The 68,201-nt window shown below is 39.3% G+C and overlaps 1 protein-coding gene across 3 annotated transcripts; it reads left to right on the top strand.

Moving 5' to 3' along the window:
* Positions 1–16,705: 16,705 nt before the first annotated feature.
* pcdh12 (protocadherin 12) lies at positions 16,706–30,762 on the top strand. 3 transcript variants are annotated; one of them, XM_037977537.1, is made up of 5 exons: positions 16,706–19,877; positions 25,790–25,878; positions 26,757–26,905; positions 29,920–30,087; positions 30,268–30,762. In XM_037977537.1, the coding sequence occupies exons 1-5, from the start codon at positions 17,016–17,018 to the stop codon at positions 30,516–30,518; spliced, it is 3,519 nt and encodes a 1,172-aa protein (XP_037833465.1). In that variant the 5' UTR covers positions 16,706–17,015; the 3' UTR covers positions 30,519–30,762. The 3 variants fall into 3 exon arrangements, with proteins under 3 accessions (XP_037833465.1, XP_017294325.1, XP_037833466.1); XM_017438836.3 differs by having other exon boundaries at positions 25,787–25,878; XM_037977538.1 differs by having other exon boundaries at positions 25,787–25,878; positions 29,920–30,092; positions 30,268–30,479.
* The last annotated feature ends 37,439 nt before the right edge of the window (positions 30,763–68,201 follow it).

Raw genomic sequence — 68,201 nt, 5'->3', positions numbered from 1 at the left:
AAAAAAAACACTTATTCAGGAAATAGTCAATTTAAAATTTAATTACAAAATTATTATAAACTAAAAATTCATTTTGTAACAAAACAAAGAAAAGGAAAAGAAATTAGCTGAATAATTTAATAATTGGTTAATAATAATTGGTTTAATTAGAAAATACAAAAAAGAGAAAGAAGGGGGCGGAGATTACTCCTGTGAGCAGGAGGGAGGGGACTGCTCAGTCATTCTGGCTCTGTCTCTCACAGAGTCAACATCTTGGGAGCTCAGTTTACTTTTAGGCCTTTTTGTTTTTTGTGTGCCTGGACCTGAGGAAGACCTTATACAGGTCGAAACGTCGTCCTGGGGCACACGTTTTATTTTCTTCATTTTCAAAAAAAACTCAAACAAACTTAAATATTCAACTTTTCTTTTAAATCCAATACCGATTTACCGGATCTTCCGGGTTTTTTTCGTCTTCTCGGGAGTTGGTATTATTTTTCAGTTAATTTTAATTTGGGGGCAAGCATAAGCCCATTGGTTATTTATTTTTCCGGTTAGGTTAATTTTCTATCCGGTTTTTCCGGTAGTGTCTATTTACTAGAGACTCCGGTTGTTTTTTCTTTCTTTTGGTTTTGTTTTGAGGGTTTTGGTTTGTTTTGATTATTTTATTACATATTTCATTTTGGGTTTATTGGTTTTATTGTTTCTTGCACATTTTTGTTAGTTTGTTATTTTCATTATTTGCTATTTTATTTTGTACGGGTTGGAAAAAACAATAACACAACACATTAGTCAGACTAAACTTAACCACACAAACAAACATACAAATACAAAAACAAATCACACACACAGACAACACACAACAATGAGGAGAAACAATGAGTGGGTGGAGGTGCGCTATGGACGGAGAGGGAACCAAGTCCAGGGGCGCACCTTCAACCCAGGTTTCCGAGCCAACCGGGGGATGGCACGTGCACCTCCCGTCCCTTACGGGGATTGGGTTCAACCCCTTCACCCTAACCCAAACCCTAACCCACACCCAACCCTAACCCTAACCCTAACCCTAACCCTACCCTAACCCTAACCATGAGGATCCCTGGGGGATGGACTGTGCACCTCCCGTCTCCTTCGGGAGAGGGATTCAGTCCTCATTCCCTAACCCTAACCCCGTCCTCCTTCGGGAGGAGGATACAGTTCCTCCAACCTAACCCTACCCCTACTTCCAACAGCGCAGGACCTCAATCAGGCCCTAACCCTAACCAAGAGGGTGAATATAATTATGTGATATTATATCAGAACTAATTTTGATGGCTTGGGGTTAAGAACTGGCTCTCACTTGTCAAATGATAAAACTATTTATTTAAAAAAAAAAAGAAAAGCCTTTCAGTACTTTCCTGCAACGGACGCACATCAAGAGTGAACTGAAAAAGAAAAAAAAAACTGTTTACTCAGACTTTTCAGCCTGAAGAAAGTCCAAGTGAGGACCGAAACGTTGCCATGCATGCTTGCCAAGCTTTTTCTTGCCATGTGCATTGAATTTTTGTTATTTTTTGAGTTTTTATTAGTATTTGTGATTTTTTGTAATTTTTAAATAGAGTGTAAATAGTTCCAATTAGCTTGATTTTTTTGGAGTTAAAAAGCCTAGATTTTTGAAGAGCATAAAAATGCCACGGTATGAGGATGGAGATGAAGACTTGGACTGGACCCTCGTCGCGCCATCTTGTGCCCCCACCGCAACGCTGCCATCTTGTGCCGCCGCCGGAACGCAGCAATCTTTTACCGGCTCCCCGCGGCCATGAGCAACTTGATAAGTGGGTGGACACTTACCAAAGACCACCCCCACCGTATTATGAGCCTCATACAGAAACAATCAGAGGACATTATGATAGCAGAAACATTAGAGGACGTTATGAGAGCACAGACACGCTATCACCAAGATGTTATGAGTCCCACTTTAACAGAAGGGTGAGACATAAAACTCACCGGGACAGCCCACCACTACACAATTATGCAGCCAGACGCTACAGATCGCCATCGCCGAGACGTCATGCAGCTCAACATGACAGCCCATCACCCCATTACACAGTCCGTCGGGACCGGCACAACTTTCTATCACAGGATCAACAGCGGGGTGAGGCTGGAGCACCTGTCAACCCCAAACGGATAATCGAAAGGGGGAAGAACACGAATGACCCAAATACACATTATGCACATAGTTATGCTGATGTGGTCCGTGAACTTACACGATTTTACGCGCCGCAGGGATTCAGATGCGGTGCCCGTCCCCACATCAGAACACAACCTCTCTACAGAAGCACAGCAGTGCCACGGTCTTTAAACAGACTGGGCAATGATGTCAGACAGCCACAAACAGACAGCTACAAAATTGAGAGGGGCTAAACCACAGACGTGAAACACGTGACCCTCAGCATCAAAAGAAGCCTGAAGCCCCAAACAGGGAGGTTCAGAAAGAGGAAGATCCAGACTTTAAAATAAAAACAAAAATGCTTCACAAAATAATCAAACTAGTACATCAGTTGCAGAATGTCTCTAATCGCGACACAGATGATGGTCCACCATTTCTATTGAGAGTAGGCCAGCACCTGGCTGAAGTGGTCTTACCAGCCTTTCCAACTGAGCACACGAGGGAGCTCATCACAGCTAATGCCCGGAACTGGACATTCACCATGCTGATCGTTCTAAGGGATCATTTTGAAAACAGCTTGGAAAGCGAGTTACAAGCTTTCCTTGAAGTAGCTGACAGCAACTGGGAAGCTTCCTTTGAAGTGGCTGCGAAGTGGGCATGCAGAAATCTAGGCAGACGGTTGAGAAGTGTAACAGTGGAGCACGGTAAAGCTGTTCTTTTAACGAGGTTAGTAAAACAGGGACAGATACATGGCCCCACAGACCTGAACCAGACAGATGAGACCACACCTGCCCAGCACGCTTCTCCAGCCCGATCAGGACCCAGCTGTTACCCCACCAGACAGGGAGCACCTGGTACACCCGAAACCCCAGCGCCCACAGTCACAGTGGCCACAATGACCGACAGAGTCCCCACAGGCTGGGCCTCTCTGGAGAACAACACGTCACCGGACGGACAGACACGGGATAGGATGGAGCCCCTCCGTACCGGGGTCACACCACCTCCAGCGTCTCCTAAGAAACAGAGGCGCAAACACCACCCCCAGCGATCGGAGTCGACACAACCAGAGGAGGGGAGCAGCTTAGATGAGTATGACATCATCTGATCCTCACAGCAGACTTGACAAGCCCACCAGCTACATCTGCATCCCCACCAGCAAAACCCTTTAAGTCCTCCATCTTAGACCTTTCGAGGGAGAAGCTTGAGGAAATCTTTCAGGGGGAGATGTCTCCGGAACATGAGGCCCCACAACCAGGGCCTGGACCAGGTTGTTTCCCCTGGGCCTAGTCAGGATTGACCCAGCGACCCCCACCACTTCGGCGACTGGTGCTGCCACGGGAAGGAGGATTAAACCTGCAAACCCTACCCCTTCTGTGACTACTGTTGCAATGAGGGAGAGGAGACCAACACAACACGTTTCCACCCCAAATAAAGATAAAGACTGGTCACTCACCATCCACAAGAAGTGAGTCATCCTGGGCGACTGGAATGTGGCCAGATTCCTCCGATTTGCGTTGCCACACCTACAAATCGACAAATTCCCAGGTGCCAAGTGGAGGCACGCAGAGGTGCTGCTGCGGAAGGCCGTGATCCGGTGCAAAGTGGAGAAAGTTATCCTGTCTTTCAGCATCAACAACAGGAACCAACGAGAAATGCATACTCAGATCACAGAACTGGAAGCAGCGCTGAGAGTGGCAGTCACCAGGTTTCTGGGAGCCCAGATCTTCATCCCGAAAATCAACTTTAGTGTCCGACTATCCCACAGAGAGCAGGCGATGTTGCATTTTTTTAAATGATTTTATCTGCTCTTTAAATAACTCTATCCCTGCTCTCCCAGAAGGTTTCCAGGTGGAGGAGGACAGGATCCACTGGACGGGCACCATAGCTGCACTGGTGCGCCCGGGTAAGCCAGTGTTCACTGAAGGGGGGGGGGTCAGACTGTTGTTAATCTTTCCAAAAACTTTGTATTGTTTTTAGCTCACCTGAGCCTTTTAAACCGAGGTCTGTCTTTTGCCCCCACTAGAGGCCACAGGAGGAGACAGGTGGAGCTGGCAAGCAGATATGATCTTCAACAGTACCACAGAAGGGTTAAAATTGCATTGTTCTTTGAGAACGAACCCAGTGGGAAGTCCCAGCCTTTCACTGACAGATCTCTCTGGTCTCCTCCTATGAGTGAATTGCCTCCCGAAACTGAAATTCTAATCAGAAATGACCTGTATTATTTTGATCAAAATTTCAAAGTGCAAACATTGGAGCCTAATTTATCAGAAGCTGAAATTTCATTATTAGATGAGCTGATTGAGAATGATCAAATTGTAGTTAAACCAGCAGATAAAGGGAGTGCAATTGTTATTCTGGATAAGCACCAATATTTGTGGGAATGTTACAGATAACTTTCAGACCAAAAGTATTATTTGAAACCGACTCAGCCGGTCTACCTGGATACCATTCCAATAATTAGGACAATTGTGGATAACTTGTTTAGAATTAAATTCATTTTGGCCCGACAAAAAGCCTATTTGTCAGGCCCAGCGGTACCTAGACCCAGACTATTTTACATCCTGCCCAAGATTCACAAAGATCCAGTTAAATGGAGTGCACCTTTTAATCCCCCCCCCCCCCGAGTCGACCCATAGTGTCGGACTGTGGCAGTGAGACCTATGGAACGGCTGAATTTATTGATTATTATTTAAACCCCCTCTCTAAAAAACATGTTAGTTACATCAAAGACACGCACCACTTTATTGACCTGCTCAAAAAAGATCCAAATTCCACAACATTCACTGCTGTTCACAATAGATGTTGACAGCTTATACACAAATATTGTTACAGCAGAGGGTATAAACCCTACCCCTAACCCCCCAAACCCGCCCCCACTGCCAACCCAAACTTAACCCCAATCCCAAAGTCCCATATCAGATCTTTTTTAAGTTTTAATACCAGTAAATGCAAATAACAAGGTAAAAAACATTTGTTATAAAATACATTTTATTTAAAATTAATTTGAAAAAATATATTATTATAAACTAAAATTTCCTTTTGTAACAAAAGAAAAAGAGAAAAAAGAAATTAGCTGATTAACAACTGGTTGAATCTGAAAAAAATAAAAATGAGAAAGAAGGGGGTGGAGCTTACTCCTGTGAGAGGGAGAGAGGAGACTGCTCTGTCATTATGGCTTTACTTCTCACAGAACTCACACGTTGGGATCTCAGCTTGTTTTCTTATAGGCCTTTTTGGGTTTTTTGTGTGCCGGACCTGAAGACCTTATAGAAGGTTGAAACGTTGTCCAAGGCACACATTTTATTTTGTTCATTTTCAAAAATAACTAAAACAAATTCAAACATCCAATACCGGTTCACCGGATCTTCCTTTTTTTTTTTTCCTTTTTTTGGGGAGTTTTTCATTTAACTATAAGCCCATTTGTTTTTATTTTTCGGGTTAGATTAATTTTCTGTCCAGTTTTTCCGGTAGTTTCTATTAAGTGGAGTCTCCGGTTGTTTTTTTTTTTTTTTTGGTTTGGTTTTGAGGGTTGTTTTGTTTTGATTATTTTATTACATATTTTATTTCGGGTTTGTTAGTTTTATTATTTTTTGCACATTTTTATTTGTTATTTTCATTATTCACTTATTTACTTTCGTACGGTTTGAGGAGAGTTTTAGTTTGTTTTTTTGGAACAAAAAACAAGATGAGCACATTAGCCAGACAAACCCTAACCATACAAACAAACGTACAAACACACAAAAACACACACATAGAACAAAGAAACTGTCCATGAGTAGAAACGAGTGGGTGGAGGTTCACTACGGAAGGAGAGGGAACCGATTCTATGGGCGTATCTTCAACCCAGGTTTCCGAGCTCACCAGGGGATGGCCCGTGCACCCCTTAACCCCCCCCCCCCCCTTTTCCTTCCTCCTTGACTCTCTACCTTTCTCCCTCCCTTGAGGAGAGAGGGAGGGGGAACCAGGTTTAGCCCAAACGGGCTCTGTTGTGGTTGAGGTACAATCAATCAATCAATCAAATTTTATTTGTATAGCACATTTCAGCAGCAAGGCATTTCAAGGTGCTTTACATAATTAAAAAACAAAATAAAAACAGCATGTGACAATGAATAAACAGTAAGAAAGAGACAAACATCAAAAACCCGCACTCTAACCCTAATTTAGCTATAAGCAACTCTAAACAGGTGGGTTTTAAGTTGAGATTTAAAGGCACCCAGTGTTTCAGCTGTTTTACAGTTTTCTGGAAGTTTGTTCCAAATTTGTGGTGCATAGAAACTGAAAGCTGCTTCTCCTCGTTTGGTTCTGGTTCTGGGGATGCAGAGCAGTCCAGAAGCAGAAGATCTGAGGGGTCTAGACGGTTGGTACAGCGATAACAGATCTTTAATGTATTGTGGTGCTAAACCGTTCAGTGATTTATAAACTAACAACAGTATTTTAAAGTCTATGAGCTACAGGGAGCCAGTGTAGGGACTTTAAAACTGGTGTTATGTGCTCTATCTTCCTGGTTTTAGTGAGAACACGAGCATACATACCCTCCACTTCTGCTACCTGGTATATCCCTATAACACCTTTCCATCTGACCATATAGTGAATTAAAATTTAAATATTGAAATTAAAGACAAAAAGGATCTATGACCAATGTCCAAAATCTGACAAACTCAATCACCTACTTTACACAGTAGGATCAATTCAAACCTTAATTGCCATAGACTCACTATCTCCAATTCTCCTCCTCAGATGGAGACAGCAACCCCCAAAAGCGACTTTCAAAAATTGATCAGCGATATTCCGAATCCTCAAAACTAACACCTATGGCATGTGGAGAGAAGTTCTAGACAACAACCCACCCCCAAAACATCTACAACAAGTCCAACAATGGCTCCAAGATGCCATACAACCTGCTAATCCCACAACTACCATACTTGCCCTTCTCAAAGGGAACACACTGAAATGGACCCAAAAAACACTGGCAATTCTGGAAAATCCCTACCTCCAGCCAAAGCAGACCTACACCAAATAATAAGAAACTTACCCAAGATGGACAGACAAATGGCGTGAAAAATAGCCCAGCACTGGGAAAGATGCAGTTTCCTTCACCTTAGGATTGAAGTAATTAGACAAACAGAAAGGGAACTCTCGGGTCTGAATTTTCTGAGCTCCACCTACCACTACCGCTCCACCCACCACTACCACACAACAGGACACTCCAATTACCACTACAACCCTGTAAGTGATGATGAGCATCTTCTCAAGTGGCTAGAGGGAGTGTCTGGGGATCCTTGGGAAGAAGAAAATACGGCCGCACCCAACTCATTTCCCCTGCAAAATCCAATAGAAGTTAACACAACCATGCCCGACCCATTAACCCAGAGGGACTAAGGAGATGCAAACACTATGGTACTCGACCCACGACCCCAACGAAACCCTCTACAAAAGGTACCCAGATGGCGGGACTCACAAAGTCAAAAAACCTCCAGACCAAATGACTTAGTGGAAGACCTCTGCCCCTTTATGGAAGATCCACACCTGTTCACAAGACATGACCATAAAGTGAACAAATCCCTCAATTGGCCTGTTAAACCAGAAAGGCCCATTATCTTCATGAGAGATTCAAACTTGGCCAGACTTCCCTATATTAAAGATGACAGCATACAAGTAGATAGTTTCCCAGGAGCAAATTTGAGCCATGCCATCCACATCCTACGCAATAAAACAACCACCACTGCAGAAACCTAGATGGTGATTTTATCATTATCATTTGGCCTCAATAATAAACACCAAAACAATGAGACCCTGCTTCGACAAGGAAATAACTACTAAATACCAGTGAGCCTCCTTATTGACAGGCACAAACAGGAAGTCCTTCTCAAAGACAACGTCTATTGTCGGTTGCCAGAGACACTTTCCCATTCGCCAAAATCTACATACCACTAGTCAACTTCTCCACGGGCCTGGGACCATCTTTCTGGTACAATATTAGGACCCTAAACAAAATAATCCAAGCAACCAATCAATCAATCCACCTTCTTCCCTACCAACACTTCCAAACAGAATTGGACCAGATTCACTGGAATATGGACACAGCCAACAATGTTAACCAACTGGTTCACTTTTTTAGGACTGGTCAGCCTCCACCCCTTGCAAATCCAGAAGAAAAGACCATAGTCAACCTAAGCTCATCCCTATTCCTTACAGAAAACCACATCAAACTACTTTAAAAAGGACTTACATTCATACCAACAATGACCATAATCCCCAATGTTCACGATGCTTTAGCTGGACACCTCCAACAATACCACAGAAGACTCAAATTGGCTTTTTACTTTAAGCATTCCGAAGAAACAGAACCTCCCCCACTCACACCAAAATCTGGTTGGGAACCCCCAAATGAGAGTTTCCCAAACATCCTCATGACTCTTATTCAAAAGGATCAAGATTATACAAAACACCTGGCCTCAAAAGGAACACCCCAACCTCTCCATGGAGGAAGAAAATGCTCTTCGGGAACTACAAGAACTAACATCAGTTGACATCAAACCAGAGGATAAAGGTTCTGCAGCTGTCATCCTAGAAAAAAAGGATTATGTAGAGGAAGCACTGAGACAACTGCAGAATTCCACCTATTATAAAAAACTTAAACAACAATGATACCCTACAACATCTAAGAAAATACACAATATCATCAACTAGTGCAAAATAAATATCTGACTCACAAACAGGCACTATATCTCAAAGGCACTTCCCGCCCAGACAATTATATCTACTCCCAAAAATACACAAACCCCCAGACACTTGGCCAATCCCTTCAAGAATCCCTCCGGGACGCCCTATTATCTCCGACTGTGACAGTGAGTCCTATGGCTCGGCTGAGTTCATAGACCACTTTTTGAACCCCTTATCTACTTTACACCCAAGCTACATCAAAGACACCAATGACTTTATTGAGAAAGTCAAAGCTCTTACCACACTCACACAACATAGAAGCGTAAATGGGTATGAATGCAATGAAAGAGATCTTAGAAAGATTCCCGAACAACAAGAGACCTGATGCAGAACTCCTGGAACTCCTACAGATCAACCTTACATGCAATGACTTTGTATTTGGCAAAGACCTTTTTACAAATCAAAGGCACAGCAATGAGAAAAAGATTCTCACCAGCGTACGCCAACATCTATATGGCTGAATGGGAAAAATCTGCACTGGAAAAATGCCAGAAAAAAACACTGATCTACCTACGCTTTCTAGATGACATATGGGGTACATGGATACATTCGGAAGAGGAGTTCACCACCTTTTTTGAGGTACTTAATAACCACCACCCATCCATCAAAATAAAACCAACACTCCATGATAAAAAGATTCATTTCCAGGACAACTTTCAAGGGTCCGGATTTCCCCAAACACGGGAAAATTGTACATCAAAGTCTACTTCAAAAGCACTGATTCCCATGCATTATTGCACAAATCCAGTTTTCATCCCAAACATACCTTCAGAGGTATTGTCTGATCACAACTCTGCTTCTGGAGGATATGCACCAGGGAAGAGGATGTAATTTAGGCCACAAAAACCCTATTCAAAGTCCTTAGGCACCGAGGCTACCAGAGATCTTTTTTGAGAGCTATCCAAAAGGAGAACCTCAAAATGACAATGAACATCACCCTGCTAGTTTTGGACGGTGAGGGTAGCACGGACTCCGCCACCTTGCTGACACGAAGAGGTGTTGTTTCCCACTGTAAAGCTTGGCGCGTTTTATTACACAGATAGGTGAAAGTCTCCGGACATCCTGAAATTATGCACCCACGTGGAGTCCGTGAAAGCTGGAACCGTGATATCGGTGGGATAAAAATGTTTAGATTTGCTGGTTCGGGCCAAATCTGCCCTCACTGACCAAGGACAAACCACAAATTCTTACTGGACAATTTTCTACATTAAAATTTTTGGAAATTTCACAGTTTTACTCCCAGGTCTAAAAGTTGTGTTTTAATTAAATGTGTTAAGTGTGGGTTAAAGTATGTGTATATATTATATATGTAAATATTTGTTGAATCCCAAATTAAATAATAAAGTTAAGGAATTCAATGAAATGAAAAAATGAAATGCCAAAGGAAATTATGAAATTAAAGAACCAAATAGTTAAGTGGAGACAATTAAAATGGAAAAAATTAACTGAAATAATGTAGAAAAGAAAAGTAAAATAAATTTTAAACCAAACTGATTTAAAAAAAAAATTAGGAAAGAAAAATTCAGAAAAAAACAAAAAAAAAACCCATCTAAAACATGAAGATTGCGTGACAGAATTTATTTACTAATGATTTTTGTAACCTTGCCAATTTATTTGTTGTTATTTTTCTAATTTGTTCTTATTTTTTAATTGTGAAAAACCAATGAAAAGTGTGCCGGTGCAACGTTTCGGCTCTGAAAAGAGCCTTCCTCAGGCGACGCCACACTAAAAGTAAATATTCTGATGTCTCTCTGTTACTTTTTCTGCTCCTGTTTCTCCTCTAGGTGTTGCTTCCTCTGTGTCTGACAAGCGAATGACTTCTCCCTGGTCCTATTTATACCCTCCCCTCCAGGGCTTCAGCCTCTAGGCCACACCTCCCTGTGTGTGTGTGTGTGTGTATGTGGGTTTTACCGGAGCCCTGTTTTAACTGTAAGGATTTTTAAATCTGCTCATTTTGAATTTATTAATTAAATGTTTAGTATCTCAAAAGAATAAATAAATTATAAATTGTCTATTTTTTGTTTTAACAATTTTTTAACCAATTATAATCCTTTTTTTTTTAGATTTTTATCCTATGTATATAGTGTAATATATAAGTTTTTAACCTTGCACAATACCACATATAAGAGCACCATTGAAGCTGTCATGTGCTGCCAGTGAGGAGCAGCAATGACAATTATGAGGTATGTCAGCAGTAAACACAAAGTGGAGTTGCTAAAACAAGGAAGGGAGCTGAGAGGATTGGAGGATTTTATATTAATGAACATCTGACTATACTTAAGGAAAGCCCGGTTCCTGAAGAAGCAAGGGAAGATCTAGGCTATGTGGACTTCAAGTTGCAAGATCTTCATTAAGCTGAATGGAACACCAGACGAGTCAAAAGTATTGGTCATCAGAGACATCAAGGTGCTGGACAGATTGAACTGATTACCAATTGGACTCAAGGTAAAAGAGAGACAGCACAAATTCTTTACCATCAGAATGACATTTAGTACTAGTAATTATTCATTAGCATCAGTTGCCAGAAGATCATCCTTTATGACTGTGAATTGCGATAAAATATAATTGAAACTATTTAATTATACGTAGTACAAATGTCAGGACATGGAGGATGATGTTGACCCAGATAATAACTTCTATTATGACATCATTGACAACAGCTGCTATTTTTCAAAGGATCCGTTTAATAGAACAGTACAAGCTGACAGTAATCTCTCTATTATACATTTCAACAGCAGAAGCCTATAGGCAAACTTTAACAAAATCAAGTATTATTTGAGCTAGTTTAATCAACCATTCAGTATTGCCATTTCAAAAAATGTAGATCAGCACTGAGAAGGGAGCTGATATTGAACTGAATGGATATGAATTTACCTATATAAACAGAGAAGGGAAGACTGGTGGAGGGGTAGCTATATATGTGGACATGAACTTGAAGTATAGAGTGATGAACAATATATTTGAATGTATAACAGTAAAAATTTATATGGAAAAGAAAAAGAATGTAATTATAAGCTGCATTTATAGAATACCAGGGTCTAACTTCAAAATGTTTAAGGAATGGTTTGTACACGGTACAAAAACATTCACATACATTATAAATGGCCAATTAGTAAAACTTATCTACGTAAGGAAACCAGCAGATTGCCCTGATAACAGGAAGAAATCTCCAGCAGAACTAGGCTCAGAATGAATGATCATTGGCTGAGTTTAGAGACGATAAGAAGGAGACACAGACAAAAACCGAAGGATTGTTCCAGGTCTAGTTTCTTTGGGAAGAAAAAAACAAAAGCACAATAATAACAATAACTGAAAATCCAAGTATGGACAGTAGAGCGAGTAAATACAGATTAAGTCAGGAAATGTGGTCACTTTGTCCTCCACTAGTCTAAGCCTATAGTAGCATAAATAAGGGATAGCTCAAGAAACACAAACCAACCCTTACTATAAGATTTAGCCTAAAAGGAAGTCTTAAGCCTAGTCCTAAAAGTAAACAGGGTGTCAGCCTCACAGTCAAAAACTTGAAGTTGGTTCCATAAGAGAGGAGCCTGATAACTGAAAGCTCTTCCTCCCATTGTACTTTAGAAAACTTCAACCATGCATTATCTGTTAATTCAGACAATCCAGCTATCACAATCCGACAACTTTCGTGCCCAGGGTATTGAAAATCTTCATGATCAACAAGTACAGTTTGATTAGACTCCCACTTCACTTTGCAGTGGATGCATGCTAATCCAGTAGAGAATTAAAATGAAAACAAAAGACTAGTTAGAAAATAGTATTTTAAAAGCTTCTATGTTTATGCACTAGCACCCTTAACGAAACCAAAATAGTCAGTTATCCAGGCAAACACACTACACTCATGTTTAGCCTATCAGTTTTGGAGAAACTAGCTGGAAGGTAAAAAATAACTGAACAAAACAAATGATGAACTTCCTGTTTCAGCTTCTAAATATTATTTTGTAGCAGCAAAGTATAATACGTAAATGCTGACTGAAATCCCCTCTGCAGGACATCCTGTTTCTGACTTCCACCGTCAGACTCTTCCTGCTGCCGGAAATTCTGGAAACTTGCTCAGGAATAATGTAAAGAGACAAACTGGTTTTGTTCTGAACCAGCAGAACAAAAGAACAAGAGTTGAATAGGTTCAGTTTAGTCACTAATCAGATGTTAATGAACCTCTATGATCACATGTTGTCATTTGTGATTAATCAATGGGAGGAAAAGAGCATACAGCAACAAAGTATTCTTTTCTGATTATAGTTTTATATCTCGGTCCTTTTAGGCATTATTGCTATTTCCAAGCTTCTGTTGCAGAAGTTCCTGCAAAAATCTTTGTCTATTCACCCATCTGTCCAGGTTATTTCAAAAATATTTTCTAGATTTTCATTTTAAATACTGTAATGGCCAAGTCTCAGTTTAAATTGCACCAATTTTTAATTTACTTTGGAAATAGTTTTTATGAAGCTTGAAGAGGTGGTTTGGGTTTTTGCATTGCTCTGAGAGAATAGCACTCTGCTATCTACCATTGTTACTTTTTTTTCTATGTACTCATACTGCAGCCGTCCACAGCACATGTATGATTTCACACACTGCAGCTTACTTTGAAATGCAACAGGGAGTATCTAAAAAGTTACACTATTCTAAAAGTTTTGGTGTCAAAGAATCTGATCACTGTTGTGTAAATAAATGGCCAAAGCACAACAGAAATGTCCTCAGATTCCCTAAAAAACAGCCCTATGTAAACTGGTGTCTGAAACTCCACACTGTTCGCTGAATTAAGAAAGCTCCTTGGATGGGAAATGAAAATGTGTTCAACTACAGAATATAAATCTAGTTCTTTTGTTCCTTAACTTTTTGAGGAGGACTTAGGAGTTATGACTATTTTACCTTTGGTCATGGTAAATATTGCACTGAAACATAGTTTCAGGACCGCAACATCTCAATCTTTTAAAACTTAATGGCACAGTTGTTTTTTGTTTTGTTTGTTATTGTTTTTTTTTGTTTGATGTATTGAATGTTTAAATGCAATTTTTGGGGTAATTTGAAAATGCACTTTTCTTTATTTTGGGAAGTCACAAGGACCAGATGAATGATTAATATTTGGTTGGCTCAATCACACTGTTCTTGTTTGCTTTAGTGACTGTCTTGTTCTTGCTCTCTTGGTCATTTTATACATCTGTCATCAGTTTGCATCTTGTTTTCAGATCATCTTAGGTGATCATTTAGTTTGTCTTCTTGCAATAATATAATTTGTTATTGTTATTCTATTTTTTTTTTCTTCAAGCATTGATCTCCTGAGCTGTTAAATCTGCTAGGTGTATTCAGGAGTCCATCTTTGTATTATAGTTTGAATGTGTTGCATTACTTTCTTTCCCTTTTCACAAAGACAAATTGTGTGATGCAAAAATCTACATCAATCTTCTCCATCTGGTCCCACATTAGATTTTTTTATGCCAGCTACATAAAAATTATCAAGATCAATAAGAAAATATAATAAATTTGTTATTTAAATGAATTGGTTTCACTGTGCAATATTTTAGTCTAAGAATAGAAAAGGCCTTGCACTTTTGCTGAAAACTGTCCAATCAGAGCAGTTCTGTGCAGATGAAAGAAAGTAAAGCCTCTTTACATGTTAATAATCTCTGGAAACGTTAGGGATTTTTCTATGTTGACTGTGAAAAAGTTACATGTTTATGCCAATGGTGTGATCTTAAACTGTTTAGATAAGACCATAAAAGATGTTGAATGTGCTGTAGTTTTCATGCCAGGTCACTAGCTGTGCTGTGATTTTTGTATTTCTATGACACAAACATGTGCGCAGACAGTCTCGAGCATGAAAATAGTTGCATGTAAAATGGCGAGAATACAGATGTTTGTTTGGACCGACAATATTTATAGACCCAAAAGATGGTGTAGCACATTTATATTTTGTGTCAGAAGCTGATAAATTGAAAAGAATGCGCAACACAAACAGAACTCTAATATCTGCTATTGATCTACTTGTGTAAGTACAGAAAAACAACTGATTCCAGCTGTCCCTAGTGCGCATATGTGATTTCACACTGATGTCAGACATTTTCAAAGCTTTCTACTCTGAGACCTGCTTTTAAAAGGTTTCGGTGACGAAGACTGTGTTAAAGAATAAGAATATAATCCTGTTGTTGTGTACATGACTGGCCAAAACCTAATAGAATTGTTAGTTTCACTTAAAAATTTTAGAAATGACTTTTAACCTTCTGCAAAATTTTCAGTCTATTTAAACAACGTGAAGCCAAGCATTGCAAAAGTCAGCCAATTAGAAATGAATATTTATATAATTTCTTTTAACATGAACAAAAAAAGTGTGAACATATTTCACCAGTGCTACCTTCCATTTATTGGCTCTGTATTCATTTTGAAAATGGAATTTAAAGTTTTATTGTTGCCTAAAAGGCTTTAAATGGGAAGGCTCCTGCTTATCTTTCTGGCCTCTTGCAGCCTTATGTGCCCCCCAATCCCTTAGATCTAAAAATCATTTGCTTTTAGTTGTTCTGAGGTTCAAGCTTGTCCACAGGGGTGATTACATTTTCAGTTGTATCTCCTAAACTGTGGAACCAGCTGCCTTCAACTCTTGGGGTTTTTAAGTCTCACCCTAAAAAAGATTTGTACTCAGTGATTTTAAATACAGCAGGAGTGTTGATATTTTTGCTACATTTTTAGTTTTTTCTCTTTTTTTTGGTTTAATTTTTGTTTTATGGTCTGTGTTTGATATTAACTTTTTACTATGTATTGTTTTGTGTGCAGCATGTTGGCCAGTGGCAGTTGTTTTAAAATGTGCTATATAAATAAATTTGATTTGATAAACATAATCTTTATTATAGGCACTTCAGAAAATACACTAGTAAATGACGTGATAGAGTTGCTTTTAGCTTATCAATAGATCAAAGTTTTTAAACTAAAAACTATCTAATTAGTATCAAAATCTGTCAAATTAAGATCAGCTTTTGAAGAAAGCAGCAAGTTAAAGCAACCGACTTTTCAAGCGCTAAAGAAAAATGGTCACAGATGCGCTAAAAAGTAAATTTATGACATGTTCTTGACATTTGACTGTGGACATAAGACCATTATTTTCCTTGTTTTAATTTGTACAGTTCAGTAACTGTTTTAAAAGTATTAAAGTTTTTGTGAAGGAATTCAATTCAATTTCAATATTGTAAAAGTTAAGGACAATTCAAAAGTTTTAATTAATAAACCAACAGCTGTAGAGAAAGGACAGAAATAAGTTTCTGGTGTGATATTTGAACTCTGTTACGTCCTGGTTGTCAAAAGTAGAAAAAGTAAACTTTGGGGTGTTATGAGTTCACCTCATAGTTTGTGAACTCCTCAATGAATGTTTGTCTTACTGGAAAAAAAAAATCGATCAGTTACTTCCAGAACATCCTTCCAGAAAGAGCTAAAACTGTGTTTAATACAATATTCTTTTTTGGAGCAGAAAGTCTGTCTGTTATCATATTGGTTTATCGTTCCATCTGCATTTGTTTTTGCTGTTAAAGGGCAGACCATACATCATTGCGACTAAGATAAATGTCCAACTGCTTCAGCCCTCAGAATTTTTCAGGGTGATTTAACCTTCACTGCAGAGGTTGGGATTTATGTAACAAAGAGGTAATGTCATGTTTCTGTGAAAGCACTCTTGTGCCAAATGTCCTCTGGGCAGGAGGATTCATTTGCATGTGACCCTCCTCTTCATTCTGGATTGGCTGGAGCTTTGTTGGCATGGGGAAACACATTTCTAAACTTTCTCATTTGGAGGAACACTTCCCTGAGTTGAGAATGAACTGAGAGGCTGGACACCAGCAGCTGTTTGAGTGAGTAACATCAGCTGGCAGACAGAGGCTGAAAATTTATGGAGAAAAAAAATTGTGATTTTTTATTTTATTTTATATTTTTAGGTTTGTTTCCTGAGTCAGTTGAAATTTTTCTGTTTTTATTTTTAAGTTTTTTTTTAACACAACCATCAGTTTTCTGTAGTTATCTATAATTTTAAGAAGCCATTTTATCTGGGAGACTTTTTTTTACTTGTTTCAAAATAGAAAAGTTTATAGCTTTTTCTAAGGGTTAGAGATAAAAAAAGGGTCAATTTGTTGTAAATCTAAAAAAAGAAAAAAAGGCCGGTTAGCCAGCAGACATGAGATCATTGTTTCTCTACATCATTATGCTGGTGGCTCTCTTTCTGAGTCTTCTGATCTCATCTGAGTCATTTTTGATAAGTATCCAGTACCATGTTTGGGAGGAGCAGTCTGCAGGAACCCAGGTCGGCCGTCTGGTGGATGACCTCCGGCAGAGGGATAAAGTGGGTCCTCTGGAAGATTTCCAGGTGGTAAAGCAGGGAAAAGCTATTCCTTTCTCTGTCACTACTCGGGAAGGAATTATAACCACCCAGGGCAGGCTGGACAGAGAGGAGCTGTGTCGGGGGTCTGACCTGTGCAAGGTAGTCTTCAGCGTCCTGTACAGAAAAAGTGGAACTATAAACTGCCTAAAGGTTTGTGTAGAGGTGATGGACCTGAACGACCACAGTCCCAGCTTCCCCAGTGCTCTGCAGAAATTGGAAATATCAGAAACTGCCAGTCTTCAAAAGCGAATCCCTTTAGAACGAGCACTTGATCCTGATGCAGGGCTCAACAGCCTGCAGACCTACTCCTTGTCTGTCAACCCACACTTTGCTCTGGATGTAACGACTGGGCCAGGTGGGACAAAACAGGCAGAGCTGGTGGTCATTAAACAACTGGACAGGGAGACTCAAGACGCCTTTGACCTTACCCTGGTAGCATATGATAAAGGCAACCCACCAAAGTCCGGGAGCACCTTAGTCCATGTTAGGATTCAAGACACAAATGATAACAGTCCAGCCTTCGAAGACATCAGTCCCACTGTGACACTAACTGAAGATACAGCCCTTGGGACAACCATCATCAAGCTTACAGCCACTGACCCAGACCAAGGTGCCAACGGGGAAGTGGAGTACTCATTCAGTAAGCTCACTCATCCTGAGGTTCAAAAACTCTTTCATGTGGACTCACAAACCGGAGATGTGATCATAAAGGCACCTTTGGATTATGAGGTCCAGTCATCACATGAGCTGATTATACAGGCTACTGATCGTGGTCCCAACGGGATTCCTGCTCACTGTATGCTGCATGTCAAGCTCATTGATGTAAACGATAATGCACCAAGGATTCGCACAACCTGGACTTCACCTGCCTCAGATGTAGCCACTGTGTTGGAAGGAGCAGCAATAGACACTTTCCTCACTCTGGTGACACTTTATGATGCAGATTCAGGAAAAAATGGAGAAGTGAGTGCAGTCATTAAGGAAGGATCTGGTCCTTTTCAAATTAAACATATTGACAGTCACAATTTCAAAATTGTTACTAGTGGAATCCTGGATCGAGAGAAGGTTATGAACTATAACATCACACTTCTTGCTCAGGATCATGGAACCCCACCTTTGTTTTCGGTTGAATATCTGCCTGTTTCTGTTCTGGATGAAAACGACAACAACCCTGTGTTTTCTAATTTTGCTTATAGGACTTATTTAAAGGAGAATAATATAGCAGATGAAGAATTTCTTCAGGTTGAAGCCCATGATGTTGATCTGGCACTTAATGGAAAAGTGTCCTACTACATCAGGGACTCTGCTGATTTGAAAACTAAAACAAAATCTTTCAGCATTCACGCAACAACTGGAATCATAAGTGTTCGTCATTCTTTAGACTTTGAGACATCGAACAGCTACTCTTTCATTGTTGAGGCTGTGGACTACGGACATCCACCACTGACAGGAACAGCCACTGTGTACATTGACCTTGAGGATGTAAATGACAATGTCCCAGTCATCAAAGAGCCACAACCAAGAGAAGGTGTGGTTTCTGTAAGCATACTAGTCAATGCATGCAAAGGAGAGATTGTATCTGAGCTTGAAAACAACACAGAAGAAAAGCCCATCACTTTGCAAGTTAACCTTTTAGTCAAGGAAGAACTCCCTGGATATCTTGCATCCACAATAAAAGGAGAAGATCTAGACTCAGGACTCAATGGACAACTCAAGTACCTGATCAGTGATGGAAACCCAAATGGTCTTTTCTGGATGGACCAAGCTACAGGCCGGCTTTTTGTCAACACCAGTAATGCCACTGAGCTCATTGGGAGAACTTTTAAGATGGGCCTTACTGTATCTGATATGGGCACTCCCAGTTTGGACACTAAAGCAACTCTGGAAGTGACTTTTATCAACCTCAAAGACCACCTGAAGAACTCATCACTGGGAAATCAAGGGCATTTCAGCTTCAACATTATGATTGCAATTTGCCTGGGTGTTGCATCTTTGCTCCTTTTGCTGACCATCACTTTGGTGACGTTTTGCCGACCTAAAAAAAGGGGTAACCGGGCTTACAACTGCAGACAGGCTGAATCCAGCTACACCGGCCATCCTTGTCGGCCACAGAAGAACATTAAGAAATCAGACATCCAGCTAATTCCAATTGTTCGAGGGCGAAAAGAGGAGTTACCTGTGGATGACAATGAGGTCCATTCACGGACTCCACCTTCACTGTCAGTAGATCAACAAACTGAGAGGGAGTACAACTTCATACTGCCAAGCTTCCATTCCAAAGGCTTCCCAAAAGAGAAGGCTCCTCAGCACATCACCCATCACTGCAAAACACTCAGGAAACCTGCAAACATTGAACTCGATGGCACTTTTACTTTGATACAATCCACATCATATTCAACTCTAAACAAAACTAGAAACCCTTCATCAGCCTCATCTTCAGCCTCAAATTTTGGCACCTTGAAGAATAAGCTGCACTCTGAAGGAGAAGAAAAAAGTACATGTTTGACATCTCAAGACAATTTAGGGAGGCCTAAGATATCAGAAGGTCAAGGACCACATGATGAAGAACACCGGCAAATGCTTCACAACTTGGTTCATCTCTCTATGGCTGCATTTGGAGATTCCATCAAGCTGTCCTCTGCTTCTCCAGAGGTGCAGGTGAGTTATGTTGTTCAATTGTCCCAACATTTATGATATTTAACATTGACTCAAAAACAAACCCTTTCTTTTAATCATAGTAGTTACAAACAACCAATGTTACCTTTTAATATTAAACATGCAAAATACAAGATAATACAATTCAATTCAGTTTATTTATATAGTGTCAAGACACAACAAAAATCACCTCCAGGCACTGTACAAAAACCTTCACATACATTATAAAAGCCCAATTAGTAAAATGCATCTATCTAAGCAAGCAAGCAGATTGCGTTAAATCTTCACTTTGTCACAGTCTCCCATCCTGAGCAGCACACTGGCAACAATGGAAAGGAAAAACTCCCTTTTAACAGGAAGAAACCTTCAGCAGAAGCAGGCTCAGAATGAGTGGCCATCTGCTTCGACTGACTGGGGTTTGAGAGGACAGGAAAGAGAAACAGACAAACATTGAATGACTGGTCCAGGTGTAGTTTCTTTGGGAAAAAAGATAAAGAAAAACATATGTTAATGATATAAGTATGGCAGAGCAATTAAAGTAAGCAGCAGATTGAGGAATCGTGGTCAATTTGTTCTCCAGCACTAGTCTAAGTGTTAAGCTCGATGGAGACGGAGACAAACCCAGAGTGCAGACTCATTTCTCAAAACAAAAACTAATTAATTAAATAAAGAAAATAAAGCAAAACAAAAGCTGACGTGGAAGCAACTCAAACATAACAAAAAATCCAAGAACGTGGCAAGGCAAGGCCTCAAGAAAACAAAGCACAGTGAGCAGCAACAAACAACGAACAATGAACCGGCGGATTGTGAGAGAAGTGACCGGGTTTTTGAATACTGAGGGTGACGACGTAAGTGGAAACAGGTGAGTGGGGATAATGAACGACAGGTGGAGATAGGCGTGGCAAGGAGGGTAAAAGAGTGACAGAGGAGGAGTGAAATACAGAACACAAACAGGAAAAAAACAAACTGAAACACTAACCACAACAAAAACAACAAAGACAACAAACCCAAAAACATAAAAATCCAAATCCTCACACTAAGCTTATAGCAGCGGAACTAAGGGATAGCTTAAGAAACCCAAGCCAACCCTAACTATAGGATTTATCAAAAAGGAAAGTCTTAAGCCTAGTCTTAAAAGTAGACAGGACGTCAGCCTCACAGACAAAAATTTGAAGTTGGTTCCACAAGAGAGAAGCCTGATAACTTAAAGCTCTGCCTCCCAAGCTACTTTAAGAAACTCTAGGAACCACAAGTAAACCTGCACTCTGAGAGCAAAGTGCTCTGTTAGGAAAATATGGAACAATACCATCTTTTATATACAATGGAGCTTGGCTGTTTTGTATGTCAAAAGTAAGATTTTAAATTCTATTCTGAATTTAACAGGGAGCCAATGGAAAAAAGCTAAAACTGGAGAAATCTGATCTCTGCTTCTAACTCTTATCAGACGTCTGGCAGCAGTAGTTTGGATCAACAGAATTTTTTTTAAAGAGTTTATTTGGACAACCAGATAATAAACAATTACAATAGTGCAGCCTAGACATGATAAATGCATGGACTAGTGTTTCTGCATCATTTTGAGACAAGATGTTATTAATTTTAGAAACATCTTTCTTCCACCTACATATTACGTAGGTGAAGGGAAGTGGTTCTAGTAACATTTTAAATGTGGGGGTAAAATACATATTTACATTCTCCCCCACAGCTTAAACAAGTTTAACACACTGGCTCTCATCTCAATGCCATTTACTCACATTTAAAATGTGATCATATCTATGTCACCATGTGCTTACAATAAATGTAAGAGCAGTTTCTCTTACTGCAGCTTCTATACACTTTAACTCCTGTATGATCAGTTATTCAGACAACCTGAATCCATGGAACTGGGTGGGTTTGGGGTATGACAAGCTGGTGAATCAGGAGGCCTAAAGCAGTAAGAGTATTGAAGTGTCCCTGTATCACTGAGAAAAGAAATCCCCCCCTGAGAATTATTTTTTACTGAATATGGCATGTCAAAATCATAATGAAACTGAAGAGATGTCAAAGGCATCATGTATTTGGAATGTATTCAAAAAGTGACTCTCACTGATAAATGGCTACAGCATCACCTTTTCTGAGCTAAGCTGCAGCAGGAGGAAAGAAAAAAAGAAACTACATGATAAAAACAGCAGTTCTGAGCTCCAAGCAGGATAATGAACCAGAAATAAATTCAGTGTGGATTTAAAGTAACAAAATAAATATAACATATACTTTTTTGTATACAGGAAGGTAAAAGTTAAATTAATCACTTTTAAAATCAGTCTTTATAAAACTTGTCATTACCAACACTGGCAAAAAATAAACAATTTAAAAAAATATATTAGTTTAAAAAAAAATTTCCCCTGTTTTAAAGATATTAGACACCCTTACTTTAAAATTAGAGAATATAAAATGTAAAGCTCTTGAATCATTGCTTTCTTTAATCCTTTCTTTCCAAGCAGTCAAACTTTCTTGTAATCTTTTAAATGTCCCTAAAATTTCTTCAGATTTTCTGAAGATTTTTAACATCTTTTCTTTGAACTTTGAGTACTTTCACTCTGCATACTTCAACATTTTCAGAGGTTTTTTTCAATTTCTTTTTATGCTTTTGTTCAATTTTTCATGCAGTGTTGGAGTTTGTTAGGTAATCTGGTTTTCAAGGGAAGACAAAAAGTGTCAAGCTAAATTTTTGACAAAATGTGAATTACTTTTGTTCTTACATATTGAGCTTTTTGGGAAACTAATATGGTTTCTTTTGGTTTTAAATGTACAATGAGCTTTTAGAAATTCAACCAACAATGGATGGTCAAAGTACCACCAGAAATGCTCTGCAGTTCAAGAGGTATGATGAGTTTAAGTTTGAGATAAAGAAACATAGTGCTATTAAATGACAAATCTGCTTAATTGAGAGTGAAGGTCATTGCAAACACCCATCAGACAAAGAACAAAGACTACAACAAAAATTTCTTACATGAATCCCATCACAGGCAAAAAGAGGTTTTGTTGGTTTGTACCCAATTCAAACCTCTCCTCAACCCTCCCATTTGACCCAATTGGCACCCATGGAGCCTCAGATGCTTTTCTCCTTTCTTGAGAATGGAGAGGAAGAGGCCTGCTGTACGTCTGGGAGGCTTACTGTTTACCTCCCCCTCAACACACTCACACATCTAGACGTTTCCATCCATCCTGGAAGGAAGTGGTGCAAAGAAGAATAAGCTTTTACATAGACGCCATTTCCTGTCACTGCATCAGCATGCACATGCACAAACACACAAGAGTCAAGGCTACAATAGTCATAAATTAGTATCCACACACATTCACCTTCACTTGTGTGTGTGTGTATTTGCTCCCTGGTGTGTATCCATTGTATAACAGAACTGACAGCAGAAAATTGTAAGCAGCGAGTCAGACACATTCAGCTGGCTCTCAAACTGTAACACTAAACCAAAACACCACACACACACAGAAACGTGCCTCACTCATTGTTTAAATCAACAAATTAAAATCACACTGGTACAGATAAAATACAAATACAACAAATGGTATAAATTATTTACAGTATTCAAAATTGTATAATTGTTTGTGTGCAGGACAAATAGTGCAGTCTGACAGTTCAAGGTTACATGGTTTAATGTAGAACTTCATATTTTTCCCTCCCAATCTGACCAGCAATGACATGTTTAGCTGAATGTCATCATCAACCACTGGCTGTCCAAGTGGTGTCCTGATATCAACATGGGCTACGTAGATAATTGGAGTCCACTTTGGGGGAAACCTGGTCTGATGTAAAGAGATGGCATCCATCCCACTTTGGATGGAGTTGCTCCTCTTTTTAGGAATTTGGCCGATTTTATTAGTCATCTAAATTACTGACAACCCAGGGTCCAGTCCAGGAAACAGAATTGTAGTCCTACACCCCTCTCTGCTGTTTCTCCTCTGTTACCCACCCAAACCTGCATTGAAAGAATGTCATCTCACCAATGGCCCAAAATAAACAAACAATACTTATTTTTCATAAGTCATTAAAATCTTATAGACATAAACAGTTAATTTATGAGAACAGAAGAATAAAACTATTAAATGTGGATTATTGAACATAGTATCTTATTTAATGATTTAATAACTGATCATTATACTGATGTCGGGATGTGGACCCTTTTTTACATTTTATGTATTATTTCAGGTAATCCTTGTATTTAAGTGCTTGTTTAGTTACTTTATTCCTCAGTCAGTTTTGCTTCTTCAGTTTTCTACTCTGCTTGGGTGTTTGTAATCACTTCAGTGCCTTCATATTCTGCCTCTGTGTTCTTCAGGGTGTGCAATCATTAGTTAACCAGTAGCTTAACCATAGAATTACTTTGCTGAACTGTCACTGGTGTGTTAGATTTAAGAGTTTTTTTTCCCACAGCGAGTTCTTCTGTTGTTCCTTGTGCTCACCGTTGCATTGTTCCAGCCGCTGGATTCCTGTGTTCAAAAATAAGTAGACATTTTCATTGACTCCTGAGTACAGAGTTCAGTCTGCATCCTGGGTCTGTTTTCCTCACTCCACCACTTATCGTGACAGAATGCTTGAACCAAAAGTTAAGGACCCTGCAGACTCTTCACTCCAGGACCTCTTGATGGCAGAAGTGTTGTCTTCTGTGGACACGTTGGCACTAAGCACACAGGTCCAGGGCCTGTTGGTTGCTGTTGGCTGCTGTGTCCATTACCCCAGACCTCAGATGTCAGGTGGAGATTTGTAGTTCCATAGTGGAGGACATCCTGTGATCCCAATGGGCAATGCTCCTCTTCCAGAGTTCTGGGAACTGTTGTTCGGGGTTAGCCAGCTGAGGGTGCACTTGATTCAGATGCTCGGTCCCTCTTGAGTCAGTCGAGAGGTCTTCAGCACCGTCTGTAGGTTCTCCAGTGTCTTCAGAGCCACCTTCTGATCTTGTTCCTGGGCTGCCTTCTGTTTCTATTCCTGAGCCTGGGCCATTTTATTCTGTTCCAAGCCTCCAGAGTCCCGGGCCAGCCTTTCAGATCTCTGCCGCTGCTTAGCTATATGTATGGTTGGGCTACTAGCCCTCCAGTTTTTCAGGTCTAACTTTTCTCGGTGGTAAGCACTTGAACTTAGCACCTCTCAATTGTCTAGGCCAGGGGTGTCAAACTCCAGGCCTCGAGGGCCGCTGTCCTGGGAGTTTTAGGTTTTTCTGCTCCAACACACCTGATTTAAATGATTTAATTACCTCCTCACCAAATCATCAAGTTCTCCAGGAGCATGGCAACAACACATCCATTTAAACCAGGTGTTTTAAAGCAAGAACACATCTAAAACATGCAGGAGAGCGGCCCCCGAGGAATGGAGTTTGACACCTGTGGTCTAGGCCTTTCATGTGGAGCTACCAGTTGCCTACGAGAGACTCGAGGCAGTCTATTCATGTTTCCTATGCCTTATGTTGGGTCGCAGGCAACTGGTACCTATCTCCAGCCATCACTGTGTGAAAAGAGGAGTACACTCTGGATAGGTTGCAAGTCCATCACAGGACCACTGACACAAATAACCATTCCAGTCTCACACCTAGGGACAATTTAGAGTTACAACTGAACTTAACAGGCATGGTTTGGTCTGACGGAGTAAAGATGAGTACCTGGAGAAAACCCATGTGTGCACAGGGAGAACATGCAAACTCCATACAGAAAGACCTCTAGCTGGGAGGCAATCCTGAAACATTCTTGCTGTGAGGTGACAGCTCTAACCACTGTTCTGTTGAGCCGCCCTGACTTTAAACACAAACACTTAACATAAATAGGATTAGTGTGCTGTCGGGTAAAACCTTAAAAATGCTTTTAAATTAAACTCTTATTTATTAAGTTAATCTCCTGTTCATCCCTCCTCCCCTGCCTCTTCTCCCCTACAGCAGATCTCCCAGCTCCTCTCCCTCCTCCGACAGGGTCAGCTACAGCCAAGGACAAACTTCCGTGGAAACAAATACTCAAATCGAAATGGCAGGTATGTCTGAATGATCTTCGATTGTGTCAGCAGAAACTTGTTTGTAACATGACACTTTAAAAGGAAATGCTGTTCTATAAAATTCAAAGTACAAGTAAAGCTACTTGAAAATGAGACATTTTTTCCTGCTGTGACTGGTAGGAGCACAGTTGAGAAAGAGTTAAGAGATAAGAAGTATAGATGGCTTTGACCCCTCTAGTAAAGCACCTCCATATGAGCAATTTAGTCCAGCTCTATTCCCAGGTACCTGTGGCTGGAGACTGTCCTCACATCATCTTCCTGAATCATCACTGAGTTTGGTTTGGACTTGCTACTAAAATGCACAACCATCTCCTTAGTCTTGGTGATGTTAAGCTGCAGATTGTTGTGGTGGCATCAGTTCACAATGTCTCTGATGTGGTTCCTGTACTCTGTTTCACATTCTCCTTCCATACAGCCACTGATCACTGAATCATCAGAGAATTTCTGAAAGAAACAGCTGTCTGATTTTGTTTTTAACCATGTTTCCTAAAAACCATTACTCAAAATACAGTTCATTGGCTGGGAGAGTTTTATTTTTTAAAGTTTCTCTTCTTGTTCAATGTTATCTCTTTTTTCTAATCACACTGTGTGAAGTACTAAATCAGAGCATAGTGGAAAATCAAACATCCATACATCCATTTTCTTTACCTACTTTTCCTTTCTGAGTTGCAAGGAAGCTGGTTCCTATCTCCAGCAGTGACTTTGTACTCTGCCTCACTGCAAGAGGTGGAGTAAACCCTTGATGGTCACGAGTCTATCACAGGGCCACAGAGATACAAATGAGACAAACAACTATTCCTGCTCTCACTCACAAAAATTGAACTGTATGGATATTTTTTGTCTATATTTGTGTGCAGATATGGAGGTCAGGATTGCTCAGATTGGCAGAGCACGAAAGACAGTGGACACGGTGAGAGTGAACCTGGAGATGTGGACTGGGAACCAGGACGAGAATCACCCATAGATTCACAGCTGGAGGAAGGGCTCAGCCTGCTCAGTAATTCTGGTAAAAACATTTTAATAAACTGGTCAGATAGAAAATCATAAATTTTACTTGCTAAAAGAATAAGGACTAATTCACAATCTGCCGAGGTTTTTTATATGCTGTTACCACGACTTCAGAAACAAATATCAGCAGAAATATCTGGCACACTGAAACATTTATCCTGTGATAAATATAAATTACCAAATGATTGATACCAAAAAAAAAATGATATCAACAACCAGTATCCAAATTAGTACATTTTGTGTGTGTAACAGTGGAAATGTTAAAAGAACCTGTCTTAACCTGTTTCTTTTTACAGAAGGCCACTTCACAACAGAAATCAGGATGCTGTATGCAATTTGATTCAGTCCAAAACAGAAAACATCAGAGAACATTTTTTTAAATCAATTAATAAACTGAGTTTTAATGCAACGTTGTAGGACAGGTAATGTTAAAAATGTTATTTGTACAAATTGTGCTGCAATGACCCTAACCCTAACCCTGTAATGAGTTTTTTTTTAACCTGTCAGATGGCAAAACTAAAGCAAAGAACCAAGACAGACAATCATGACAAAAGGTTTTAATAAATACATGACTGGTCTGTGACAGCTGTCTTCCCCAAAGATAAACAAATCTATTTTAGCCCAAAATATACTAAAGGCTTTTTGTTTGGCAGGAATTCTTCAGTGGTATGAAGGCCAATGCTTCTTTGTGCAGCATCTGAATGTGTGAAAAAGTGTGTTAAACATATTCTTCCTGGCATTGTGGTATTGTTGTAGTCACCGCCTCAAGGCAAGTGGAGGGGTCTAATGATGGAGGACCGAGCTTAACTTTATGACTGGACAGTTAGGAGAGAAACAAAAGAGTAAGAGGGAGTTTGTTTTGTTGTGTAGATGATGCCTGACTCACTTTCCAGTCTGGAAGATGTGAAAGCAGAAAAACTCACACCTGACAGTCTTAAAGTTTTGATGGCATCATCACGCTACCACATTCTTCTTGCTTTTTTCCCCGTCTGATTCATACATTCATTTCTTTGTATGTGACAAAGCTATGTGCATTCAGAGCAGAAGATTGGAAATGTGTCCTTCCTGATGGTTAGCTAAAAAAAGCTGTTCAAAGTCAGACAAAGAAAGTTAATGAGGTTTAGTTTACAGGCTAAATGCATAAATAGAAAAACAACTTTTGTCTTTGAAAAAACTGCCTGAAACATTACATGTTTTGTAGTTCAAACAGGAATGTGGGCAAAATATGTCAAAACAAAGAGAGCAAAGTGGACGGAATAAAAATAGTGTTATCTCTGAGGTATTTTATATTTTCCTGATGGTGCTTAATTCCCCCAAATGATCATGGTTTAATGAAGGAAACCAAAGTTCCTGATCAGTTGAAGCTAAGGAACATTTTAGTCCACAATATTCATCTGGAGGATGTATGCATAGGTTGCTTTCTAGTTGTTTTCATCAATCCACTATACAGTACTTGGGTAAAAAAATCTCTTTCAGAAACAATGATTGTAATGTTTAATGAATAAACAAACTGTAAATGTCTCTCATAAGTTTACTACATTTTAAAAACTTGCTTTTTAATTAACCTTGGATTTATTGTTTCCACTATTATATATATATAAAATACACGCACACACACACACACACTCATACACACACATGTATGTAAATTCTTATTTTGCCCTATTTGTTCCAAATGGGTGGTTCATCTACAAGCTCGGGTCCTCTACCAGATGCCTGGGAGCTTGAGGGTTTTATTCAGTATCTTATCAAAGCTCAGGTTTGGACCACTTCAAAGAAGAGTACTGCAAGCTCCGGGCCTCGTTAATGTGGTGGACTGGCTTCACGCCAAAAAAGCAGGACCTTTTGCCAGGAGAAGTGCCAACTATTTTTAACTTTAAAAGAAAGGCAAATGGAGTGGAGTATGTTACCACAAAGAAGAGGTAAAACAAGGAGCTTTTAAGCTCAAGCAGGAGGATGCACTGTCATTAAAAGGTATGAGCTGCTTACAGGCCGACAGCCTGAGATCAGTTTGTGATTATATTTGTGAAAAAATATAAACAATCCATGTGTGATTAAACAAATGTCAGTGTCTTTATGCACATTGTGTCATGATGGTCCTTGTGATTATTAGAATCCAAATCTAACCCAGCTGTCAGTTCAGGTTCATACTGGTATGGTTGTATATCCATTACTTCCAGCATTTCTTCATACACAAAAAAATGCTTCTTCTTCCTTTTCCACTAGTAAACAACCAGACAGTAGCGGCTTTCTTGGTTGTTCAGTACTCTTTTAGGGGCTGGCCAGGGCACACTGTACATCTTGAGCCTAGGACAACAACTCCTCCAAATCAGCCCACTTTGGTATTTATTGACTAAAATGCTGAAAACAAGTTATTTTAGGCCAGAGAAATGGATCTCTGAATGTGGAAGTATTTGACTACGTAACATTCATGAAATGTCAATATTTTCAGATTGATTTCAGTTCATATTTAAAGTCTAACAGGTGCCCCATTGAAGGCGGAATAGTAATTACATCTGAAACTTCAAATTGTCCTTTGAAATGTTGCAATCTTATATATGGTGGGTTGGAAAAGTTTTCATCCATTTGGTCTTCTGTACTTGTCTACCCACTGAACAAACATACACACCTATGTGTGATCCTGACTGCCTCCATCCTACAGTGCAAGGTCCCTTGTGCCTCCATCCCACTGCATTCCCTCCCTCCAGGATTAAGTTTGACTATGAGCCCCAACTGGAGGTTTGGTGTGAGTCAGTCTGGTTCAAACTTGAGAACTTAATCTCCAGTGAGATGCGAGGGTCTTATTCTAGCTTTTGCCTGAGAATAATACCTAAATGTCCAACTAGGTGTACTAACACTGTGTTAAATACATGTATCTGTGCAGCAATGTATGAGTCAAGTCATGTCAAATTTATTTATTTGTGTGTATGTGACTTGACTTGCAAGTGGAATTTGCAGTAGGAAATCCTGTTTGGCACTTCATATTACTTTTGTGGTTCTTTTTGTCTGCAGATGATGTTTTCTCTGAGGTCAGCAACAACGGCTGGATGGCCAGGCTCTCCCTGCCACTTACAATTGATTACCATGAAAACATTTTTGTTCCCAAAGGGCCTCCATCCCCAGAAAGTGAGCTGCCTCTGCAGGATGGCCTAAATTCATCCGCCTCCTTCTCTACCTTTGGTAAAGTAAATATTCTAAAACACATTGATGCTTTGAGTTTGCCTTTTAAACTTTCCAGAAAAATACTTACAAACAAAATGAGTATGTTTGTGCCTAAAAGAAAACGGTAATAAATATATTTTCATTAAAACTCCAGACAAACAGTACAGTGACGCCTCCTCACATTTGAATTTTCCTCAGGTAAAACTCCAGAAAAGGTTGGCCCACTGGGTGAAGCTTTGTTGTCTGACGTCAGCACACTGTTCAAAATTCTAATGACTCAGAAGGCTGACACACATCTAGACCCACGGCCCAATATCCTGTACAGACTGTCAACAGAGTACCACCGCTCTGTGGGCTTGGATACCACCACAATGGCTGCAGGAAATATCCCAAAGAATTGTGCAGAAAAGAGGCCAAACCCAGCTGCATCTTCACCGTTTTATCAGTAACTGACATTACTTGAAAGAACACTGAGAAAGACTGACAGATGGATGAATGTTTGGGAAAACATTTATCCATCCATGTTTGGGAAATTATGTATGTATTATGTATGTAATAAAGTTGTGATTTAAATATCTTGATCTGTAAACAAAATAATTTGTTTTAAGTCAGAAAATATGCATTTTTTTCTGCAAAAAAAAAAAAAAAAATTAAGATATACTGTATTTAGACTGTACCCCCTTTAAACAAGATCAGGACACCACTCTGCTCTTCCTGACCTACATGATAAGGTACAATGTATTCAAGTAGCTGCAGTTTGCAGTTCACACTATCTCATGTCACTGTTTCTTAGTCACTGGATTTCTAAGATCGATTCCAAACTGAGGAATTAACATCAGTAATCAAAAAACATTCAAAAGACAGATGTTGTTAAAATGGTGCAAAAGTACTCTTAGAAAAACCTGATTGGTCATTGAGGTCCAGATTTACCTTCTATTTAAGGTGAATAGAGCAAAAATGATTTGAAATGTCTGCAGGCTGATTAAAAAAGGAATAAAACTGCAAGAAGGTAGATTTTAAACGTTTAAATTAAAAAAAACTGCTGCAGTTAATTTTAAGTCATTGCTTTAAAAAGGCCTTAACAGTTCCCCAGCTTAGTTTTCCCCCACAACAAGCACTTTGTACATTTACTGTAAAGCTTTTTGCAGTATGATTGTTTTTCTTGATTTTGACATACTTTTTGTAAATTTGCTTTGAAATCCAAATCTTGTTTAAATTGTAGTCAGGTAAAATATAGAAAGTTTATCTTTTTTTCATTTAAAGTACCAATACATAATCATAGAAGCACTTGCATTGCTATTCACCATTTATTTTTATCATAATTTTCAGTTTGCTGTTTCTAATACAGAATTGAACATACCCACAAAAAAGCATGTTTACCTCAGTTGAGAATAGTGTTTTCACTTTGAGCAGCAGTACAACATCTGGAGTAAGGAAAAAACTAACTACAAAAAACTCAAAAATGTCCCTATAGACATTAATGGGATTTAGTTGAAGCAAGTAGTAAAATCCAGCTTTATTTGGAGCTCAACAGCTCAGACTTCACAGCAGAAACATATTTCAGTTTTAACGGGTCACAGACAGTTGGACTTTTTAGAGCTCAACTGGGGTTTTCAGATCTTTAACAGTTCTTACACAGTCAGTTTAAATTAAATGAATTTTGGAAATTTGGCCACAAAATGTTCAATGTAGAGTTTATGGATGACACAGTAACTTTGAACTGTCTGAATTTTCCAACATTTTTGCAAATTAACTCTTACTCAGTAATAAATCTGCTGCAGTTGTAGGTTTGAAGTTTTTGTTTTAGTATGTGATTTGAATTTCTTTTTTCTTTAGTTTGCCTTTATATTTTGTGTTTTGGTTTCACGTTTTGACTTCTGACATAAGCAATTTTATGTACAAATTTGATGAACAGTACCTAGTTATTACTTTCTTCCTTAAATCCTGTGGCTGGACAGCTTTTCATTCAAAGTTTTAACATTTTGGCTAATGTTTTTGTTTAGTAAATGATGACATTGTGGAATCTGTTGTGAGGTTTTGTTCACTACAGGTTAGATTGAAATAAATGTAAAACCTGATAGTACCAAATAAGTTTTATGTCAAGTATGTTTTTTATATGGAAAACCCAAGAACTGAAAAAGAGTGGATTTTCTTTGTACATATTAAATATGGTCAGTCAGTTTACATAAAATAAGATTCAAAAATAACATTTAAACACAGGAATGGTCAAACAACTTGTTTTGGCGAAGTTAACCCACTGTTTTGCTAGCGTGATAGACAGACAGACAGACTCTGTTATGGACAATGTAGACAATGTGTGGACAAAAACAATTAATAATTTAAATAAATAATGACTTGTCTATTAACAGAATTGTTGGGGCAAATATTTCTCATAAAAAAACATCATTCTTTTAGGAATAAAATGTGCTAATAATATCATAATACAGAGAAATAAACACAGTTAAGTTAAATTATTTATGTCCCATGTTTTAGATGGGGAACCGATTATTTCAGACAGCTGAAATATTTGGTTCCCCCCTGGTAACTTTTGCAAAAAAAGAACAAATGTCTCCAAATTTACAAGACTTGTTGTCCATGATGAGAGGAATAAACACAGTTAGACTTATTGGTAAATTATTTTTGTCCCATGTTTTAGAGGGGGAACCGATTATTTCAGACAGCTGAAATATTTGCTTTCCCCCCTGGTAACTTTTGCAATTTGCAGTTGCACCACAACTGCTTCCACTCACCTCGATCATCATCATCATATGAAATAACTTTTTGTCACAACATAAAATAGTGACTGGTAAAATATTTGAGTGGCTGGTAAAAATTTCCACCCCTGCTCTCAGCCACCATCTTCTACTTAAGACTAAGCTGGGACTCCATTCTTTGTTGGATTGTTGAATGTCACATGACTATAGGAAACCAGCCCATCTGAGATTTCTTTCTTTTTTTTTTTTACTATTTTTAATGCACTAAATACACAGTGCTTTTTCTTTGTACTCCCCCTGTAGTCATTTCTTGAGTGAGAAACCTGTTCATTTCCTCTGGAAATTCTTCAGGTGGTCTTCTGGAATAAACCCTACCTTCTATCCCAGGTAAGAAGTCAGCTCAGTCAACTCATCAAGAGAATTACTGTCTGTCTGCTCTTCACCATCACTTTCCACTGCCTCTCCTCACCTTCACCTTCAAGATTTTGCTTTTACTGTAACTCAGCATAAGGAAAAAAATCATAAGAACATTATCATATTTAATCAATAACCTTTCCCTCCTGCAGATTAATCATCCTGATAAATTGTTTAAACTCCTTGTCCCCTTCACAGTAAAACCTTTTACTTGTCTTCTGTTGTGTCCTGCCTTTGATGCTAGCTAAAATGGGTCTTGATCACAGAAATTACACAGTTATCTCATTTTCAGACTTTCATGAGAATGCCTATAATGAATTAGATGTTTTCTTTTACACTTTTACCGTAGTGTATTTGTTTTGCTTTACATTTTATGGGGGCTGCAGCTCATTAGAACTGTTGCCTTATCACATGAAGGTCCTAGGTTCTAAGGTCTTTTTGTGAGGAGTTTACATGTTCTCCTGGTTTATGTGAGGGGTTTTCTCCAGGTACATCAGTTTCCTCCCGCAGTCCAGATACATGCAGGTTAAGTTAAAAAGGGATTCTAATTCGGCCTTGTTTGGGAAGGTTCATGGTTGTGGGCCTCTTTATGACCCTGTGATGGACTGGTGACTTGTTCAGAGTGTCAACCTGTTTTTCACAGAATAGGATACAACTGCTGGTGCTCTGATCCATTTATTGTAAACATCATGATGGCTCAGTTTGTAATGAGACTGCTGGTGGGTTTGTGGCCCCCAGGCTTGCCGTAGGAGGCTTCTTTCAGTTGTCATCTGCTGTATTGTCTTCACTTACATGTGTCCTCAAAAGTTCTGTTTAAGAAAACATATTGATCGCTCCTGCAGAACTCCTGCCAAGTGGTGAACCAAAACAGAACAGTAAACAACCTTTTTCTTGACTATTTTTTTCCTCTGTAGTAGTACTTCACCTCAGATTCAACTGCAGGAAGAAGCATTTATTGAATTATTTTTATTAAATATATATGTTATTTCACAAGGGGACAGTATGACTAATGAGTTTTGACTTCCTTTCTTGCTGAGCTGGTTTTCTCCAGCAACGTTAACTCAGTTTTAAGGATGCATACTGTACTATGTCCCAGTTTAGATTTTTTTTTTAAATCTACTAAATCAGCAAAAAACAGCAGATAAACTTCCAGAGTTTTGTGATGATGTTACATAGTGCATTTAATCATCTTTGCTTGAATAATTGTACAGAAAACAAAAGTATTCAAATCTAAGAAAAGAACTACCTAATGTTGCCGATAAAATTAAACTGAGCTGGTCAACAAGTTGTCATGTTAATCTTAATAATTACTTGATGCATTTATTTCTGCAGCTTGAAAGTGTAATTTTTTAAGTCTGCAAAGAGATCAAACTGATCCAGTGTCAGTAAACGTGAAATGCATGTTTACCAAGCTTGGATGAGAAAGAAATAAAGTGAGCAGTACATTAAGACTGTGCTGCTTCATCAGTTGAACAATGCACAATCAGTTAGTTACTGTAAAATATTAAAATAACTATGCTGGATTTAAAGGCAGCAGTGATGCTACAGTTTCAGGAAACACTGGAGGGCAGCAACAGCCAGCAAATAAACAGCTCCATCTTCAAACGTTCAGAAGAGTCCAGTGAAGCATCACCTCAGAGCCTGATTGAAAGGCTTCACCGTGAACAGTATTTTGTTTGTTTATTTGTTTTTACACAGATAATTGATCAATAATCAGTAATTTAGGAAAATGATGCATCCAGAAACATCATATTATAGGACATGACAGAGGATTGTTGTCCAAAAAAGAACTTTACAGCTGGAGTCATTAAACAACAAGTTCAACAACTGCTTTCAACTGAGCAGTGTTGTACTGAGCCAGTCTTGTCAGATGTTCCTGTCAGTGTTCCTGCTGAGTGCTGCAGATGCAGAGGACTATTTACAGCTGTTTCCGTGGTGACAACATCAGATCACACCACAGGCTGGAGCTGAGTGTTTACCTGTGATGGCTGTCTCAGATGGAACAAAATCTGAGACAGAAAAAATATATACAACCTGAAGCTTTTTCCTTTCTAAAACCCAACAATAATTCAGGACTTGTTTTGTAATAATCTAAGGGAACATAATGGTTCAACATTTTGATGTAGAAACTGTAGAATAAGAGTAAAGTAAATAAAGCTAAGTAAATTTTATTTACAGCATATAGTGCCTTTCAAGATAAAAATCACAAGGTGCTTCACACCAAAATAATTTATGACACCAGACAAAATACATCAAGGTAAAGTAAAAATAATAAAACCCCAAAGAATATCACAAAAACAAAAAAGAATGCTATCCCAATGCCAGTCTAAAAAAATGAGTCTTTAGCTTTTTTTCCCATCAAGTCCACAGAACGTAGATAGAAGGGCAAAGAATCCAGAGTGTCAGGGCAATGACTGAAAAGGCTCTTTAAAGTAAAACTCGGGTTTAGAGACAAATAGCACACTCTGATTAGTCAACTTCAGGGTCTTGTTGGTGACATACAGCTGTAAAAGTTCAGAAATGTATAAAGGTGAATCACTATGCAAAGCTTTAAAAGGCAACACCAGAACTTTGAACTGAGTTCTGTTTGAACGGGAAGCCGTGTTCACAGCCGTGAAGCAGTGAGATCAGTAAAAGTGTGAAATGAGAGCTGCAGATGATTCATCAGATTTAATCAGGCAGGTAAAAATAGAATTACAATACTCAATGCACAATGAAATAAAAGCATAAACAAACATGTCCATCTCCACATTTAAAATGGTAGTGCTAAGTTTACAGATATTTCTTAGCTGAAAAAAAGAACACTTAACATTTGCATCAAGCAACAGATTACTATCAAAAGTAACCTCCAGGTTTTTAATGACTGGCTTGAAGTGAGAGGACAGGAAACCCAGGTTTCCAACAACCGAGGGTTATCTGGAGCAAAAATAAAAACCTCAGAAAGTTGTCAAACAACCAAGACTTAATACATTTTAAACACTTCTGCAATATAAATACTTAGATTTAAAGGTAATAAAAAGCTGAATACCAAAATTATAAGAAAAAGAAGTGTTACAGCTGCTACTGCCGGTGTATATACTTGTTCTGTCCTCACCAGATTAGTGATGTGTCGTACAAGAACGAGTCATTCAAATGAACAAATCTTTAGAGTGAACGAACTGAACCAAATCACTTTATTCACTGATTTGTTTGTTACTTAGTTCAGCGGGAGTGGAATTTCTCTCTGTGTTCTGTGACTCACTCATGACGTAAATCTAAACAACAGCAGCGTGCGGGCGGGGCGGGATTTACTCACGTACTGCCATCGACCACTGATTTGTTCAGTGTACTTAGTGCTGATATGCGCAGAAAAAACGTACTGCCGCCGAGATGTTTTTTGTTTTTTTTCTGCCGAGATGTGATAGACATCATAAAGAGTAGACCCCCCATGGGCTGCAGGGGCACAGAAAATACAGCCGCCATCTTGGAGTTAGGGTTAGGGTTTAATTATTCGTTTGCCTTTGTCTCTTTCCTGTCCTCTCTAACCCCAGCAAATCAAGGCAGATTGCCGCCCAAGCTGAGCCTGGTTCTGGTTCTGCTTGAGGTTTCTTTCAGTAAAAAGAGTTGTTCCTTTCCACCGTTGCCAAAGTAATTGTGAAGAAATGGAAGATTCAGCTCAATCTGATAACTTTTATTAACTGTGATTTCATCATGTATGTGAACTTTTTTGTAGTTTCCTGAGATGACTTGTTGTGAAATGGCACTAAATAAATAAACTAAATTGAACTCAACCATTCTTTTTTCTCTTTCTGTATTTGAGTCCATGTTATCACTATTGTGTTTCTGTGGGTTCTTGTTTTTCTCATGCGTTTCCTGTGCCACTATTCACTTGCTCTCAGTTCAATAGTTCTCTAGTCAGCTTGCCACACCCATCCATACCTGTCCCTAGTTTCTAATCAGTGACCTGTGTCCACTTCCTCATCAGCCACTGCCTATATAATTTGTTCTTTCGCTGCCATTACTCACTGGTTCATTGTATAGGGTTTGTTTCTGCTCTGTGTCTACTTAGTGTTTATCCCGGCTGCCACGTCAGCCTTTTCTTTTCCTTTTTGTTACTAAATTGTTTTCTTTAAACTCAACTAGAGTCTGCATTCTAGGTTCACTCAGCACGCATATTACAGAATGAACCAGCAGAACCACAAGCTAGATCTCATTACCTGTATAGATCTTGCCAAGGAGGACATTGTCAAGATCCAGGCAGATTTAAGGAGAGTACATCCGCTCCGCTTCCTGGATGAGCCTTGTTGTCCAGCTGCAGCTCCCCTTGTGTCTCAAGAAATGACTGCCATTTCTCCTGTTTCTCCAGTGCCTTGCAGACATCGTCATCAGAGAAAGGCTGGTGCTGTAGTATCCTCCATGTCTCCAGCGGCTATATTTTGTTCCAAGTCTCGAGTACCAGCTCCACAAACTCCAGTTCCCGCTCCCGAGTCTTCTCCAGAGTCTTCAGAGTCAACTTCAGTCTTGAAACCCTCAATATTCTATGCCCACATAGAAGCCTCAGAGCTCCTGAACATTTCCTCTCAAATTCACAAACTCCTATCCAAAACACAACCTTGTCACCTAATCTAATAAAAAAATTCTCCTCTTCCGTCCTGGACCTCTCAGTGTCCCAGAATTCACCAAATTCCCTACAGAAATTACTCGTTTAAAAGGACAACTAATCAACGCTCCCATAAACTCCCAGCCCTTATCACTCTAAGAACCCCCGGTGACTCAGCTCTTCAAACCTGTTGAAACTTGAGTTTCAGGTAAGCTGTGAGTGTATCGTCCACATATCTGAACCAATGGCTTGGTGTAGCTCCCTCAAAGGAGTTCAGGGCACTACACCAAGCCATTGGTTCAGATATGTGGACAATACCTGGGTCAAAATTCAAGCGAAAGAAGTTGAAGCCTTCACCAGACACATCAACTCGGTCGACAACAACATAAAGTTTACCAGAGAAGATGCTGACAACAACAAGCTGCCTTTTTTGGACTGTCTGGTTCACATGGTAGGAGAGGACAGTCCTAACATTGAAGTCTACAGAAAACCAACCCACACAGATCAGTACCTTCTGTTTGACTCTCACCACCCTCTGGAACACAAACTCTCTGTCATCAGAACGCTACAGCATCGGGCCGAACATGTCCCCACGAAGACAGAAGAGAAGGAAAAGGAACAGAAGCACATAAAAAAAGCTCTCCAAACGTGTGGGTATCCCAATTGGGCTTTTGTCAAGTCAGCTAGGAAACCCACTAAACACACCACGGAACAGAACAAGGAGAGGGACAGAGGAAAGAACATTGTCATTCCTTACGTTCCTGGAGTATCCGAGAAACTCAGAAGGATTTTCTCTAAACACAACATCCCAGTACATTTCAAACCCAACAAGACTCTCAGGCAGAGGCTGGTCCACCCTAAGGACAAAACACCCAAACCAAAACTGAGCGGAGTTGTGTATGCAGGTAAGTGCAGCGAAGAATGTTCTGACCTTTATATTGGAGAGACCAAACAACCTCTCCACAGACGCATGGTTCAACACAGGAGAGCCACCTCTTCTGGACAGGACTCAGCGGTTCACCTACACCTCAAGGATAAGGGACACTCCTTTGAGGACCAAAATGTTCATATTTTGGACNCAGAGGAGGAGGTCTCAGATTTCAGCTTTCAAAAACATATAATGGAGCTTTAGACCTGATCCCCAGTCAGTTTCATTCCAATCAACACCTGCACTCATGTGACCAGAGTGGCCCATCAGTGAGTCAGACAAACAAGGACCCTAACGAGCCTCCATTGTTAGGAGAGTGAGAACAATGTGCAAGCAGTCCAGCTTACGTCACATCTCAGCTTTAAAAGCTCAACTCCACACTCTATTTCTGAATTAAGAAAGCTCCTCGGATGAGAAGCGAAACATTTTCAACTACAGAATAGAAGTCCAGTTGTTTTTGTTTTTTTTAACTTTTTTGAATTTACCATGGCCTGGATGACTGAGAATCTACACCAGCACAAAAAACAGTTGATAAACAGAGAATTTAAAGAGTGTATGTGATTTTTTTTTCTTTTTTTCTTTACACTTCCCACCCTTATGTTGACAGATCTAAATGATGTAAGATAAGCTGTGAAGACCTTTAATGTTGCACGCTGCAACTATGCAGCACAAAGTGTACTTTGATGGTTTTAGCCTGCACAGTGTGTTTTACTGATTTTGCTGCTGCCATAGGCTTTTCTACAGTTGCACACACTAAATCTTAAGATGCACTTTTGGACTGATGAGTGTTTTTGTATCATATGCTGATTGACAGCAAAGCCTGCTGCCCTCATTCCTGTTAGCGGGGATGCCCTCTGCTTCTGACTTGAAAATCTTCCTCTGTTTTGCAGATAGAGGCAGTTTTTCTGAGGAACCATTTGCCTAAGGCATCATGTTGAAGACTTTTTGTTTTTCAACCTCGCAACGCTTCTTTTGTATGAAAGTCCTTTGCTGCCTCCCTGCCTACAGAAATAGATGTAAACTCAGTACAGTTTGGTGGTGCAAAGAAGAATATTAATATAAGATTGAGGTTTTTGATTTAGTGAGCTGCTGTTTTTCTGCAGAATGTTTGTATAACAAGGTGGAAAGCTCAAAATTAGATAGACTGAAGTTATTTGCATAAAACAACAATAAAAATAACCCATCAAATAAATTAACAGAAGAGGTCTTAATGGATAAATAGGTTCTGCAGAAAGGTAATTAACATATAATTAACATTATTGTACCACTGACTTATTATTTCAGTGGTGCAAATGAGTCAGACCATTTTATTGCCGCATTAAAGCTGTGTTCATTAAAAACAGCTGACAACCACTTGCTCATCGGCTCATGGAAGCTGTTGTCAGCGGATGGACACTTCTGCATCCAATAAAACTTCTCCTCACTCACAGCTTACTTATAATCAGAGGTAATGTCAGGATTTGGGTATTTTCAGTTATTTTTTGATGATCCTCTATGTTTGATTTTCATGTTTCTTTTGTTTCATATTATGTTCCAGGGTTTACCCCAGAAAAGAGGCTAAGCCTGGTGGTAGGTGGTCGTTTGCCAGCCAATTGTCGGCTGCCCATAATTAAGTAAAATAAATAATTAAAGTTGACAGGAAAGTTCTTGATCTCAACGGGGTTTAACCTAGTTACATAAAGGAAAGAAAAAAAAACAGAAAAAAATCTAATTGACAACAAAAGTCATCTTAAGGCACTGTGTAATAGAAAAAGTCTGAATCATAAATCCAATTTAGAACTAGATTCAAAATTCAATTATAATCAGTTCAATTCCTATTATAACACAAAACATTCATATACAGTACATTATAAAATGCCAATTAGTAGAAGGTTCTCTAAAGAATCCACCAGATTGCATCAAATCTTCCTTTCATCTCAATTTCCTATCCTAAGCAGCACAGTGAGAGGGAGATAGGTGGACCAGTGAAGCTCCAGGTTCTGATGTTGGATGAATTTAAGTTCCTGGTGTCAGCCTGAGATAATTCTGAGATCAACCTAGGGTTGACCTTCCAAAGTATCAAGCAGAACACAGAGAGGTGAAGAAAAAAGAGCAGAAGAGTGGAGTGAATGGAGATAAGAGTCATGGGGGATTTGTGACAGAAGGGCAGCTGCAGGAGAAAAGGAAGATTTAAAGGATGGTAGTGAGACTTGCTGTGCTATTTACTGTAGAGATCCTGAAGGGCTCAGCTGGAAGAAGATATACAACAGCTTATTCTTTACTTTTGTGAATGTGTCATTGCATGGGATGATTACTTTATTGTTGTTTTTTTTCCTGTGTTGCCAAACTTTTTTCTTGTTGGTTTTTTATTTGTTTACTTATTTTTGGTAGTATTTGTTTTTGTCTTCTTCCATCTGCTCATTGTTATTAATCATCACACCTCCTTTTTATTTAGGTATTTCCTTTCCCTGTATGTATTGTTATGGCATGGCTCAATGACCATAAAAAACAGTAAGCATGCAGGAATAACTTTTAAAAATGTTTTATTTTAATAAAAAACACAACAACATAAAATCATCTAAGGGAGTCAAATGGGGGAGCTCCTCTCTCAAAGCGAAGACTCTTAAATGTGTTCCACTGGAGATACTGGCCAGCTCCCTCCAGTTACCAACTTCCAATTACGTGGGAACCTGCAAAGCCACATAGCTTAATCACACAGATAAAACTTACAGCAGTAGAGGTGGAAGTTGCGGAACACTCTGCCCCTTAGTAATAATACAGAGATTGTTGCGAGCCAGGAACTGGCACCGCTCTCACACTGAGACTGTGAGTTACCTTGAAAACATGTGGAAACAAGCATGAACTTTAATAACTTGTGTGTTGAGAGCTCGTACAATAGGAATGAACTGCATTAAACTCTAACAATAGGCATCTGTTAACTGTTTCAACTCGGACTGTTGTGATTCTGTCAAGTGACACAGTACATTAAGTTTTTTATTAACTTCAGAGTTCTTAAGTCAACTAAAATTGGAAAAACGGTCATTACCAAAATCTCCCCTTACTAATGGAACTGTGTTATCAGCAAAAACTGCATGGACCACATTCACAATTTTCTAAGGTGCCCGAACATGATATGGTTTTACCAGACTGATATATGATATAGCTGTTGCAGTTTGTGACAATCTGGAGCAGCAGTCAAATAGTTTTGCTTTGACAGTTGTTTTAGACCAGAGGTGTCAAACTCCATTCCTCGGGGGCTGCTGTCCTGCATGTATTAGATGTGTTCTTGCTTTAAAACACCTTGTTTAAATGGATGACTTGTTGCCATGCTCCTGGAGAACTTGATGATTTGGTGAGGAGGTAATTAAACCATTTGAATCAGGTGTGTTGAAGCAGAAAAACCTAAAACTCCCAAGACAGTGGCCCTCGAGGCTGGGAGTTTGACACTCCTGTTTTAGACATTGTATGGACCAGAAAACTTTGTCTGAAATGATGAGATAACTCTTGGTAACAACATCAGTATCTGGTCACCTGGAACAAACACAATGGTCAGCTTTTCTGTCATATTGATATTCTATTTTATTATGCACAGATGTCAATTTTCTTTTTGTGAGTTGTATAGCTGTATAAAGTCTAGCTGTCTAAATCCATTTACATAATTCACAAGGTTTTGAGGTGGCTCAGCTTCTTCCCACCCACTTTTCAAAGCAGCTAGTGGGCCACGCACAGTATGACCAAAAAACAATTCATTAGGACTAAAGGCTATACTTTCTTGTGTGACTTCTCTTGCTGTGAGAAACAGCCAATGTAAACCATTCTCCCACTCTGTATTCATCTGACCCCAGTATGCGCATAACACGGATTTTAATGTTTGTGTCATGAATGTTGGTGTTTTTGGTTTCTGTTATTTGTTTGGTATTTCTTGTTTAGGTTTGGTTGTCTTTTGGGTTTCTGCGTGTGTGTGTGTGTGTGTGTGTGTGTGTGTGTGTGTGTATATATATATATATATATATATATATATATATATATATATATATATATATATATATATATATATATATATATATATNTGGTCGCTACCATCAGACATCTCAGTCCACAAATGTGCAGTTCTAGGCACAGCCAAGATACTGTGCAGAACCCTCAACCTCCCGAGCTTAGAGGATGAGAAAGAGACCACCCGCGGAGGGTGAGAAGGGAATTTATATATATATGTTTTTTTTTTTGTTTTTGTTTTTTTTCAGTAAAGAAACTATTGACAGCTGATTGGTTGGAGACAACCCTTGCCTGAGACTCCAAGGACTAAATCACAGTTCAAATGTTTGATCAGGCACTGAAAGAAGTCCATCTTCACAGCTGAGCACTGTAAAGACCTTATTGTGACAGAAAACCAAATGGTTACAGAAAGCTTTTTTTTCCCCTCTCCTCTTGATGTTTCTTCAGAAACTTGTTCTAATTGTGTCAGTCAGTTTTTATTTCAGAGTTTCATTCAGATCTTGCTGCAACTGATCATCAGTGCTCCTGATATGTATCTTACCTCGAACATGTTGAGGAAAAAAAAAAACCAGCAGACCTTCCACCCTTTGGCATTCTTCTCCTCACTCTGCTGATCAAAGACTATTAGAGTGTTTATGCTGCTGGTAGAGAAGCAGCCACTGAACTCATTTCACAGGTTAATTAGAACAAAAAGATCAGCCTTTCAGAGGGCAAGAGGCTTTCGATTATTGAAAGGTTGAGCCTGGCTCTCATCCCTGCAGGCCTTTGGTGAACGGACCTAGTATATTGGGCTTCATCAAGGATAAATGCCACCTATCAATCACCTGATCACTCCCGGCTGCCATTATTACAGTGTTGTGATTGAGAGGTAAGCTTTGTAATCATCCTCAGGCAAATGCAGAATGAGAACATTAAAATGCTGCCTGTTTCAAGAAACCTAAATGAGTAGGCTATTTAAAATAAATAACAGAAACAAGAGTGAGCAGAGGCTGGGGAAGCTGAGGAGTTTAGTTTCAGCAGAAAAGATAAACTAAAACATGATTATAGAAACAAACATATTAAGTCCTTTTCTGAACATTAAGAGTTTTATGCCAAACAAAGATGAAAAAGTATCTGATTCAAAAACCACCACAAAAAAATTGTCATTCTCCAAGGTGCTTGAAAAACTAACTGGCCGTCTTTCTTTAAAGACCTAATCATGTAGAAGAACTGATCCTGTTCTGAAGCCTAAGAGTCCCCGGCCACTATTGCTCTTGTGCTGCCATGATTAGTGCCTCTTTGCTGTCTTTCAGTCCAGCCCTTTCTAGCCACTGGTAGCATGTGTTGATATCAGCCACTTCCTCAATCTGTAGGTGGTACATGTCGTGCAGGGGCCATCTTTCTTCTCTTCCACATTGGGTTTCTGCTTGGGTTGTTTCATCCTGTATAATGGTTCTGATGCTCACTAGTCCTCTGCTTCCCTCCTTTCTTTTAGTGTACAGTCTCAGGACGCAGGATATAGGGTGAAACCCAGCATGCATTGTGAGGAACTTTTGTCGATGGCTTGGATATTGTTCTTGGCTTTCAGCTGGCTCTTCAGGACCTGCCTTACTCCCCGTAGGTATTTGGTTGTGGTTGACTTCCTTGCCACCTGATCCTGGTTGCCATTTGTCTGCGGTATTCCAAGGTATCTGTAGCTGTCATGGACATCCGCAACATTGCTTTCAGGTAGTTCAACCCCTTCAGTTGTGATCAACTTGCCTTTCTTTAATTCAAATGCACTTATCAAGTCCGAATGGCATACCAATGTCTTTGTTGTATATCCTGGTGAGGTGGATCAGAGAGTCATTGTCTGGCTCATTTTTGGCATACAGCTTGATGTCATTCTTGTAGTGCTGACTGATGACTCTTCCACTTTGGAACCGGTGTCCATAGCCACTATTTGCAATGATCTGGCTGAGGGGGTTCAGGCCTCTCAAAGGCCTTCCTGTTGTAACTCCAGGCAGTGCACAAGTTTGTGTGTCTGGTCTTACAGTCTGTAAACCAGTAGATGGTCCTTGGCTCCTCTGGTGTTTAGTGTCATTCCCTTCTGTGCCTTCTGTGCCTCATTCAGGTACCATGAGCCTATTCATCTTAGCCACTATGTTGCCGGACAGAATTCCATGCTGTACAGAGGCAGGTGATTGTCCGGTAGTTTGGAATTATCCATTTTGGGGGTATTTCATGGTCAATACTTTCTGGCCTTGGGTCATCCACTCAGGGAGGGTCACATCCATTAGCAGGTGATTTTTATTGTGCTGCCCAGCATTCATGTAGAGCAGTCAGTTTCTTCAGCCAGTAGGTGTGGATCGTGGCAGGCCCTGGTGCAGTCCAGCGTTTCATTCCTGAGACCCTGTCTTGAATGTCTGCTACTGTGACAGACTCTGGTTATTACTCTGGGAGATTTGTGTGTTCAATTCTTAGATCCTGGACTCATTAGACCACATTACCTTCTTCCATTGCTCCAGAGTCCAATCTTTATGCTCCCTAGCAAATTGAAGCCTTTTTTTTTCCAGTTAGCCTCACTGATTAGTGGTTTTCTTAAGGCTACACAGCTGTTCAGTCCCAATCCCTTGAGTTCTCTTTGCATTGTGCGTGTGGAAATGCTCTTACTTTCACTATTAAACATAGCCCGGAGTTCTACTGTTGTTTTTCTTCGATTTTATTTCACAAAACATTTAAGTTGTCACTGATTACAATCATTCAGGATGTTTTTACAGCCACATTTCTTTCTCGAAGACAATGGGTCCCCACTATCCTTTCAGTTTTTAATGTGTTAGACAGTTCTCAACCAAATTTTAGTAGTTTCTGCAATCTCCTTAGATGTTTTCGCTGCTTGAAACATGCCAATGATTTCACCCTTTTCAAACAGACTGACATTTTTTTCACAAACACGGGAACTCATTGCACCAGTTGGGGTTAAATAACTTGTTGCCAGCTGAAACCTAATCACTCATGCAGTAGTTAACCAATAGGAGGCTCGTACCTATTTGCTTTGTTAAATACAGGTGGCAACTTTCTTTTTTGGCCATGCAGTGTATGTTTTACTGTAGCAAACTGCCCTTGAAGTTCACCCAGCTCTTCATCTCTGTTTCTTTGCATTGTACTCTTACAACACCTGAAAAACAGAATGCAGTCAACCATATTTCATTATTTTTATACCAGCATGGTATTTATGTCCCTTTTACACAGGCTCTAATACAGAGCGAAAACTTGGCGCAAGTTGTGTAAACAATGGAAGCACTATGGACAAAGTTGGCCCTGTGTTGTTGCTGTTTTTTAAACTTATGGGGATTCTCCTGAGACTTCAGGAAGAGAGGCACAGTGGAAGAAATGCTCTGGATGTCGCAATTGTTGCAGGAGGGTTTGATCAGATCTCTGAACTTTACATTAGTCTTAGTAGAATAAAAAAAATTTCAACCTCAGACATGACAGCTGGAGGCAGAGTTTGTAAAGAGTCAGGCTCAACCATCATGGACAGACAAAGTCCTGGGAGTTCGAGACTTCTGAAACCTGTAACTGCCATGGTGCACATCTGCTGTGTGGATATAAATAGGGCAGAAGGCGAGACAACACCAAACAGTGTTTGTGCTGCTGTAGCTATGCGATGATGTGATGATGATGATTAAGTTCTCACTGTGGAGGAGCTCTGTTAGAGGTGATGAAAGTGTTATAACAGGTGTGACTGTCCAATGAGCTGCTAAATAGAAATCATGATGTTAGAAACAGTAACCTGAAAGCCAAGAACAGAGAGTTTCAAAACAATTAATTGATTCGAGCGAGCAACTTTGTCCAAGATGTAACCCATCATTCATGAGTTCCAGAACCACAATTTAGTCTGCGGTCCTATAAAAGGATCGCATCCAACTTGCGATTCAGCTCCCGTAACCACACAATTTGATTGTTGACCGCCGAATCCATCAAACAAATTTGATGATAAGTCAGGTAACTGCCTAATCCAAACAGCAGAAATCCTGTTATCAAAAACCCAAATATATAAAAGATCTTCCAAAGACAAAAATTGTCAGACAAACAATATTCCATTTCCTTCAGGAATCTATTGTGTATCCAGCAAAAAATGTCCCATCTGGGTAGGTGGGCTCTCCTTCGCCCTGTCTACCCGTCGAGAAAATTTGATCAATTGCATTGAGAGACCAGCTGATCAGATCCATAATTTATAAATTTTGGAGAATATGCAAAGAGAGGCTCTGAAAAGAAAGCAGGGCAGAGAGGAGGAGGGGCAGTTCAGGAGACAGAGAGACAGAGAGAAAAGAAACACGTCTGCCTTCCACCAGGAGCAGAGAGAAAAACGTTGGTACTCTTAGTTAGCCTTCCAGTACCATTAGTTTATTTTAGCTTAGTATAGCTTTTATAATTTCTGATCTGTTCAGCTGAAATTTTTAAATCCTAGTTTAAATTATGTTAGCTTATTATCAGTTTATTATATCTTTGTATCTTAGTATCTATCTTATATCTTCCTCATTTTGGTGTCGACTTATTGTAGATAAATTTGGATTGCATTCATAATGAAGGCAGTTGCTAGTAGTTGTGAGGATTCAGTTTTGTCCCCGCACTGCAGGCGGTTCCTGTAACTCTTCCTTCATAGCTGTTGACTATCTCCCTGATGAGCCCAGCCAGTATTTAAGCCTGCAGCTGGACTCAGATCTTCGCTGGAGCATTGAGCCTTATGGGTTAGAGACTCAGCCTCAGACCACTGTGTATTTTGAAAGAAAGCCTTGCTACGTTGACCTTTGTATTTTTGTCCTTCCTTCTCTCTGCCTCAGGAACGGCTGTTCTGATGTTTGTAAATATCTGCCTGTCTGGATCTACAGGTGCACTTGGACTTACCTGTTACTGGATGTCTGGACCCGCTTTCTGGAACCCTCTCTTTCTTGACCTCACTGTCTCCACGTCTCTCTACTCACCTTTTTTTTTTTTTTGCCCTGGTGGAAGGCGGATGTATTCTTCTCTCTGTCTCCTCATGCACCCCCCCACTCCCACCCCCCTCTGCCCTGCATTCTTTTTCAAAGCCTCTTTTTACATATTTTCCTAAATTTAAGGAATATGGATCTGGTCAGCTGGTCTCTCAACACAAATGATCAAATTCTCTTTCGACTGGGTGAAGGAGAGTCCAGTCTTGGGATATGTCTCGCTGGGTATACAGTGGATTCCTGGCAGGAGTGGAAGACTGTGTACCTACCGACGTGTAGGTTCCTTACATATTTGGGTTTCTGATAACAGGATTTCTGCTTTTTGGACCAGGCAGTTTCCTGGGTTATCGACAAATTCATGGATGGGTTCACGGATCGACCAGCACTCAGACTGTAAACAGGAGCGAAATTGCAAACTACTCCGAACTGACTGATATTCCATCATCAAAGACAATGGCCTCTGGACTAAATGCAATTTCTGGACTCCGAATATGGAAAAGGTTAAAATCTTGGAGAAGCTGCTCGTTTCGGAACAACAGATTGGACCTTAAATTCGGCTATTTGGATTTGAGAATGTACCAGCAAAGACTTCAAGGCAGACTCAAAACAAAGTCAGCCTGTTCCAAAACAACTCTGTTATTATCTACATTTGGCTTCCTAATGTGACCTTGAAGGTCAAAGTCTTATCAAGTCTCCATGGAATTTATGTCAACAAAAGCTCCCCACCCTTCCATTGCCTGTGAACATTCATGGACTTTCCTGCAAACACACACACACCAATGCATTACACTGGCCTCTACCATCTAGAAACACACACACACACACACAACACATTCTCATACTCATACTTGCCTTTTTTTTTTTCTTTCGTTGTTCCTTATTTAGATTATCTATATAGATTAGACATTCTTACATTGGCTGTTTAGAGGGCCTTGGTACTGCTAGTTAGAGTTCATACCTTAGTTTAGTTTAGTTTAGTCATGTTTAGTTTATCTTCGGTAAGTTTTATTGTGTTTCATGTTCTGTAACTTTGTCTGTAATTTTGTTCTTGTGTTGTAAAGCACTTTGAGTCGCTTTGTGCTGAAAAGTGCTATATAAATAAATGTACCTACCTACCTATGTCACCAGCTGTTCCAAAACCTAACAGCTGTTTTGACTGAAACAGCTGACTGAAATTCAGTGAAACTCAAATGAAAATGGAAGAATCTTATTGTTTTAAAATAAAATAATAAAGAAATTACTGCAATTACACAAAATATTATATACATTTATATGTTACAGTTATATACATTTTATATGTGAATGATTATTTATTGTGTCTTTGGGTGATTGGTGCTGATCAAACTCATCCAACTCCTGAAAAACACCCCCACACCATAATCCCCCCTCCAGCAAACTTTACACTTGGCACATTGCACTCAGACAAGAACCATTCTCTTGGCAGCAGCAAACCCAGTCTCATCCATAGGACTGTCAGACAAAAAACGCACGACTTGACATTCCAGAGAACACGTCTCCACTGCTCTAGAATCCAGTGGCAGCATGCTTTACACCACTGCATCTGACACTCTGCATTACACTTGGGGATGTAAGGCTTGGATGGAGCTACTCAGCCATGGAAACCCATTCCATGAAGCTCTCTATGCACTGTTCTTGAGCTAATCTAAAGGCCACATGAAGTTTGGAGATCTGGAGCTGTTGACTCTACAGAATGTTGGCAACCTCAGTGAATTATGAGCCTCAGCATCTGCTGAGGAGCCAGCTCTGTGATCACTTTGTGGCCAAGTTGCTTTCGTTCCCAATCACTTCCAATTTGTTATAACACTACTAACTGTTGACTGAGGAATATTTAGAAGGGAAGAAATTTCACAACTAAGCTTATTCCACAGGTGGCATCTTATCATATCACAGTACCACACTGAAAATCACTGAGCTCCTGAGAGAAAGCCATTCTTTCATAAATGTTTGTAAAAGCAGTCTGAATGCCTAGGTGCTTGATTTTATACAGTTGTGGCCATGGAAGTGATTAGAACACCTGAATTCAATCATTTTGGTGGGTGAGTGAATACTTTTGGCAATGTAATGTAAATGTTTGTGTGTGTGTGTGTGTCTCCCACAGTAAAACAATGTTCTTCATACAATATGTTGCTTTGTGAGCTGGGAGTGGATAACGCTATAAATATCTTAACCGTTTGTGGTGTTTCTTTGACATTTTGCAGTTGGGTGTATTTGAGGTGGCTGTGATTTAAATGCTGCTTTTTTAAATATAAAGCAGCAGCAAAGTCTCAGGGCAGTGATCTAGAAAATGACATTTTACAATCATCTGTAGTCTCAGTGTAGTGTTGTGGCCTTTCCTTACTGGGGTAAACACTAACACCATCAACAGCTTTAAGAAGACAACACATCAATCAAGCTAAGGAAGGCTGCAGACTTTTCTTCTGTTTGTAGTAGAGTCACTAAAAATCTCAGAACTTGACTTGTCACTGATTACAAGAGTTATTTACTCTACTATTACTACAATACATTGACTCAGGTATTTGGGCCTGTAATATAGCAAAGGTAAGGTGTAGCAGAAGGATGATTTTTTTATTTTTTTATTTCATTTATTGATTCATTCCAGACATGTCAAAACCATTGTATTGAGTACATCAACATTAATACTAATATGAATCTGTGTATCTACACATGTACACACATGCATACACACACATTTGAACATACAGAACCCCCTGTAAAATAAATTTATATCAGTAAATGCATCTGCTTTGACTGAACGTACACAAAATAACAAATCTGTAAAATAAGTATATACCCAATGTGCACACGCCTATGTATGTATACATACCCATATACATGCACATGCATAAATCCCATTTAATGTGTCTGAAAAGGTGTAGAGAAGTAAAACTTATTTAATCTTTCCCCTTCTCCAGTGCTCCATAGTTACACTTTACATTCATCAGGTTTTCCGAGTCTTATAAGTTTATGAAAAGAAGAAAAACAAAAACAAAACAAAACACATATACACATATAAAATACTGTAGAAAAGAATCTAATATTATTCTTATGGTACATTTTGGGAAAACTCTCTGCAGGGATTATATATCCTCTGTTGTCCAGGAACACTTTGGGATCCCCAAAAGAAGCTGGAGAGAGTCTCTGAGGAAAAGAACAACTGGGTTTCCCTCCTGCACTTGTTACTTCCACATTTCACCTATCCTGACTGTTTTATTCACCTAATACTAAAACTGTTAGAGGTTTTAATACAACCATATTATTTTTGGGGGGTTCTTAGTTGTATTTTATTCCTGAAAATGTTGTATTTTTAAACCTTAAGACACTCAGAACCTAATTTATTTATGTGTGTTTTTTTAAGGTGGAAGGATTTTGTTGTCACACGGAGGGCACAGTCTGTCCTGTGAATGTCTGACTTCAGTGTCTATGTGTGCAATTAGTGAGAAAGTACAGCTTGTCTGTAGCCTCTTGACTAAGTTGCATTTGGCAGTGGAACTCCTCATCATCTTCACATTGGGATAAAACAAACCCATGAGACCAGTGCCCCCAAGTTTCTCTGTAGACCTAATTTAACAGAGTTAAAATCAATTTCTCGGCTCTCTCCTGGGTCATATTAACTGTCTCCTTGTATAAAGAAGCACCAATGACGACATGACAGCTTGTCCAGATCCCAACAGTGTTTGTCTGTCTGTTGACTAGCAAACAGCTTTTCATTTTCTGTCCAATCTTCAGTTCAAACTTGGAGCTCAAATAGCCTGCATGGTGAGCTTGGATCTGCCAAGAAAGTGACTGAATGTTGAAACCACTTGTGCCTTTCTCCATATCTCAGTCTGTATGGTTCTCAGTAATTGCACTTATTTGTTGAAGGACACATTGAAGATGACAGTAGAGGAAATTGAGGGTTTCACTTTAGAATAAATGCAACACTGATGTAAGATTCAAATGCTGATTTCAGCTGGAGTTACCAGTCGGGTCATAGATTTTTTTGGCCCAGCCAAGTTGTTTTCAGAACTGCAATGTGTCAGTTTATGTAAAATATTTTGAACAGCTTGGTAAACAGGCTGCTGCCTCTTCCTCTTCTGACAAAAATGATGAAACCGTTCGAAGCCACAAGTTTAATTGTTTGTTCTGGCTTTGATGACTCCTTCGGCAACAGCGTAAAACAGATCTGTGTTTTTGGGATAAGATGTTTCTGGGGTGCATAAGGATATTTGTTGCCCTTTATTACAATTGAAAACTTTCTTTTCACAGTACTCTTTCAGAATCAGGCTGATTGCATGGGGAAAAGAAACCCTCATAGAGCTATGTTGTCAAAACAAAAGTGCAGGCAGTGTTTTTGTGGTTCTGAATGTGTGTTTGAGGGTTTTGAGTAAAGAAATGCTTTGATGAAATTGAAATTATTTGAACAAATGTTGAAGGGTGGTAACAGCTCCCGTCTAAAACGTGAAAGTACATCAACTTCTGTAAAGCTCAATAGTAATTTGGGAATTCCTTTGTAATAATGTAAGCTGTGTTGGAGCATAACACTTGTTTTGAAACTACAGGTTCAAACTTCTTCCTGTTTGCTCTCTTTGTTTTTCTGGCTTTAAATCCTGAATCCTGATTTAATTCTCCTGAACATCAAAGGTCTGATTAGAGACAACATGAAGTCTAAGATCCTACAGGATCTATGGGGGTGGCCATAATGGAAACATTGGAAGTGAAGTGAAGTGAAGTGAAGTAAAATTTATTTATATAAAACTTTTCAGCAGCATAGCGATCCAAATGAAGGAGGAAGAAAAGCATGCTGGGTAATATAGACATCAGTGACACAGAATCTGCTGTATGATTGTTGTGATGATTCATATCTTTTTGGGGAGCAGACATTAGAGTGGCTTCACTTAATGTAGAAACAAAAAGATAAGCCTTAGACAAACAGTTGCTGTGTGTAAATTACAAATCAGATCAGAAATACACTTGAATTGTGAACAACAGAAGGCTTTGATGTCACATGTTCAGCTTTGTCTTTCTACAGTTTTTCACAGAGAAGACGTGACAAGTTAAAAGATACAGTGGAAATCGATGAGAGTTTGGGTGTGCTCTGCATTCTAGGGCGATTTGAGAAAAAATCTATTAGTCCTATCGCAGTGAAAGACACACTGCATGAAAAAAGACAAGCATTGTGTGTCAGTACAGCAATGTAAAATAAGTCATCATGTCAAAAGATGCTGTTTAATAATGGCCCACATGATAAATTGCTTTAATCCGAGGGGCTAAAATATCCTCTAAGTTATTATTCAGAAAGCTTGTGAGGACAACTCTTATGCCAAGCCTTAATGTGGATCTTTAAATGTCCTCAAGTAGATCAATTTTGATGGCAAGTCTAGCAGCAGAAGATCAGCGTTTCTGATAGCTTCTTCTTCATAGAATATGCTGAGGCAGTGAGGAGCAAAATGGGGGAGCAACATGTGCGTGCAACGAGGACAGAAGTCAGTGAATGGATCAATGAAAGTCATTATTTGTTGCTTACCATTTGGCCAGGTCACAGTGTGATGGATGAGTTGTGGCAGGTAATGGTCATCTGCAGCTTCCACCTGAAAAAATAGAGATGATGACCTCTGATGTGTTCACTTGTCAACAACCACTTCTGACACCAACTGGTTCAGCAAACAGCAGTGGAGTATCAATGGGAAAAAGTATTTTTATATCATCTATATCATAGAACTGCTGCTCATATTGATGCTCCTCATCAATAGAAGTCAGCCAGGTTTTGACTGTCCACAGTGCAGGTAAATTGAAGCCAATGATGATTGAATGTACTACAGAGAAAGCCCAATCTAACAGGCTCGTATTTTTAGACAAACATATTTAAATCTTGGAATGTTTTAGGAGCTTATTGTCTGATTTGAATTAAAGCTCATTGAGATCTTAGATTATTTAGAAGAAAATCTGAACCTGTGATAGGCCTGGTCAAATCAAAGTAATGTGGGATATTGATTTAGTGAAATTTTACTTTCTGAAAAAAAGTGTTTATATATTTGAAGGGTTCATCTGATGCAGATTGACATTACATAAGATTGTGATCTAATATAATCCATGTACTTTCTTTCTGATGGCATGGAATGAATGCTCATGTTTTAGACACTCCATGAGAAGAAAAAACAATGAAACAAAACCCACATGGTTTACATACTTTTATTCTGTCTGATGGCGGTGGTTGTTTGGATAAAAGTCAGAAAATCTTATGAAAATATCTCAGCTTGTTCTGCAGTATCTCTGCCTCCCTGCAGACTGATGAAGTGATGCACAGCAGGAATGGAGAGCCCATTTTGTCTTTTTGGAAAGGCACTTCAGCAGCTGCTGCTATTAGTGCCTTTATCATTGTATACCACTACAGTCTGGCTATCTGTACTGACCTTGTGAAACCATTTTAAAGGTCTCAGAGTTTGTTTGTGCGATTCAAAAATCACCTGGACTGAGAAGTTTCATGGTGATATGTAGCAAATAGCATTTATGGGCCAGGTGGGGGTGGACAAGAGGAGGAACGTATTTGTGTGATGGAGGCACGATCCAGCTCATTTGTTCACACTACAGCAGAGCCAGATCAGAACAACTGATACATTAGGATTGGTTTTAAAGAGCAAATATGGCCATCTCAGAGATGGAAGAGGAGAAAGAAGTGCTCCAAGAGTAAATTTACCTCATGGGCAATTGCACAGACTGCAATATGAAACTATGATAAAAAAGGAATTGCTTTATTCTTCAAGTTATCAATATGATACAGTCTCTGTCGCTTTGCCATCTCATTTTAGCAGCAGGAATCTTTTGTATGGTGAATTTTGTATAGGAAAAAAATGCACCCATTTCATTTGGCATTTAAAGATAAATGCATTCTGGGGAGAGGAATGCTTCTCTCAATTTTAACAGCCGTAGTTTGCTGTAACATCCAAATCCTCCAGACCTGAACATCTACTCCAGCATTGCAAATGGAAATAATAACATTGAAAAATACGATGTGCCTAAATGACAATGTAGTGCTGGGTTGTTAGGGAGGAAAAAAGTCACTCTTATGTGGGATTTCTGGCTTGTTGTGACTCTGCATAAAAAAAGTAACGGCTATTTTCTATTTTATTTAGAAACAGAGATCTTCAGCCTGATAATGTCTAATAACAAACCAGAAATGGAATCTGCTGCTTCAGTGCACTCATGACAGTGTCTGCAGGGATAAATAGCAAGATTTGATGTCTCAAAGCAAGATTTTGGCAAACCATTACGTAGTTGTTTTTCGTTTTCCATGTATTCAGTCCTTAGGCTTACTTATTAGGTTATCATGCCAGCATGTTGTTTTGTTCTAATAAATGTAATAAAATTTATAAAAGCCTCAGTTTGGTTTAGGTGCTCCTTTTACAAAATGTGTACCTGCATACATTTATCCAATATATTTCTGATGAAATTTACATCATTATATTAAACCTTTAAAAGGTCTTTTGGGAAAAAAATGACCAATGATTTATTTTTGTTACCGTTTTTATTATTTTCCATTTATTTTTTGGTGTTGTCAGCTAAAACCATTCCTGACAAATCGTTGTGTAGATTCTCAGTTTTCCAGTATATGGTAAATCCACACCCCAAGAAAAAAAAGTTAAACAACTAGACTTCTATTCCGCAGTCTTATCCGAGAAGCTTTCTCAATTAAAAAAGGAGAGAGTATGGAGTTTAAGCTTTTAAAGCTGAGATGTTCTGTAAACTAGATTCACATACAGATTATCTTCACTCTCCTCACAATAGAGGTTTGTTAGGGTCTTTGTTTGCCTGACTCACAAATGGGCCACACTGGGTATCAGGCTTAAAAGTACTAAAACTTAAATGAACTGTTTTTAGCTTTTAGGTCAATAATTTCCAAAGTGGGTGATTTGTGGGGTGGAGTTGCTGTCCTGGGTTCATGATGTACACTGTGCCCTGGCTGGCCAAGAATGCCGCAATTGTCCGGTTGTTTACTAGTAGACATGAAAGAAGACGCCTATTTTTAAAAAGAAGAAATACCGGAAGACTTTGCAGGAGTAATGAATATACAATCATATCAGTATGAATCTGAACTGACGGCTGGATGGCCGTAATAAGATGAAAACTCTTCAGATTCGGATTCCGATGATCACCAGGACCGTCATTGCTGACAAAACAATGTGTATTATGACTGAGTTGGGAATGTGGAGCCATGAGAACCAACTACTCCCAGATCACTGTCATAACATCTGTATACAACAGTGCAAGTCAATATCACCAGTAGGAGAGCACCAATGTTTTTAACTCAAAGCTAACCCGATGCTATCTTGTTAAAAACGTGACCGTGTTTGAGGATAGCGTTCATGCAATCTTACACTAGAGTAAACTAATCAACAGCAATTTCAGACTATGACATTTGTTCAATCACATATGGATTGTCTATATTTTTTCAAACTGCTCTGAATCACAAAATGATCTCTGGCTGTCGGCCTGTAAGCAGCTCATACTTTTTAATAACAGCGTGCATTCACATCACGTTTGAAGTAAAACTTCCTGTTTCTTGTCTCTCCACTTTTGTGGTGATGTCCTCCTTTCCATTTGTGTTTTTTTAAGTAAAAAAAATTGGCAAAAGGTTCTGTTTTTCTGGTATGAAGTCAGCCCAACATATTAACGGTGGTCAGAGTGATGCTTCTCATTGAAGTGGACCAAAACTGACATAAATAAAAATAAAAGCAGAAATAGATATATATTTTTCCTTTTACTTATACATTTTTATCAAGAAATGCATATATTTTCGTTTTCGTTTTCCTTACACATGCCTTTTCGTCAAGTAATGTTTATATTTTGTTTTGCTTTTTCCTTATACAAGCGTTTGTTTTTTTCACATTTCCTCATCTCCTCTTTTTACATTAGCGTATGCATTTCTGCCTCATTAGGCAAATGAGGAGGGCTGCCTTCTTGGTCCAGCTCCTCTGCTATTGGTCAATAAGCAGGAAGAAGCAGGATCCATGTGCAGATTGATTGTTCATGCCTGTGCTTTTGGCCATTTCAGGAGAACACCTCATTTGAGAGGAAGTGAACTTATAGCAGAGGTGTCTGAGACAGCTGCAGAAGAGTTAGGCACGTTGCTAGCTTAGCTGAAAGCAATACAGTCAGAGATGACTATTTATTGTTTCATTTTCTAAACCCCCAGACCGCAGAGGAGGCGTGCTTTAATACCGCTCACACCTGTGCGCGCTCCTTCGTGGTGGTGCGCCTGATCAGTTTCTGGCAGCCCATCACTTTTCAGCACGACACCGGCCATTCTTTCAAATGATGTCAGTTCTGGTAGGCCCTTACACCCACCTGTAGCTGACATGCTCTGGCGGTGGCTGGTTAGTTGATTTTTTTCCTCCACCCTAAAATCTGACCACTTTTTCTTTACCTTATGTGTGAGAATGTTCACACATAATAATAATAACAATAACAATAAATCAATTCAGCTACAGTCACATATCTTTTTAATTCAAAGGGGAGAAAGTTATGGTTTAATAAAAAGTTAGCATGTCATATGTAGTGTTGTGGTGTAACTGTCTGGTTGTTTGTCTGACGTTGCTGCAATGTATTTGTGGAATTAAGCAGCATCTTTTTATTTCAGGTCTTCCAAGAACCTATGTCATTGTCTGAACGTTAGTCTTTGGTCAGCATCTAGACATAGTTTCACCCACTATCCTCTATCTCTTTATCTTGTTGCTAGCTGCTCTTTGTTGCTCTACTCCTAGAATGTGTCTCCAAGTAAAGTCCAAACCAAACCTAAAACAGCAGCTCAAACATTAATTTCTTTCAGCTTCATGTTTGTTGAATGAATGATGATTAAAAAATTTTGATTTGACATTGGTACCCATCATGTGACCAGACAGTAAAAACAGCAAGTAGATGTTGTTGATACTCTAACCACACCATATATACTCCAAGAACATGATCTTGGAAGCAGCAGCAAGCAGCCAGAATGTTTGAATTTCAGGATTAATGTTTTAAATTTATTACCCACATTTGGAATACTTTAAACTATTTTGGTAAATAGATCACTTTGAAATTATTTCTGCCAGGTTGTTAGCTTAGTTTTAATAAAACATTGTGAGGATTCCAGGTTGTTTTAATGCCTTTGCCAGCAGGAGGCGGAGCTAATTGATCACAGCTGTCCCCGATGACGGCTGATCTCCACCTAGCAGGTATTTAAGGTACAGTCAACGCTAGATAGAAAGGACCATCCAATCTAAGAAACTGTCAAGGCTTGTTGGGAAAAAGAAATAACAGATGTTAGAAGTTTTGGTTGGACTGTGAATCAGAAAGCAAAAAAAATCAAATTAGATCAGATCAATATAAGTCAAACAGTTCCATCACCAGTAGTAAAACCTTGGATACTTCCAGATTCTATAGTAGATTTTACTTTGTTCAAAAGGAGAAATGAGAATAAGGAACTAATTTGAAATTCTTATAAGGTATAGAATTATATAAATAAATATTACAATTATGTTCAAATTTACACAGATGCTTCTAAAAATACATTAAATAGAGTTTGAGTAGCTTTCATTTTCTAGACTTTAATATTAAAATCAGGAAAAGAAAAAATGATGACTTTCAGTATATACAAGGGGAATGCTTGCAATATGATTAGCCATCCAGTGGGTTGAAGAAATAAGACAATTGAGAACAGTAATTTGTTCTGATTACAGTTTATTAGTTAGTTTAAAATGCAACCATTCAGAAAGCAGACCAAATGTTTTAATAGAAATTCACCAAAAATATACAGAATACATATGATGGGTTTAATGGTTAACTTTTTATGGGTACCAGCTCATTATGGTGTTAAAGGGAATGAAATGGCAGATAGGGTGGCAAAGGAAGCTGCTAGAAATTCATCAGTGGATTTAGTTGTCAATTTTAGTTCAGGTTAAAATGATAATTAAACAGAAAATAAAAGATAAATGGCAAAAGCAATGGGAGGAAGAAACAAAAGGACGTTTGTTTTATAAAATTCAAAAGAAGACTGGAGAAATGAGTACTACAGGGAAGTCGAGGAGAAAAGAGTCAATTATTTCTCGTATTAGATATGGACTAAATAACACTCCTTTTAGTTTTAGGGAACCATTGTAGTGGTAAGTGTGACTAATGTGGAGTTGATAAAACAAGAGAGCATGTTATGTTATTTTGTCCAAAATATGAGGAAGAAAGACATCAATTGATTCAAAAATTAAATAGAATTAAAGTTAAGTTAGATATAGGTGATTTATTTAGGAATAATTTGAAAAGTAAAATTTATCAGATAATATTTCATTATCTTAAATCAACACAGTTATTCAATAAATTTAATTCCTAAGTGTCATTCTAGTCCACACTCCATACCAGTCAGTGGCGGTAATGCAATTTCATTGTTTGCCAACAGCCAAAAACATCAAAAAAGAAGAAGAAAAAGTTCAATGCTGGAATGTTGCATACCTTTGGTAGCTTCATCTAAGCCTTCTGATAACTCTTGCTCAAATGATTGAGATTTACTCACCTGGTGTTTATGTGAGGTGTTTTGTTTCTCATGCCTCTAGGAAAGCTGTCTGCCAATCTCAGTCATTGAAAAGAATCCAGCATCCACAGTCAGATCATGCTAACTCCAGAAAGAACTTTTTGGAAACCAGTTTTCCCAGCTCTGACCTGCCACTCTCCACCTGCCTCTTCAACCAGCACCAGAATCCTCCCTCCTTTCAGTGCCCGACAACAGAGCCTGCCCAGTAAGGAAAGGAACCTAATTACTACACTCACTGCTAAAGCATAAGCACTAATCATTTCTCAATTTTCAACAAGTTTCATAATCAAATTAACATCTTATTTTACCATTGAACTTCAGAGAGAAGAGTTTCTGAAAGATGACATGAGGTCAAAGGTAATGAAAGAAGGGTCACTTGGGGCACTGATCCTCATCCCAGCCGCTTCGCACTCGGCTGTGAACCACTCCAGCGAAAGCTGTAGATCACAGCCTGATGAAGCCAATAGGACCACATCATCTGCAAAAAGCAGAGACGCAATCCTAAGGTCACCAAAACGGATCTCCTCAACACCTTGGCTGCTCCTAGAAATTCTGTCCATATACGTTATAAACAGAATCTGTCACAAAGGGCAACCTTGGCAGAGTCCAACTCTCACTGGAAACGAGTCCGACTTACTGCCGGCAATGCGGACCAAGCCTTGACACCGGTCATATAGGGACCTTACAGCCCGTATCAAAGGGCCCGGTACCCCATACTCCCAGAGTACCCCCCACAGGATTCCCCGAGGGACACGGTCGAACGCCTTCTCCAAGTCCACAAAACACATGTAGACTGGTTGGGGCGAACTCCCATGCACCCTCAAGGACCCTGCTGAGGGTATAGAGCTGGTCTAGTGTTCCACGACCAGGATGAAAACCACACTGCTCTTCCTGAATCCGAGGTTCAACTATCCGACGGACCCTCCTCTCCAGAACTTCACTGCCTGGCCAAAAAAAAAGTTGCCACCTGGATTTAGCTAAGCAAATTGTCCAGACCTTAACCTCATTGAGAATCGTTGGGATGTGCTGGAGAAGGCTTAGCGCAGCGGTCAGACTCTACCATCATCAATGCAAGATCTTGGTGAAAAATTAATGCAACACTGGATGGAAATAAATTTTGTGACATTGCAGAAGCTTATCTAAATAATGCCACAGCAAATGCATGCCATAATCAAAGCTAAAGGCGGTCCAACGAAATATTAGAGTGTGTAACCTTTTTTCTATGGTGGCGTCTTTTTTTTTTGGCCAGGCAGTGTATATACATTTAACTTCCTGCCTTTGCATTTTTTTTTTTTGAGGTTGTATAAATTATTCTGTATCACTCCTGCCAAACAGCCACAGTCACAGCAGTGCCTCTTTCTTTTTCCTTATTTTTATATCTCTAAGTAACACTCCAAATAAAAGCCACTTAATCCATCTTTCCCTGCAGAAAGGCTTCTTTTCCAGGCAGCAGAGATGGTAAAGTACATAAGTCTGCTGCATCAAGTCAGCCTCAATTGGAAATTACATCTGTCTTCATCTTTCTTTGGGTACAATTGATCTCCAGTACTCTAGAAAGCATTTATTATGAAAAAGTCTAATTTTTTTTAGGCGCCTTGTTTAAAGTAGCAGTGGTCATAAATCAACCCGAATCAGAGCAAATTAGGGTACTCTCTCACTTGAATCCATTATTCCTATTATATCAGCTCTAAATGGACATAAGATCTTAATCCAGTATTGATCTGACCATGTGCAGTGTTCATCCCATCCAATCCTGCCCTGAGATCCAGGCTGCGGCCTGACGAGGTTCACATCTGCTCTCACTTTAAATAATAAGAGGGGAGAGTTAGTGCACTAGCTTGCCTAACTCCTTCTTCATTACAGAGCAGTAAGTGTGTGTCTGTGTGTATGTGTGTGTGAGGTCTAATCCTAACTAATACTCTGTTTAATACCAGAGAACTTCAGCAAGCTGGCAGCTTTACTAATTAAGTGAGCAGGATTCTGTTCTGATGACTCTCTCACACTCGGGCATAAATTATTCAAGTGCTGTTAAAATAAATAATGAAGTTGATTGCAGCATTTTGAATGTGGGCGGGAGGTTAAATTATGCATGTGCTCAATATTTGTAAGTGTATTAGGAAGTAAGTGTGAAGGTTCTTCAACTGTGAAGGAAAAAAATCCACCTCCTACAGCTTTTAGCTCAATTTAAATCAAGTGTGTGTGTGTATGTGGGGGGGGAAGAAAACTCCAATTAAAATAAAAAAATCAATAAAATATGGAAGAAATATGAAGTTTTATTGCCTCAGTGCAACAGTTTCAGAGGCCTAGTTAACATTTTTTATTATATCAAAAGTTTAATTTTCATCTGCTGCAACGACGTGAAAGTTCGGGAATCCTGTTTGAAGCAGAAGTATCCTGTGAAGACAAACGTCATAGAAATGAGACATCTTAAAATTACAAGTTACTGCATAATAAACTTTCAGGTTGAGAAAGTAAAGGCAGCAGTGAAAGGAAATCTGTCACGATCTGTGTTTTTGCATTGTTAATTGATTTGAGTTTTTTATTTTTTTTCCCATGTTAAAATTACTTTCTGTTTTGCTTGTGTTCTGTTGTTCCCCAGCTTTTCCTATGCCATCAGTACATTTCCTCAGTCCTGCTTCTCAGTCCTCCACTCATACCTATGCCCTATACTCATCAGGTTTGGCTGCTATCACTTACCCCATCAGCTCCAACCCACTTATTATCCCTGTCCTCACTTCATTCTCAGACTGGTATGCTGGTATGCTCCCTGCATGTTTTTTTGTGCTCTGTATGATTTTTGCATTTTGTCATTTGTTGCCACATCAGCCATTTATTTTGTACCTCAGTTTCCTTTAGTGTTTTGTAATTTACCACTCCATTAAAACTTTTCAACTATCTTGACAAAATCAAAGCATCCATAAATTATCTGTAAATCTATAAACTTTTGTCAAATTTATTTACTTATTTAGTTACCTTATTTTTGTATTTTATTGGTACATTACAAACATGAAGTCAAATAATTTCTTATTTGTTCTGTTTGGAAGTGGATTGAGTTTGTTTGGTTACCAAATCTTTTGATTTCCTGATTTATCTTTAATTCAATATAATTTTCATACAATAGTGAATTCTGTACTATTGTTTTTATTGTTGCATTGTGCTGAAAGCACGTTTAGTCTTTCAACACTTCTCGCATGTGTGTTCCTGGGTCGCATGTGAGTCGCCTTGTGCTGAAAAGTGCTATATAAATAAATGTACCTACCTACCTACCTACCTGGGGGTCTATTGCCTTTAGCTTATCTCAGCTTAACATGGCTTTTGGTTGTCTTCCAGCTTCTTCTGTTCTTAGTTGCTCCATGTGTCAGATGTTTAGCTTTTCCTCTGCTTTCTTTAGGGATAATGGTACATGTAATAAATGTAGTCTTATGGTAATTCTGGCAGAGATGCTGCCTGAGTTAAAAAGTTTGGCTCCATGATGTTGAAAATCCATTAGCTAGCCAGACCCTCTTAGGGAATCCAGAGCCACTGAGAGTAGCTCCTAATAGCAGCCCTTCAAAAGACCCAAAGCAGCCAGGATCCCAGGCCAGCTGAGACATGGTTTGAGTAAGCATACTGCTAAGGGTAAGTCCTGAGATCACCACTGACCCATTCACATTTCAAATCAATTTTCCTCCTCCAGCAACGCACCCACTCAAAAACAGATATTGGTATTTGGCAGCTACATAGTCTGAAATGTAGCTGTAGGAACTCCAGTAACCACAGTCAAATGCATGCTTGAAGCTAGAGCGGGCAACATGAAACAGCGAACTGTCATGACAGGCAATCATTTATGTAAGTGTTTTGAGCCCATGCAGTTATATCCAGAATCAAAATCTGTTTTTAATCATGTGATGCCCGAGGGCTCTCAGATCACAGCTATCCAGTGTTGACTTTCAGCCTTGTCCTTTGAGCTCAGATATTTCTGCACATTCTTCAAATCTGTTGAAGATATTATGAACTATAGATGATGAGATAATCCATGTCTTACCAATTTTCCTTTGAGGAACAATATTCTGAAATTGTTGATGCAAGTTTTCACAGACTGGTAAGCCAGTGCCCACCTTTACTTCTGAGAGATTTGGGCACTCAGAAATGGTCTTTATATCCCTAGTTCTCCGACTGACTTTCAGGTTCTGTATTTATGTTTATGTTTTATATCCTCTTGTGATGTTTTCTGTGTAGTTTGGGGTTTAAAATCCTTGTGTTCATGCATTTCTTTGTGTCAATGTTTCCCCCTGTGTTTTTCCCTGCTCACCTGCCCCGCCCACTTTTACCTGCCCCTAGTTGTTTCCTCTCATTTATAAAACTGGCGTACGCACAAAATGGGGCCTGAAACTTGCATATGTCACTTTCCATGCAAAGTCTGTGATCTATAAAACAGAAACTTCAAGGGAAAATGTGGGGTCCCTCACACCAACTCTGACCCATGCATATGCATATTTTGGAGAAAACTGGTGACACAGATGGTGAAGTGGGGAACTGAAGCCACACTGCATCATGATTCCTCTCAGATATTTAATTTCACTCCATAATCAAACTTTAATCTTAGATCAACTTTATCATAAGCTTTTAAAACAGCATTATTATTTTTGCTTCTGCTGGTGAGCCATAAGAACCTTTCAAATAAAATAGGCCTTTAAGCCAACTTCAATCTTAAATAAAAGTTCATGCAACATTTTAAAGTTTTCTCACTATCACATGCCTGGATGATCACCAGGGTGATGTGTACCACAGATTAACACACGAGGGGACAGTGGCTCCCCCCTCAGGTGCTGCCTTCTAACCTTCTTTCCAAACCCCCAGAGCGCAGAAAAGCTCACATGGCGCGCTCCCTTGCAGTGGTGCGCCTGATCAGTTTTTGGCAGACCATCACTTTTTGACGCAACACTAGCCATCCTTCTTTCAAAAGGTGTCAGTTCAGGTACGCCTTACCCCCACCTGTGACTGACAGGCTGTGGCGATGGCTGGTTAGTCGCTTTTTGGCCTCTACCCTCAAATCTGACCACTTTTTCTTCACCTCAGCCATGGTCCTCTCTGTCCCACTCATTGAAAGAACAGTGGTAATGATGTGTTGCCACTCACAGCACTTCCTTTTATTTGTAACGCCCCTACTGTGGCTCCCCAAAATTATATTTTTTCTGTTCTTCACCTAACTCACTGGAACATCAATTTCCGTCTTTGTAAAAAAAAAAAAAAAAAAAATTCTAGCTTTTCTCCATGATTGCCATTGTTAAACACGAAATAACATTGATCAGCTGGCTCATTTGAATACACATTCACATTCATGAGGTGCTTTGCATTGACCTTTTATGATTGAACGTGGGAGTGTGGAGGGCAGAACCTGAGGCGGGACCTTGTGCACCAACTTTTAGGCACAGGTGTGATTTACAAAGGGAAATTGCTTGCTGTGTGGCTGCTATGGTTTTATAAATCTGATTTTTTTTTTTTTTTTTTGTATTTTGGGCATACACACACTTTTAGTATGAATCCTACGCAATCTTTTATAAATGAGACCCCAGGTGATTGTCATTTCAGTTTGTTAGTTGTCTCTTTATATTCTGTTTCCCTGTTGTTCTTTAGTTGGGCATTGTTGCAGTCTGGTGTTTCTTGTTTCTCTTGTAATCCTTGAGTTTATTACCAGTAAGTTTTGCTGTCTCGTCGGCTCTTGCTTCTTGTTTAATAGAACTTTAATTTTTTTTACCTATAATTGTTTGCATTCTGGATGCAAACCAACCTTTAAATGCTGACACTGACCTGTGCCAGTTAATCTAATTAGTTGTGAAATGCTTCTTTAGCTATTTATTTTTCACATCATTTATTTTATTAACCTGTTGTTAGCCTGTCCCAACTTTTCGACAGGTACTTCTGCCATAAAAATTATGTGATTGTATGATGTGAGTGTAAGACAGAGCACACACAAGTTAGTTGTCATCAGTAATGGCCCTCTTCTGTCACATCTATAAATAGATTGAAGCAGAGCGTGAAATGAAAAGCAGGAAAACAACATGAAATGTTACTAAAGTTGGGGAAAATTAACATATTTATTATTTTGTTTTTGAAGGTGGACAGGGAAATAATGGTGCAATTTTTTTTAATCAAAAGCCATGCAATCTTCAAAAACATTGCTAATATTCTGCTTATTTTTATGGGTTGTTCATGTTGCGGTGTGTATTATTGTTAGGGTTGCAGATCGAGGGGTGGTTTGCTGTTCTCATAAGCAGATGAATTCACATCAACAAAAAAATATATGATATATAAAATCCTGGACTCACTGACCTGTGGCTTTAGTGAAATGTTTAACATTTTATTACTGACCCATTTTTATTGCTTTTGTTTAAACTTTGACCAAACACATCAGAGACGGCATTTACTCTGTATGACAGGACTTAAGAAAAGAGCTTTAAAACACAGTCTGTACACTCAATTACCCATTCACACATACATTCATAAAGCACTGAGTAAATTTTTCAATAGAGTTTAAATCAGTGCTTTGGATCGCATTCATACACCAACGGGACACATCGGAGGCAATAAGGAGATCAGCCCTGAGTCTGCATCTTGTCTTAGGAACAATTAAAAGCATCTTGTCTGCAGACCTAAGGGAGTGAGATTGCATGTAAAGGTGCAGCAATTCAGACACATAAGATAAACTAGCACCAGTTTGCTTGCTAACTCTATAAAAGAGTGTATTACAGTAATCCAGATGGGTGGTCATAAAAGTATCAATTACTGTCTCAATGTTGCTTTTAGACAGGAAAGGCTGATAACTGCCTCAAAAGAAAAAAAACATGATTTAGCCACTGTATTAATCTGACTGTCAAGTTTTAGGGTTGGATCTAATCTTACTTTTACCTTTGTAATTTTAATGAAACTCATAAAATGAGGCAAAGGTTCATTCCTGACCCAGAGCATTCCACCCATTTCCCACAGGTTTTCAAGCCAGACAACCTCCTCTCCATGACTGCAGCTTGAGATCCTTTCCATAAACATTACAAATAGGGTTGGAAACAAGGGACAGCCCTGGTGGAGTTCAAACCAAGAATGTAGACAAAATTCCTGCTTTGGCTATACAGGAACCAGATAGACCTTAAAAGCAAAACTGGCACCCATACTCCAACAGCATCTCCCACAGAAATCTTTAGGGAGGATTGTCATAAGCTTTCTCCAAATCCACAAAATACATGTAGACTGATTAATCAAACTCTCATGAACCCCTTAGCAACCCTGCAAGGATGAAGATATAGTTTACAGCTCCAAGACTATGAAAAAAGCCACACTGCTCCTCCTGGATCTGAGGATCGACAATTGGTCAGAGCCTCCCTTCCAACACCCTGGATTAAAACTTTCCAGAGAGGTTGAGAAGTGTGATTCCTCGATAGTACAAAAAACACACTCTCTGGCCCCCCTTTTTAAAAACGGGAATTGCCACTCCTGTCTGCCACTCCACAGATGTTATCCCAGCTATCCATGTCAGGTGGAGGAGAAGAGATTGTGACAAACCCAATACGCAGACTCATTGTGGGTTAAGAGAAAATAAAATAATTTATTTTAAAATGAAGAACAAAAAGAAAATGCTGACGGGGCAGCAAAAATCAACAAAAGCAAAATATCCAAAACTTAGCGTGGCATAGAAAACATGATAAGGCAAGACATGACAGGAACCAGACAGTGCGTGTAAGCGACAATGAACCAGTAGTGAGTGGAGGAAATGACCAGGTTTTAAGCACAGGAGGTAATTAGGGGAAGTGAGCACAGGTGAGTGATTAGACAACTTGAGAAAGGTGTAGATGGGCACGGCAGGCAAACGAGATAAACTGAGAAGTGAATAATGACATGAAAACCAAAACACAAGGAGCAAAAACAGAACGAAGACCAAACTAAACATAAAGTCAACGAAATAAAAGAAACAAAAAACCCAAACTGAAACATGAATCAGAAACATAAAAAGATAACCCCAGAAAACAAAGCACCAAGAACCAAGGCCAAAAAATAAACACAAAACTACTCAAATCCATGACATTCCATGCAACATTGAAGAAATGGGTCAACCATCTTAAAACCAAACGAGGTGAAAAACTTTCTGCAAGGCAAATCTCACCCACCCTGCTACTGGGGAGTTTGTTGACTACTTTGGTGACCACTGTCTTGATAATGGACGTGTCTTCCCCCAAGTCCTCAGACTCTGCCTCCTCAAAGGTGGACATGATAGTTGGAATAAGGAGATCCTCAAAGTGATCTTTCCACCGTCCAACAAAATTTCCAGTTTGGGTCAGAAATTTCCCACTCAAATGAAGCACAGCCTGGAACAGAGCCTGCTGTCTTTTTCTGAGAGGATGATTTTTTTGCCCAGACCTCTGGGCCAACCAAAAGCCTTTCTCCCTGGTCTTTTTGAATTCCATCCATGACCAAGTTTTTGTACCACAATCCTTCTGGCCACACTGTATCTGCCAGATACTTCAATAATCATCCAGGACAGCTAAGCCCTAAAGACCTACTTCTTCCGCTTGACAACCTCCATCATTGTGTGGTCAATGAGCTGTACCCCTGGTGTGTGTCATCGTTTTTGCATTGTTGCATCAGATGGTTGGGCATGGGCACAAGGAGTTGGAGCAAAATGCTGTGGAGTTTAAGATAAACATTGGAAAGTTTGAGGAAAATGTTGCTGAGAGTTAGGAAACTGTTGTGGCAGGTGAGCACACCCTGGCCTATGAACAAAACTACCCATGTGAGATGTATAAAATGGCTGCTGCATAATCACAGTTGACCTATAAGATAAAAGCCATCTTTTATACAGTTGGATATCGAGGTAATGTGGTAATTAATTTTGTCCAGTCTTTCAATGCTGTGCCTCTCCGACTCCTCCAGTAGGTCCATTATACTCCTCTTAAATTCATCGTCCTCATGCATCGCTGAGTCTAGGTGGAATCTCTTTTTAAGCTGGTCCATTATGTTGGAGGAGAGCTTTGCCTCAACAAAATCACAA

The sequence above is a fragment of the Kryptolebias marmoratus genome, linkage group LG9 (genome assembly GCF_001649575.2).
Source record: "Kryptolebias marmoratus isolate JLee-2015 linkage group LG9, ASM164957v2, whole genome shotgun sequence".
Classification (NCBI taxonomy): Eukaryota; Metazoa; Chordata; class Actinopteri; order Cyprinodontiformes; family Rivulidae; genus Kryptolebias; species Kryptolebias marmoratus.
This window is presented reverse-complemented; position numbering and strand designations above follow the sequence as displayed.

Coding starts and splice junctions, on each gene's coding strand:
- pcdh12 (XM_017438836.3), top strand. CDS start 17,016: ATGAGATCATTGTTTCTCTACATCATTATGCTGGTGGCTCTCTTTCTG. Junction 25,879..26,756: donor TACTCAAATCGAAATGGCAG/GTATGTCTGAAT, acceptor ATTTGTGTGCAG/ATATGGAGGTCAGGATTGCT. Junction 26,906..29,919: donor CAGCCTGCTCAGTAATTCTG/GTAAAAACATTT, acceptor TTTTGTCTGCAG/ATGATGTTTTCTCTGAGGTC.